Source organism: Rhineura floridana, chromosome 11 (assembly GCF_030035675.1).
Source record: "Rhineura floridana isolate rRhiFlo1 chromosome 11, rRhiFlo1.hap2, whole genome shotgun sequence".
Taxonomy (NCBI): domain Eukaryota; kingdom Metazoa; phylum Chordata; class Lepidosauria; order Squamata; family Rhineuridae; genus Rhineura; species Rhineura floridana.
In genome coordinates this window covers 33335828-33407916 of record NC_084490.1, presented here as the reverse complement: position 1 = coordinate 33407916, position 72089 = coordinate 33335828, and the positions used below count along the sequence as shown (strand labels likewise).

At 42.7% G+C, this 72089-nt stretch overlaps 2 pseudogenes; both read left to right on the top strand.

Annotated features, from left to right (window-relative positions):
• The first annotated feature begins 11527 nt into the window (after positions 1-11527).
• On the top strand, positions 11528-13040 carry LOC133367840 (olfactory receptor 6M1-like; annotated as a pseudogene).
• Positions 13041-25137: 12097 nt separating this feature from the next.
• LOC133367839 (olfactory receptor 6M1-like) lies at positions 25138-50811 on the top strand (annotated as a pseudogene).
• The last annotated feature ends 21278 nt before the right edge of the window (positions 50812-72089 follow it).

The window sequence follows — 72089 nt, the reverse complement described above, 5'->3', positions numbered from 1 at the left end:
TACCTGTCTGTCTGTCTCTCTGTCTCTCTATCTATGTTGTGTGTGTATGGGGAGAAAGCAGAGCCTGTTGGATCTGTTTTACTAAAATAATATCAGTGTTGTGGTAAACACTATACAAACTTTTTTTGCAGAAGCCAAGTCCTTGGGCTGGATGCAGACTTAAGATAGCTGCATTTACTTCTCATTGAATTTGTGGGACATATTAAGGATGACTAACGTTTCACACTGATTTCAGTGAGACCAAGCCTTTGCTACCACCTTATAATATAAAAATTATCTTTGCAGCTGTAATGGTTTAAATGACTATTAGACTATTGCTGCAGAGGTGGTGGTGTTTCTGCCAGACTGTACAGCCCTGTGACAAGGGGGTGTGGCACTGGATTGTACTCTTGAGGTTATTTATTTTAAAAGTTAACCATTCTGTTAACTATTCCCTCTAAACTCTTCACACTAGTATTAATCATTTTATTTTGGATTCAAAAATTTATACAATCACGTTCAAAGCTACACAGAAAAACAAAACAAAAACAAATATTGCGGCTTGGTAGTGTTTGGTATTAACCATTATTATTCAGCAGCTTGTTGACTGCAGTGACCCAGTAGAATCAAAGTGCCCATTCAGAAGTAGAGCAAATAAAAGTCCCAAGATCAGATGTTGTTGAAATCTTGCCATTGACCACGGTAGCTGGAGCTGATGGGACAACATCTGGAGGGCCACCATGCATTAGATGAATGAATATGGAAATTAGAAGTAATGCAGTTAGGGATGTGATATTGCAAATATGGGGCAATATTTAACTATTATTAGCCCCAGGATTCTCTCCATTAATGTCTGTTTTCTTTGATTGGTTGCAGGAAGCTAAAATGTACTATGTGACTGTAATATGTAGAGGATAAAGAGTGTAGAAATAACATGTTGTACTAAGCTACTTTATAGCATTTCTTGAAATGATAAAATGGTTGAATATATTAATTTGACTCAAAAAGGTATTTAAGTTTCTATTTTAAAGATTTTAATATATATTATTAATTTATTTAACAAAACTAAACTAATTTAACGCTTGAATGTAAAGACTAAGCAGCATTTTAAACTGTTTTATTAAATTACTAGAACTAATGATATATACGTATCCTTATATTTGAGGAGGAGAGGAGATACTGAACAACTGTAGTTCACAATGATATATTTTATCAGAGATTCAAGAATGGAGATAGCAATTCAGGTAACTGGAGGAAAGGTTTTAATAAGAACATGTCAGATAAACCAATGAAAGGCCGTATGTCATAATGGCCAGACTTTTTAATCAATGTTCAATCAATCAAGAGAAAAGTTTGACAAGATTCTGTACTTAAGGCACTTTTACCTTTCATTATCCAATGCATTTTGTTGGAGATGTCAGCAAGACTACAGATTTTGAGCGTATTTGGTGAACTTGTAATGACATACTGTTTTGAGCTAAGGTCAGTTCAATAAAAGAAAAGATTACTGTTTACAAATTACCAGTGGATCCAACAGTCCTCTCATGGCCCGGGGCCCAATTTTACCCCTCCAACCCTCTCTATCCACATTTTGGGACTCTTCCCAAGCCATTCCTCCTGTCAGGTCAAACCTTCTATCTCTAGGCCACACCCGTCAATGATCCTGATATACCATATGTCTTCAAATCCTTTCCCATGACTGGAATGTGTCCTTGATCTGTGATCTTTGCTTGCCTGAATAAAGGATGGAAAATTGTGAGTATGGAGGGCTGCATAAACCTTTGTATGGGTGGAATGCAGCCTACTGTACAAGGTAAGAGTCACATATTAGACACTATCCAGCCTTTTGTCTCTGGTTCCTACCTACCACTGGAATATTGTTCCCAGAAGACGGCACACTGGAAAATGCAATCCTTCAGCTGAAAATGTTTCCATCCCCATCTTACCTTGAGGTTGGATGGATTGTTATCACTTCAGAGTACAAAGATGATGATGAATTAGTCCCTACTTGTTGTTGTTATATGCCTTCATGTCGATTGCGACTTATGTCGACCATATGAATCAGCAACCTCCATTGAGGCCTTTCTCTCTGTTTGACTAGAGGTATTGTCTTTTTGCATTCTTCCTTGATAACGTCTCTGCCTTCATTCCATAGTTCTTCTTCTTCTCTGTCAACTAAGTTTAAAGCCTCAAATATGTTCCTTACAGTAGGGCCGCATTCATACGGCAGGTTAGGTCCCAGACCCCCGCCGAATAACAAAAACCACTGAAAAGCAGATGAGCTGTAGTGCGGGGATCTGGAACCTTTAAGGATTTATATCCATATAAACATTCAGAGGGTTCTGCACATGATCAGTTTTTCCTTAGTAGATTGATATAGCTGCCTGTGCAAAGCGTATTTGTTAGTTTATTTTAAATTACAGACATTTCATTACATTTTCAGTCAGTTATGGTGAATTAACAAGATCATAGACAAACATTCTGACCTCAGAGACTTTCCAAACTGCGGAGAAATATCAGTGTGTCTTAACAAATGCTCACATTTACGTACAAATGATGTAAACCAGGTTAAACATTAGATCACCCCTGAAATCATTTCTGGTACTCATCGTCATCAAGGAATGGCAAATGTAAGAAAGGATTGATCATGGTGCTCTTTTGACAGGTCCTGGGTCCCTGCTTACATGGGAACCCATGTGTCTTTTCTTGGGGGGGGTAGGCCTGACTATCTTGGGATTGTTTGATGTCAATGGGACTTATATCTAACTAACTGTGCATGGAATTGTATCTAAGGGTGAACATAATCTGAGATTTCAGAGTGGTTTCCCATAATCTTGCAAATGACTGAAGAGGTCAGATGCCAATTTTCTGCATTTTGAACAGAAAGAGAGAAAGGAATAGAAGGAAAGAGTGAATGAAAGAGAAAGGCATGAACTTCGTATGAATTATGATAATTAATTCAACTTACAATACAATTTATCTGTTTAGGACACTGGCATCAGAGATATTGAAATAAAGAACCAGTCTACTACTATGGAGTTTACACTGACCGGTTTCACTAGCTCTGCAGAATTAGAGACACTTCTCTTTGGGGTATTTGCATTCATCTATGCTACTGCTTTAGCTAGTAACCTCCTCCTCATCTTTACCATATGTACTTGCAGGAAACTCCACAGTCCCATGTACTTCCTGCTCATCAATTTGTCCTTAGTGAATCTGTTTTCCATCTCAGTTACAACTCCAAAATTCCTCCAGACTCTTTGGACCCACAGAAAGACCATCTCTTTTTATGGTTGCATTACACAGTCCTTTTTATTCATTTGGTGTTTGTCAACAGAGCTTTTTATCCTCTCATTTATGGCTTTTGACCGTTATGCTGCTATTTGCCATCCTTTGCAGTACACAGTCATCATGAGGAAGGAAGTGTGTGTTGGCATAGCCAGTGGACTGTGGCTTGCTGGGATGGTCGATGGTGCTGTTCATGCTGGACTTATGCTAAAGCTTTCCTTCTGCAACTCTACCATAGTTGAACATTTCTACTGTGATCTTCCCCCACTTTTAAAGCTCTCATGCTCTGACACCAGCCTTAATGAGAGGACGATTTTTGTGGCAGATGTGATTTATGGGATGTGTAGCTGTGGGTTGACGTTAACATCTTACTTCTTTATCCTGAGAGCTATCTTCAGAATCCGTTCCACTGAAGGGAAGAAGAAAGCTTTCTCCACATGTTCCTCCCATCTCATTGTAGTCAGTGTTTTCTTCTCTTCAGCCATTTACACATATATAAGGCCCACCTCAGCCTACTCTCTAGGCAAAGACAAGTTTGTTTCTCTGCTTTATACAGTGGTAACCCCAGTTGTTAATCCACTCATATATTCTCTGAGAAACAAAGATGTAAAAGAGGCACTTAAGACAATTACTAGAAGATTCAGACTGCTCCAAAGACCTTAAGTTTGATCTTCAAAGGTCTTTTATATAAATGCTGCTGCTGCTGTTAAGGAGAGGAGCTGAACAAGAGAAAAGTTGGCAGAAGTAAATGGTGGATTATTCATGTGCACCAAAATATGCTCCATATGATTGGAAATCGTGGAACATAAAATGCAGGCTTCCTTTAATCTGTATGCATAATAGAATTTCACTGAAAATACATCCAAGTGGATTCTAAAACCTTCCTCTTTCTTACTGGCTTGTATTTGGAAGAGAAAACCATGTGGCTCAATAGACACAGGAGTTCTTCAGAAGTAATGTTGTGGTTGCCACAAAGAGGTGTTTCCTGCAGGTATCCTATGTCTAAGGCCCCTGACTAGGTTTATCATGTTCTTTCCCAAGCCTGGGGCCTATAAATGCTCTGAGGCATGATTGAAGCCACCATATTGCCAACCACATTTTTCATGTCTTCTACCCTGACTCCACATCATGTTTGAAAGAAATCTTGCTGCTCTTAGGAAGTAGATGGTGCAGAAGCCTGAGTGACTGTATGATAGGGAAGCAAGTAGAGACAGTTTTATTTATAAGCTGTCATTTGTCTTGAGATGTGACTGATCATGATCTCTTTATTTATTTTCCCTCTTGTCATGGTCACAAAAATGTGTAGTGCTCTCAAAAGCCAGATTCCGATAACTACTCCTATTAAACTTCCACATTCTCTTTTCTTGTACTCCATGTTGAAAATGCAGCCTCGATACATGTCAGGGGTCACCGATGTTGCAGCTGAAGGCACACATCCACCTGCAGAGACCTTCTTTGCAACCACAGAGTCCCCTCCCCCTGCTGAACTTAGGCTTCAAAGAAGCATTCTCTCATATCCAATAAAAGAGTGCATTGTGTGCTTGATTGCAGTGTGTGTGTGGTGCACGTGACGGTTTCTCCAGTTTGCAGATATGTCCATGGACCCAAAAACATGGGTACCTCCTACTGCATACAGAGGAAGAGCAGGCCCACACCATACATTTAAAGGACATGACTTCTCTCAAAAATCATAGAAACTAATTTGTTCAGAGTGCTGGGAGTTTGTAGTTCTGTGAAGGGAAAATCATAGTTCCCAAGGTTCTTTGGGGGAAGCCTTGGGCTTTAAATGTGTTAGATGTTGCCACAGCAAAGAACTGATTTGTTATAAGAGGACAACATGTGCTATGTGACATGGGTAATACGGAAAGCACACCTTGAACTTGGCTTGGTAGCAAATCAGCAACCGGTGCAGATTTCAGAGCAGAGATATTATGGGCTGAAAGGGTTTCACTCATGTCAGCAATCGTGCCACAACATTCTGTACTAACTGCAGCCCCTGGTTCAGGTTGTGCTGCATGGGGATTTCTGTGACCTTGGCTGACTAATGGCCAGGATTTTTTTAATTTTGGTTTTTGGTTAGGAATCCTGACTGGTTGTGGGATCACCACCACCTGAGTTCTACCCATTTGGCATCCTTCTTCTTTTATATCCTCAAAACAGATAGAATGAATACAATGATCTCTGTGTACATTGCATGTAATATTATACATGTAATATTAAAAGAAAGATCCCTGGATGACAATCAACATTAAAATATTAAAGGCTGAATGCATAAGGGCAGGGAGGGACCACTCCTGCTAGCCATGATCATCGAGCCATGTGTCCCAACAACACTGTCCTCTGTGCTTGAACATTCAGCACAATGTCTAGAAAGGAAAGCAGGACATGCATAGAGCTTTATGTGTATAGGCTCTCCATTCCAGACATTGCACCAAAAGTGCAGATGTTTAGAAGAGTGGCAGCATGGCACACAACATCAGGACCAGAAGCAGATTTCTCTTATCCCTCCACATGCTTCGTTTGTATGTAGGTTAATACACACCAAGGGTGGGGAACATTTTTCAGCCCAAGGGCCACATTCCCTTCTAGGCAACCTTCTGTGTGTCAATTTTCAGGGCTGGTCAGGGCCAAATGGTAAATGTGAACATTAGCTTTGTGAAGTAGACTAGTTTCTATACAATCACACATCGCTCTAGCCCAGCCTTTCCCAACCAGTGTGCCTCCAGATGTTGTTGGACCACAACTCCCATCTTTCCTGACCATTGGCAATGCTGGCTGAGGCTGATGGGAGTTGTGGTCCAACAACATCTGGAGGCACACTGGTTGGTAAGGCTGCTCTATACCCTCCCTCCAGACAAGCAAGAAGTAGTGTTAGAGTTCAAGGAAATGTTCAAGCCAGGCAAAAAGACTCAAGGGGGGTTGTAAAGCTGAGGTTGGGGGTGTTTCTACAGTAGATGTGGTCTGGGGAGAGATGAGGGCGGCAATGAAAAGCACTAAAAGCACTTTAAAACATCATAAAAACAGACTTTAAAATATATTAAAACATCTTTGAAAATATTTTTAAAAGCTTAAAATTTTTTTTAAAAAAAGAAAGAAAGAAAAGGCTTAAAACATATTAAAAAGCAAATCCAACACAGACTCAGACTTGGATAAGGTCTCAACTTAAAAGAACAAGTTGAAAGAACAAGTTCCTTATCACTTGAGGATGTAGTTCTCTGCACACTTCCCAGTTTGAGTAAGCCCCATTGAATACATTGGGATTTACTTCTGAGTAAACAAACATCGGATTGCACTATAAATATATTTAAAGATTGTGTAATTCATAAACATATTTGATAGTCATGTTTATATAAATATTTCTTCATACTGTGTCCCAATAAGTATTTGATTTCGCACTATGGTTGTAGATGATTTTTTCCTCTACAGTTTAAGTGTGCCCTTCTTCCTGGGGGTGGTCATGGTTCTCCATTGTTTTCATCCTGAGGGGAGGATAGGCTGAGAGATGTTGAGTAGCACATTTAAGGTCTCTTCACGTCCCCCCCTTTTTCATTTGTATTTATTTTATATTTCTCCAATATCTTCCCCTGGCTGTTTTTATGTATTTTAAATATTTTTAGATTAAATAAATAGGAAATCATAATTGTGAACCTCCCTAAAAGCAATTTACCTATCCTTATGTTTTGGCAAAGTGATGGTGTGAAAGCATGCTGGTAGAACATGAGACCATGTTTCAGACATGTTATAAGGTGTTTGAGGACTTTGTCACACATTACGTTTTGAGACCTGTAGATTCATGTTGGAAAGAACACGTGCACGTATTGAATGGTGGCTTGGGTGATGTTTTTTCAGTCTACGCTGCATGCGCAGCGAAGGTGATACATCATGTGGCAGCTAGCTTCATAACGTGAGAATGAAAAACATTTGGATCACCATTCACTTGTTTACTTTTGTCACTATTGAGACCACTTCATATATTACTTTTTCATACACAGAAATTTAATCTTTGTATAGGAAAATGTATTTTGTAAAATGTGAAGGACAGTGGCTGCCCAGTCAGTATAACCACTGTACAAGATCTACTCAGCCACTGTAATTACCCTTTTGTTTTGAGTGTCCTTTTGTCTGGGTCTTGGTTCAGGTGTGTATCCAACTTTGATGTGCTTATGGAAGGGGTGTGCAAGTAGTGCCCCCCAAGTGTGGAGGCTTGGACAAACATTGTGTTATGGAAAACCAAAGTCTGTGTGAAAGTACATATTTGGAAATGCCATCAGTGTAATCCTAAACACACTTAATAAATAATATCGAATTTGCATGTCACAAAATATATTACGGTCATGTCCATAAGCACCAGGAGGGTAGTTGCCCAGGGGATCTTAGTCTCTCTGCTTTTTTGGGAGCAGGGTCACTATGTCTCCAAGCATCCTACAGTCAGCATGAAAAGGGAGTGTGTTAGTCACTGAGAAGAGTCTTCTAATATGCTTCCTTGCCTTTTCTGCAGATTGGAGCCAATCAGAGTGAAAGGAGGTGAGTCAGCTACTGAGAAGACTCTTCTCAGTTGCTAACGCTCTCCACTTTCATGCGGATTGGCTCCTAGAGATGTTTGTTGTTGTGAGAGAATGCATTAACAAAGATCTCATTCTTAATCCAGAAGCAAAAAAGGGTGTACATGGCTGTAACTATCAAGAAGGGACCCTGCAGCTCTGAATTTTCTACTAAACAATGGATAAATGCCTATGAAACTTTGTGTCTGGAGACTTATTATTAAGAATCACTTTCCATAATTGTAAGGAGGTGTGTCCACACACATGCATCCCAGGCACCTAAATGAGGGGTGGGAGCAGCATAGGGACATAAGCAGGTGTCTTATTCCAGGGGTTCCCAAACCTTTCTTCTACATAGACCACTTGAAAATTGCTGAGGGTCTGAAAGTATCTGAAAAGTTACTATGGGCATATGCAAGATAATTAACTCCCACTAGTAATAAGAGCAAGAATTTGAGCTGTGCGTATGATATTGTAATTTAAAGGTGTAATTTTAATTTTTCTAGTTGTTTATGTCACGGCTATTGCCATTACATTCAGTGATATATGGGAATTACGATTTACGAGTAACATTAGTACAAAAAACACTACTAAGGATTCTGTATGGTCTGGTACAGGAGGAGGTCCATGGGGTGACACCATGAGTTACCGCACCAGGTGACACCAACCCTAGTGACACCACTGACCATGAGCTAGTATAACAAACTATGTACACTGAAGGGGACTATCTTGAGGGACAATGACTGCTATTAGACACATATTTAGGCATAGTTAAGCCTATTGGCACAATTCAACCATGCATATTCAAAAGAAGTTATTAACATATTCAGTAGGAGTTACTGCAAGCGAAATGTTTATAGTGTTGGCCTGCAGTTAAAGTTAAAGAAAACCTGATGTAAACTAGAGGGAATCTTCCATATACTTGTCTATTTAGGGTTTGATTTCATAAATCTGAGATCCTTCAGTTCTTCTGTTAGAGATTCCACAAAAACATATTTGGACTATCAGAAGAGATTTTCAGTGTGCATTACACCATCCTTCCTTCTTTGATTTGTAAAGGTAAACGTCAAAAATCCTGCCATGGGATGGTGTCTTTATCACCAGATTATATTTATAGATTAATATGGAGTTTTTAGAAATTGCTTGAGAGATACTGCATTAGGGCTGCTTTCACACTGCACTTTATTCCATTATTCTGATGATTTCTTACCTGGTAATTTGTGCATTATATTTGATCTTTCACACAACGCACAAGCTAGCACCAGAATTCTAGTGGAATGTAGTGGAAGTTTAGCGCTAATTTCCATGATAAAGGATACCAGAAATAATCAGTTAGGAAGGCTGGGAACCTGGAAGATTGCAGGAATAATCTGCAGCTGCTCACGTGACAGGCGTCCCAGCATGCAGTGCATTCTCACCCTTTAGTCATGTGGGGGGGGGTTGCCTGACAAACATTGTACCGGTATTCCAGCATCAGTGCTGATAGCGGCAGCATTTCCCACACACATCCCTGTTTTGATACAACGACAGTAAAACAATTTAGAAAGTCAGATCCTAAAGGGAGAGGGCTTGAATGGTGATGGGATGTGATCTTAGACCTCCTACACAGTGGGGAACAGTGTGCATGGGTGAAGGACGAAAACAAACCATGTGAAAGACAGTTGTGTAAAATGCTGGTATATCAGCTGAAAAAGCTGATATTTCTTAACACAAGAGGTACTGCAGTGTGAAAGGGATTTAGAAATTGGGACAATAGCACTACCTTTTTAACTCATTAAACTAATGCAATCAGCCCCATGGGTGAAAGTAGCCTAGAAGAGAGACATGGGATTTGATACACCAGCCCCTGCCCAATATAGCAGTGAAGACCACGGGTAGGGAAAGGTGACTCTGTAAATTTCAATTTCTCTCAGTTTCTAAGTTCTCCACATGTCTGTATCATTTCACAATTTTTAAAAAAAACTTCCTCATGAAATTTTATCCACATTTTAGTGTGAATTTCTCCCAGTGCAGACAATTTTGTATGCATTTTGCCTAAAATTCTCATGTTTTACTGAGCATTCCCCCAACTTCATATGCATCCCCCTCAATTAAGAGCTGACTGTCATAGGTTCAAGGATACAATATTTCTGTATGCTATTTTCACATCTCTGCATTTTTATGCACACTTTACCCTAGTATATGCATTTTTGCACAAACTACCTTGCGGAGGAACTGCACTGCAAAATTCAGAGAAGTGTGACTTTTGAAGGATGGCTGTGTTTCAGTTCGCATATTGCTTTGGAAAGTGTGAATTAGGTAGGTCCAGCTTTAAATGTGAACGGAATTGAACTTTTCCCCCATCCTTAATCATGGGGCTGTTTTTGTATACATGTTTAGGTTTGAGGGCTTTTTAAGATTCTGGTGCTCCTGGTTGTATTATTGCTTCCCTCAAAATCCCAATGTGGAGCAAGCCAGTCTGCAGGTTTCTTCATACCCTTGTCAGCTGGGTTATTCAATACACATGGATGGTCATGCTTTGGAGACATAAATTCTCAAAATATAAACAGCATAATATGTGACAGACAGCATACTACTATATTTCTGTATGTGCATATGTCTAAACCTTACAGTCTTCCCAAATCCCTGTATCCTTTTTTTTCTTTCTGGGGTGGATATGAGATCATGCATATGCAAGTAAAGCTATATGCACATATGACTCCATCATATGAAGTGTCCACAAAGTGGGACTTTAGCACAGCAGCAACCCCACTCTGCTTATGGAACAGTTAGTGTGTGAACCAGCCTTTAGACATTTCTGGCTCTAAAGCAATGCATGCACATTTCTCCCTCTTCCATATCAAACTTGGTGACTCTAAAAATGTTGCTCATGGAGATGGATGGAACTTTCCTGGGACTCATGTTTACAATAGAATTCATCAGCTTCAAACTTAAATTTCATATGAATCTTTCTCAATAAAGAGCTGACTATTAACTGGCTCTTTGAAAGGACACAGGAAGAGCCCTGTTTGTTCATATGGAGAATATGTCAAATTCAGCATTCAATTTCTGGTTTGGCATTCAATAGCCAGTAAGTCAACAAGAAAGAAGGCAACAATTCTCCCCAAATATTCATTTCCAGCACTGGATGTTTACCTGTATGGTAATTCTGAACATGGAGTTTAAATTAGATATCCTAGTTTCTAATTAATAGACCTAGGACTTATCCTTCATTTATCTACCAATAGTGAACAAGGGTGTGCATTGATTCTGTGTGAACCCTGAACAACAAGGCAAATGAGGGTGATTTGGAGGTAGATTGTGGACTTAAAGTATGTGCATAAAGGTAACAGCGAGACCATTTCCTTACCCTTCTTCTTTTCTGAGAAACAAAAGCAATCTCACTGGGAAAACACCCAGACCTCAAGAGTGCTGGTGGTGGTGGTGGGAGTTTTTTTTTTAGATTCCCATTTAAAATCAAAGGGAACAAAACAGAGCTTCAGATTTAACATATCAGATTTGGCCCCAAATAGCAAATAGAATCAGAACAACTGTTTTGGATCCAAAAGAGATTGAGCTGCCTCCAAACACAATAAATACAGATACATGATGCATCTTGTGGTCACTGCATACCCCAATGAATATGGCTGATAAGGTGTCTCTATCTCTCTTGTTTGAGCATTACGGGTAATGTCACACTAATTACACTGGTACTTACCAATCACCATCTTCAATAGCCCATGTATTTTTTCTTGAGTAATCTCTCATTCCTGGAGCACATGATCACTGCAACCGTGATGCCTAAGATGGTAATAAATATAATCACAGGAAAGAAGACCATCTCTTTTGTGGGCTGTCCTACTCAGTCATTCTTCTATTTCCTTATGGGCTCAACTGAATTCTTCATCCTGGCTGTAATGTCCTTTGACCGTTACGTTGCAATATGCTACCCCCTGCGCTATGCATCCATTATGAACAGCAAAGCCTGTTTCCAGCTCCTTCTGGGGTCATGGGTTGGTGGTTTCTTGATTATTCTAGTTCCCAGCATTGTGACAGCTGGTCTACCATTCTGTGGCCCAAACATTGTCAACCACTTCTTCTGTGACAGTGCCCCCTGTGATGTTCCTCTATTAATGTAAATATGGTAAGTGCTGTTTGTATAGGAGATACATGGTAAGTAGAATGAAAGAGGAAGGGGGAGTGAATGGGCAGTAGAATGCTGGACGATTGGCTGAATGTTTAAAATGGCTGACAGTATAAAAGGAAGAATGACAGTGGAATCTGAGGGGTGATGAAAGTGAGTCGGTTGTTTTGGTGGGTTTGAGATAGTTGTTTGTCAGGAGAGCGTGGAGAAGGAGGGGGGTGGAGTTCGGATTAGTATTAGATAAAACCATATGCTTATGTGCCTTATGAAGTAATCTTTGTTATCTTTGTTATATTTAATAAATATATTTGGTTTACCAAAGGCCTGATCCTTGGCTGGGGTTGCACAGACCAGAAGGGAGGGTAAGGTAGATACCAAGGCTGAACTGTAACAATTGGTGGCAGCGGTGAAGGGAAGAATAACACCACAAGCAGTCTGAGTAAATCAAAGGGATTGGGACAGCTTTAGCACTCAGTCACAGAGGTAACCTGATAGAGAGACTCAGGCAGAGTCTCTGGGACTACTGGTTATAGGATGTGACTGGTGGTGCTGCCTAGCAGGGGGATCTGTTGAGATCAGTGCTAGAGCGGGGAGAGAAACCATAAAAAAGGACAGTCCAGACTGGTGGAGTCCCTGGTGGTGCCTAGAGACAGGCAGTAACCACGATCAGGTAGGAACCTGACAGGGAGAGCCAGGGAAGGGCGTCACACCCCCTTACTCAAGCTTGTCTGTGGTGACACATGATTGGCTGAAAGGGTTGATTTTGGACTTCTTCTATATTGCTTCTGGGTTCACTTCTCATAACAGTTGTGTCATACATTTACATTATTATTGCTGTCCTGAAGATACCATCAGCACAAGGGCGATAAAAGGCCTTCTCAGTGTGTGTTTCTCATATCACTGTGGTAACATTGTACTATGGGAGCTCTATCTTCATTTATGTCCATCCTACTAAAGGGAACATTCTGGATTTCAACAAAATAGGCACTGTACTGAACACAATGGTGACACCCATGCTAAATCCTTTCATATACAGTCTGAGAAATGACAAGGTGAAGGATTCCCTTAGAGATATCTTCAATCAAAGAAAACTAATTCTTAAGAAATGAACTGAACATGCAGCAAAATCCAGCAAAGGGATTTTAAGATCCGGTAGCTTCAGTGGGAGAGAGTCAGCATAGACTAGTGTGTTGGACTTAGATTACGGAGACCAGGTTCAAATCTTCACCTAGCTAGGTAGCTCACTATATGATCTTGGATCATTTAATTCCTGCCAGCCTTACCTACCTCCAAAGGTTGTTGTGAAAGGTAAATGTGGTCATCCATGTATGTGTACCTTCTAACCTCTAGAATGCCCTGGGAGATGACTGAAAGTGGCTTTTCAAAATGTAATAAATAAATAGGTTTTCTTAAGCAAATTTAAAAAGTGGTTTATTTGACTGGATAATGTCATTTGTAATCTGAGGGGTTTTGGGGGGTTCTGGTAAGATACAAAGTGTTATTAACTAGAGTTATATGCACATTCTTCATTTGAGTACTAATTCTAATGATATGGAAAATGAACAAAAGTCTTAAAGTATCATCATCTATACTAAGAGTAAATTCAATTCTCTGAGTGATATTCCTTTTGGAGTCAAAATGGCATCAATCATGAAGGTTTCAGCAGACTTGGAGGAACCCCAATATTTGCAGAAGTGCCAAAAAAGGGTAGAAAGTAAAAAAAAAAAGGAAGAAAATCCAATGAGATCAAGACATTCTCAGCTGGGATGGAATGCTGATGTCTGCTAGGAGGAGAGAGGAAAATTGAAAACCAAGAGGAAGTAGGATGCCTTATTGTCTGGAACACTGAAGACACACATTCTCCATTGCAACATTTTGTGGATGGCCCTAAGTTATTATACAGCCATGAGAGTGGATCTGTACTATAGCCAGCATGGATTTTTCACATTCTGCCATGTTAAACTGAAAACACCGCCCATGACATTCTGCTGCTTTCCATAAGCTCATTTCAAATCAAACTCTTACAAAATGTATAGTCCTGAACTCAGAATCACTTGCTTAACAACCTCTAAGTTTTCATGAAGATGCACAAAACATTCAGAGAAAATCCAGAGTTCAAAGTGTAAAACAAAGGGGGAGGGAATCCAGATCTCTGCTCGACTTTTTTGTCAATGGTTTCATAATTATTGAAATTAATTAAAAATCAGCCATGTTCATAGAGTATCTCTTCCTATTACTGACCTTGCCCCATTGTCTGACCATCATTTTGTGCAGTTTAAAAGTTAAAAAAAGAATGGCTGATTTTTAATTTAAGAAAATTAACATTGGAGTCTATTATAGTGGAGGCATACTCAGTAAGAACCAACTGTCAGTGTTCTAAAAGTCAGACTGTTTGGCTTGACTAATCAGGGTGACACACCCATGCTAGACATTTATTCTACTTCTACATTTATTCTAAACAGTCATGGCGTCCCTCAAATAATCCTGGGAAGTTTAGTTTGTGAAGGCTGCTGAGAGTTGTTAGGAGGCGTAGTTTCTTAGAAAGCTGCTAAGAGTTGTTATTTCCTTGACAGAGCTCCAGTGATCAGAGTGATTTAACAGTCAGCCCCTCTTCCCAGAGAGTTCTGTGAACTGTAGCTCTGTGGGGGGAATAAGGCATCTCCTAGCAACTCTCAACACCCTTCCCAAACAACACTTCCCAAGATTCCTTTATGGAAGACATGACTGTCTAAAGTGAAATAAAAGTCTGGTATGGACGTGGCCAGAGAAAGCTTTGGTTTGAACTGCGTGGGAGATTACATGTATCTGCTATTGAATAAAAAGGTGGGAGAAGCCCCCCCAAATAATGATACTGTTAACAATGTTTTCCTTTTGGAAAGGAAAGGTGTTTTCCCTCTGCCTAGTGCCAACCTACCTAATCTCCTCCCCTACTCCTCCCCCTCTCCTCTCCACCTTCCACCCTCCCCCACCTCCTTGCCCCTCCCCCAAATCAATTTCACCTATCCCAAGCATGATTGCACAGGCATAAATCCCAATGAACTTGATAAGTATGCAAATGAGTGAACCTGCCCCTCCCCCTCAGCCCTCCTTTCCCTCCCCTCCCCTCCCCTCCCCTCCCTCTCCACCCTCCTTCCATTCCCCTCTATCCCTCTCCCTCCACCTCTTCACTCTCTCCTCCTCCCCCTCTCCCCTGCCCATCTACTCCCTTTCACTTCCCTCTTCCTCCTTCATTCCTCAGTCCAGACCTCCCTCCCTCCTTATTACTTTTCCTCATCCCCATGGTCATTTTTGCCCATCCTAAGCATGATTGCACAGGAGTAAATCCCACTGAACTCAATAAGCATGCAAATGATGAATTCTGTGTTTGCCCTTTCCCTCCCCCATTCCCCTCCCCATTCCCCTCCTCCTCTTCCTTCCTCCTCATCTATCAACTCCTTCTCTCCCCGTTCTCCTCCTCCCTCGTGGTCAATTTTACCTATTCTAAGCATGAGTGCATTGGATTAAATTTCATTGAAATCAGTAAGCATGCAAATGATCAAACCTGCCCTCCTCGTAACCTCCTCCTCTGGCCTACTCCTATATGCTCAGAGGCATGTTACCAAATTCTTCCAAGCTACTCAGGAAGTGGATTGGACTGTGAAAAACCAACCCAAATTGTGTTTGCATTTTGACAAATTTGTAGCACAGTACAATATCTCAGAGAGGAGGTCAGGATTCCTGCTTCCCTGGTGCATTCACTATAGCTGCAGAGGCTGGGAAAATGGCACTGGGAGAAGAGCTCCACTTCCCTTCTCTGCTGTCTCGCCAACACATTAACGTGGATTAACTTGGACCACAGCATTTTAATATGTTTTTAATGAGTGATGATTGTTTTTAGAAGCGTTCTGCTCCTTATCCTCCCACTAATTATTTTGAGCTGCCGTCGACGAACTGAGAAATTGATAAACTCTGATTAAGAGAGGTAAGGAGCCTTCGATAGACTCCCCACGGCTTCTTCAGGAGGTATTTTGGCATTAGTCATTGCTGCTCAAGATTATAAATCATCTGGACAAAATTGTCATTATATAATTTTTTCTCTCCTTGTGAGAAAACATTACTGCTACTGTTAGCCCTCTTCCTCACACTTTTAAAGCAGAAGGCTCAGGAAAATGGTCTACACTAGAAAGACTTATAAAGAACAAGGAATTTGTTTGGACGGGGGTATAGCTCCAATTACTGCTAAGGCAAAGCAGTTACAAATTACTCATTTCTTCCCCTCTAATTTGAAAGAGGAGTTGAATTTATCTGTTTCCCCTGCTGAGGAGGAGCCAAAGGCAAATAACTATGGATATAAGGAAGGTCCATCTCATAGCTCTGAAGGTTTTACCTCTAATGCTGCTATTCTGGACTGGTCCGTAGAGATGAAGGGGACCCTTCTACCGGACCAATCTTTTTCCCCTTCCTACAATCTTGCTTCTAAATTGGAACTGGTTGAAAGCTCATCCAAGCTGCAATCATTTAAAGTGCCAGCGAATTTTATACCTGTGGGACAGATTTTGGAGGAGCAGATTTTAACTCCCCCCTCAAACCCTTGCCTCCTAGATAAATCCTTAGAGCCTTTTATGGGAAATGTAACAAAAAATGAGCTCCTTCCACTTGCTGAATACAATTGCTTGGTCACTAGATTGGCTGTAATTTTAACAGAGATCGGCTGTATTAAGAATTTCTTAACTGAGGCTAACAAACTGCTGACAATTCTAGTGGAGGAATTTAAGAAAATGGGTTCTTGCCCCAGGGTCGATCCAGTCGTACCCAGCGCCACTTTGGATGCAGCACAAAGCTCAATAGTCCAGAAAAGTAATTTTAGCCTGAAAACTGTCTCCAAACACCGCTCCAAAGTGAAGAAGATCACACTTGCGAAAAAACCTAAAAACATCAAGAACTTCAGAGCCCCAAGGGCTAGGAAGATGAATTTTCCCAAACTCTTAAAATTTTTAGGAGCCCTACTGAATACCAGGAACAACCAACATAATACTTCTCCAGACCAGGAAAAACATCCGATGCGACTTAAATCTAAGCAAGACATAGCACTTTCAACTCCCCTTCCGGTGGTACCTTTGCCCATTACTTCATCTTACTCTCATGGCATAATGCTGCAGGGGAATAGGGCTCAACCCCAACAAGATCTAAATTCCTTTCTGACAGCGAAAAAGGAAAATCGCTGGAATCTAAAACTTATTCCACACAAACTAATACTACTTAATTGCCCAAGAGTAAACGTTCACGACGTTCAATCTGTTAGGAAATCTCATGTTGTCAATTTTCTGCAACTGATCATGGAGGAACAGGTGATGACAACAGATATTATCAGAGTGGAATATCTGTACAGCAACTCTGCAAAAGCCAAGATACTTTTGACTTTTAGAAAATTGGACAAAGTAAATCTCCTATGTGCTCATAGGCAAACATTACTCACACATGGCATAGTCATCCAAAGATATTTCCAGAGTAGGGCTGGTCTGCACCCTTTACTACCGGTTCTGTATGCGGTACATTCAGCAAAATTGGTTAGTACTCCTAGTCCTGAGATAAAAATTCATAACGAGGGCCTAATACCTCCTGTTTCAAATTCAACAACGGTTCCTCCCATGCTGCAGTGTAACATCAAATCTGGAGTGGCAAATTGTGGTTGTTCTTCACCACCTAATGCATTAACTGGCTTAAAACAAGAGTTTAGATCTAACTCCTGTAAAAATGAAGATCTGCTTAGTCCTTTTAATGAAGAGGAGGAGAACCTTTTCACCACCTTCAGTGCCCTTCCAATGACTGCACAACAGGACATAATTTTAAGACTCCAGAGACTATCCTCTCACCTTCAAAACAGGATGTTTCAATCTGAGTCTTCATCAGATACAAAGCCGGGAATTCCACATGTTCCGAGTGTGCCTGGAATTTGTAAATCTCTGCAGGCTACTGCCCTCCCAGTGGACTTAATTCTCTCTTCCCAACATAATGTTTTAGAGTCCTCTCGATTAAACCACGTTTCCACACATGACCCTCCTCGGAGGACGTACTTGAATATGCATTCAATTCCTTCCTGGACTGACGTGAGGTTTCTGGAGAAAGATGAAATGGGCTCTCCACCTAAATGTCAACCTACGACACACCTTCATCTTGTGAAGGCACCAATCTCTAAAGTTAGCAGACCGGCACATACTTGCGAGGCAATAATACATTATTATTTATTTATTTATTTATTTTATTAAGCTTATATACCGCCCGACTAGCAAACAGCTCTCTGGGCGGTGAACATAAAAACATATACAATAATAAAATTACAGGATCTAATACAACAAGTATATAAAAGTACACCATCTAAAATAAAATTACAACATTTACTCAAATTAACTTAGATTAAAATGCCTCAGAGAAGAGAAAGGTTTTAATCTGGCGCCGAAAGGATAATAGTGTCGGTGCCAGGCGTACCTCCTCGGGGAGACTATTCCACAATTCGGGGGCCACCACTGAGAAGGCCCTAGATCTTGTTACTACCCTCCGGGCCTCCCTATTGGTCAGGACCCGGAGGAGGGCCTTCGTAGTAGACCGTAGTGTACGAGCCGGTTCGTATCGGGAGAGGCGTTCCAGCAGATATTGTGGTCCCGCACCGTATAAGGCTTTATAGGTTAGTACCAACACTTTGAATCTGGCCCGGAAGCATATTGGAAGCCAGTGCAGGCGAGCCAGAACAGGTGTTATATGCTCAAACCGCTTGGTTCTTGTTAGCAGTCTTTCGAAGATTCAAATGCCCCACCATCTTTTTGACTCCCTTCTCTTCAGTATGTTGACGGTGTGTTACCTATTAAGATTTTATCATGGAACGTTGCAGGTTGGTCTTCTAAGTTTGCAGATGGATCTTTCAAAGACTTCTGCACTCAATTTCAAATTCTCTGTATTCAAGAAACATGGGTAACGTCATCTTTTTCTCCTTCTCTACCGGGTTATGCCACTTATTCACTTCCAGCAATTAAATCCGATTGTAGAGGTAGACCGCGAGGTGGCCTGGCAACGTTAATCTCGGTGGACTATAACACAACTATTACTCAGGTTGAGGTGGGTTCCTCTAATAATATTTTAATAACCCAAATTGTCTGGCCCCCTGGTCTAAAAATCTTTCTGATTAATGTGTACTGCCCACCCCTTAACTCTAAATATGCAGGCACCTCAATTTGGTCTGACATAGATAGGGCTTTATCCGTTTTATATCAGTCTAATTTAGATCCCTTAATTTTAATTGTAGGTGACATGAATGCCAGACTAGGTCCAAACAATTTTAAGATAGGTGGTAAACTTGGGCTGACCCCGGAAGATTTGTCATTCCTTCCTATAAGGTCCTCACAGGACTCAGCCATCAATCTCGTGGGCCATTCTCTTTTTGCACTTATTTTTAAATATCAGTTAGTTATATGTAATGGAACAATAAGAACCTCTACATCTGACCTTTATACATACATTGGGCCTAGAGGAAGGAGCGTTATTGACTTTATGATCTTCTCGCAGCCTTGTATTTCTTTTTGTAAGTCGTTTAAAGTTCTGGCTAGACCTGAGAGTGACCATATGCCTATTCACTCTCTTCTTGTTATCTCAGTCGACTTTACTTCGACTGTATTCATATCGCCAGAGAATATTACACCTCAAGGTGATAAAAGGATTAGATGGAACGGGACGATTCAAGAAGACATAAATTTATTCTTAACTTCTCCTTGGGCACTAACTCTAAGAGACCAACTTTTGTCTTCGCCAGACCCATTGCAATATTCTACTACAATAATTACGGCCATCAGACCTTTTGTAGTTATTACCCACCCACCGAGACAGACAAAATATGCCTGGTTTGATAAACAGTGTGCCACATATAAGCAAACATTATCAAGAGCTATAAGGAAAATAAGGAAGGTAGACTCCTTAGAAAATTTTAATACCTATATATGTGTGCGCAGAGCATATAAACATCTTTTACGGTTAAAAAAAAGATAACTTTACCCGACAACAGTGGAGGGATCTAGGTTTAGCCTCTCTAGAAAAAAATCAGAAAGATTTTGGGCTTTACTAACAGAGGGGATCAAGGATGGGGTTGCACTCCCCCTGAAGGAACAGGTTCGTAGCTTGGGAGTACTTTTAGAACCTTCCCTGTCACTTGAGGCTCAAGTAGCCTCGGTGGCACGGAGTGCTTTCTAGCAACTTCGGTTGGTGGCCCAGCAATGTCCCTATCTGGACAGGGACAACCTTGCTTCAGTTGTCCATGCTCTGGTAACCTCTAGACTAGATTACTGCAATGCGCTCTACGTGGGGCTGCCTTTGAAGACGGTTCGGAAACTGCAGCTTGTGCAAAATGCAGCAGCCAGATTGTTAACACGGACCAGGCGGTCCGAACATATAACACCAGTTCTGGCTCGCTTGCATTGGCTGCCTATATGTTTCCGGGCTCGATTCAAGGAGCTGGTTTTAACCTATAAAGCCTTACACGGCTTGGGACCACGATACTTGATGGAACGCCTCTCCCGATATGAACCTACCCGTACACTGCGCTCAACATCGAAGGCCCTTCTCCGGGTGCCTACTCAGAGGGAAGCCCGGAGGATGGTAACAAGAAAAAGGGCCTTCTCAGGGGTGGCCCCTGAATTAAAGGGGGGAGTCTGGTTCCTCCGGTTGTGGAGTTTTTCCATAGAAAAGTAATCCCTCAGCTCCTTTATGGTATGGAGATCTGGGGACATGCAAATATCTCGGCCCTTGAGATAGTTCAGAACAACTTTATGAGATCTATCCTTGCTGTTTTACAAGGTACACCTGTTTCCTTTTTAAGGACAGAAACAGGTCTCTATTCTGTTGAATCTTCTATACATGTGGCTCTTGCCATGTATTGGCTGAAGCTGGCATCCATGAATGATTCTCACCTTCCTAAAAAGTGCTTTTTAGAACAATTACAGAGCCCCTCTCATAACTCTTGGTTTAAGCAATCTAAATCTATTTTGGCTACATATGGGATCAATATGGAAATTTTACCCTCTTACGCTTCATTGCGAGCGAAACAGTTATTTAAGGAAAGAATTTCCCTTTATTCTAAAAGGAGGGATCTTCTTTCCTCTACTCAGTCATCTTTTTCTTTGTGGTATCCTCTTTTCAAAACAACTTTTGGTCTGGAGCACTATTTTAGTTTTCTAACCATTCCCTCTTTGAGAAAAGCTTTCACTGCACTATGTTTCCAATCTATGCCTTCAGCCTTTCTTGATGGGAGGTACTGCAGTGTCCCAGTCCACCAAAGATTTTGCATATGTCAAACGGGCGATGTTGAGGACATTGTCCACTATCTATTAAGATGCCCACTATATGATGCTCCAAGGTTGAAATTGCTTTCTGTTATTCTTTATTCTTTGTCAAATAGATCTTTGCTGGAGCAAATATGTGTCCTCGCTGGCTCTGACATTTTTATAACCAAGTTTGCCCTAGCTGCTGGGAAGATGAGGGCAAGATACCTAAAACATCTAACTGGCGTTCCAGGAGTATCTTTATTTTAGCATTCTTGACTCAACTTTTGATATTGGCTGTTGGCTTTGACGTGCTACTGTCTAGGAGTGTTTTCTACAATCTTATTTGTTTTTCAATTTTAATTCAATTCAATCTATTCTAATTCCAATTTAATCCCATAGTGAAAGGTTTTACAGCTTTTCTGTTAGGTTCTATTTTAAAATATGTATTTTAAATATGTTTATTTCAGACTTTTTAAATGTCATGTAATGTCACTGCATTTGTCTCTGTAGTATTTGTTATATATTGTGATGGCCTTTGGCTATAAACAATAAAGACTACTCATTAATTCACTATAGCTGCCCAATTTCCCTGCTTTTTAAAGTTTGATAGCAATATCTATTGGTTACAGATATGTTCTTAAATCACAAGGGGTTTTTTTGCCTCTTAGTGAATTACTATATTGTTCTCCTACCTTGCAACATACTATTAAAAACACAACAATGAAATCATCTTTAATAATAATAAAAAGCCACCACATATAAATACAGTAGCTAACACCCTCTATTCATATGTAATCCATGCTGTTACCAGTATTGTTAAAAGAATGATAAGTATAGCATGCCTGTGCTTCCTGACGTTGGGTGTGGCTATTACCCTCCCCCTCTCTTTCTAGAACCAGCTATTGGAGCATGCTCAGTAAGTAACCTTCAGGGTGGGCTGGCTTCTGTGAGAAGCTTCTAGCAGACGAGCCCAACTCAAGATGAGGGAGCTGCTCCGGAGGGGAGGGGATGGGCAGCAATTCTTTGTTCTTCACACACCTGCTTTGATTGTTTTTAGGTATGTGTTGGGATCAAATTATTAATTAGGGGTAAAAGATTATTTGTGGAAATGGGTAGATATTGTTTTTGTGGGATTAAGATAAAAGTGGGATTTACTATTAAAGTCATAATTTTATGATATTGTAAAATATGTATTTCCCCATATTTAAAGATAGAGTTAAATATTGTTAAGTATATACTTTAATTATGTATGGAAGGAGAAGCTTCTAGCAGACCAGCCCAACTCAAGAAGAGGAAGCTGCTCCGGAGGGGAGGGGAAGGCCAACAATTTCTGTGCTATTCACAGGCCTGCTTTGATTGTTCTTAGGAGCCAAGCAGCAAGGAAAGAAGATGCTTGTTCCTGCAAAAGAAAATAGGAGCCAATCTAAAGGACTGTGAACTCATTCTTTTGTTTAGGGTTTTTTTCTTTGCATCCTGTTAATTGTTGATAAAAAGAGAGAAATTGTAATTTTTTTACTGCTATGAAGCAATTGCAGCCAGATTGTTAGTAGCATTATTATTATTTATCTGATCTGATAATATATCAGAAAAGACGGAACCTGCCCACATCTCCTACTGAATGTAGGGATATTTGTGGGTTATATATGCCTAAAATTATGTTGCCTCAGTTTGGCTAAGTTATATCATTCTGACAACTGTATTGATTTTTTTTAAAAACACATATCACATAAAATATTAAATGTATTTATGAATCACTTTTCTGTCTGTAAAAGCAGATTAAACACTGCAGACAGCAAACAGCAATTAAAGCAGAAAAAAACAATTTTAAATTCAGTTGTAGATAAATGAAATGTTTGATTTCATTTTAATGTTCCTTATTTTGGGATTGTTTGAACAATGAAGGGCAGGATAAAAATAATTCAAATAAATAAATATTTAAACAAGTGGAATTTAAGTATTTTAAAAAGATAGAAAGATAACTCAATTGCTATCTCGACAGCCTGGTAGAAGATTAATCAGCTACATTAAATGGCCACAATGAAGTGATTTTCAATAACCAGAAAGGAATGTAACTAATGTTTCATGTGTCTGTTGAATGCCAAAACTATAGACAGGCATCTAGTATTGGGATGAGGAGATATTTCTGTTCCCCACTTAATATCTAAGAGGCTTTTCCCCATAAAAGTTGGGTGGGACCGATGTAGCGAGCTGTACTAGATTCTGCATCATATTACGAAGGCCTCAAATCCAGTGATGGAGAGGTTTGTGGAATTTTTGTATATATATTCCTTGCTGGAATGTAACCAGTCCCTTGTGGAATACAGAACTTTCCACATGAGTTTTAAAGCTGCAACTTTATATGCATTTATCTGAGAATAAGTCCCATTGAACTCAATAGGCCAGACTTCCAAGTAAACATGCACAGGGTTGCTCGGTAATCTTCTAACCTACACTGTCCCCCAGTTCCCAGTTCCTTATTTGCGTGAAAGTTCAATCACCAACAAAAAAGAAAAGTTGACAGCTACAGCAACGTCAAGCCTAATTTAACATGCTCCTGAATCTCAAAATAGATGATGGGATACCCTGTATGATATATCACTGTAATCAGGAGACCGTCCCCGTCAAGACTGACAATACAATTATACAATCAAAATATCAGGATTCTGATATTATCATAAATACATAATGCTATCATAAAATAAGTAACTAGGGGTACATACCCCAAACTCTGCTCTGGGCCAGGACAAAACATACACCCCAGGAAAGGGGAGGGTGTCCCTTATGATATACCACTGGGTCCCGCCTGGCCCAGAGCTTCTGCTGGGCACAGGGCACATGGAAGGGCATATATGCAAAATCAAACTGGAGAAAAACACGCAGAAAAAAATAAGTAACTGGGGGTACACGCCCCCAAATTTGCTCTGGACCAGGACAAATCATATACCCCAGGAAAGGGGAGGGTGTCCTCTTTGGGATACCACTGGGTCCCGCCTGGCCCAGAGCTTCTGCTGGGCGCAGGGCACATGGGAGAACATCTATCCAAAACCAAAGCAGAAAAAATACGCAGGAAAAAATAAGTAACTGGGGGTACATGCCCCCAAATTTGCTCTGGACCAGGACAAATCATATACCCCAGGAAAGGTGAGGGTGCCCCTATGAGATACCACTGGGTCCCGCCTGGCCCAGAGCTTCTGCTGGGCGCAGGGCACATAGGAGAACATCTATCCAAAACCAAACCAGAAAAAATACGCAGGAAAAAATAAGTAAGTGGGGGTACACGCCCCCAAATCTGATCTGGACCATGACAAATCATATACCCCAGGAAAGGGGAGGGTGTCCCCTACAAGATGCAACTGTGTCCTGCCTGGCCTAGAGCTTCTGCCAGTCGCAGGGCACATGGGAGGGCATCTATGGAAAATCAGACTGGAGAAAAACATGCAGAAAAAAATTAGACTAGGGAACACGGCCCAAAATCTGCTCTGGACAAGGACAAATCATATACCCCAGGAAAGGGGAGGATGTCCCCTATGAGATGCCACTGAGTCCTGCCTGTTCCAGAACTTCTGCTCTGCACAGGCCACATGGGAGGGCATCTATCCAAAACCAAAGCAGAAAAAAAATTAAATGAAAAAAATAAGTAACTAGGGAACAATGCACAAAAAACTTCTCTGGGCAAGGACAAAACATATACCCCAGGAAAGGGGAGGATGTCCTCTTCAGGATGCCACTGCATCCCGCCTGGCCCAGAGCTTCTGCTGGGTGCAGTGCACATCGGAGGGCATCAATTGGCTCCCTGGGCCAGGGCTCAGCCGGAAGCCATGCCCCCTGAGATTTGGGAGATTGGAGAGCAGAGTCAGAAAGGGCCATAAGCCTTTCCAATGCCCCCAGCATGCTCGCCTGTTACTGGAGGGCAGGTAGGGTGATGCAAGAATTCTGGGCCACCAAGGGCTATGCTCCGGCCTATTCCGATAAGTCACATCATGGAATTCCTGGTGGACGGCAGGAGACGCGGCATGTCAGTCAAGGTAAGCTGGTGGGGCTTTCCTTTTTAGAGAAGGCTGGTGGCTTTTTGGATCATGCTGGGGACATTAGGGTCCACCGTATGTTGACAGGGTGGGCTCGGGAACAACCCATCCCACCAGATTCCCACCACCCTATCTTGCCAGACATGTTGCTGGGTATGGTTGAGAAATGGGAAGTAATTTGCTCATCCAGCTATGAAACTAAGCTATTTCACGCAGTGGCCCTTACGCTGTTTTTTGGAGCTTTCAGGATTGGAGAGGTAGTGGCCTGCTCTAAGCGAGATCTATCTGGGCGTCCTCTCCAGTTTACAGATGTCTCTATAGAAGGAGGTTGCGTCCTGAGAAGGTCCAAAACAGACCAGAGGTGTAAAGTAAGGTGTGTGCGTTTGGCCCCAGCTTCAGTGCCTAACCTCTGCCCTGTACGGGCTTTGCAAGCATTTTTAAGAGACAGGGGGTCTGGTGAGGGATATTTATTCACCCATGCAAACCAGGAACCCCTCTACGTTTACCAGTTTTGGGCATTACCAAAAAGGGCTTTAAAGGGAATTGACCACGACCCTGCACATTTTGGCACCCATTCGTTCAGAATTGGAGCTGCTTCTACAGCAGCAGGTTTGGGTTTTCCACAGGCACTGGTGCAGGCTGTTGGGCATAGGTCTTCTGATGCTTTTAAGGGCTATATTCACCCCTTCTAGAAGGATGGGGAATGCAGAAGCTTAACATTTGCATTTAGTTTGACAGGTTGCTGGTCGGGGACAGGGCAGACACGCATCCTTATTTGTGGCCACAGCATGGTGTTCTGGGAAGCGCAAAGGGCAGAGAACTCAAGCGCTGGCTCCCAGTTGGGCTTGAGTAGATGGGCAGCGGTACAGTGGCTTGGCCGGCGAGGAATGCGTTGGGAGGGGCTCCTACCCACTCTATTCCAGCAACATGCGACGTGGACAACTCCACAGGTATTGATCATCCACCTTCGTGGGAATGACCTTGGCTTGATGCAGGGCAAGGCCCTCATCATTCAAGCATCTGCTGACATGCATCTTATCAGGCAACGGTGGCCTGGCATACGTCTGATATGGTCAGACCTGCTCCCAGGGAGGGGGTGGCATGGTGTATGGGATCCATGGGCTATAGACCGAGCATGGAAGATGGTCAACCGACGGATTCGGTTGGCCCTTCTTCAATATGGTGGGTTGACCATCCCACATCCACGCATTCAGCACTGAAAGGGTGAACTTTGCAGGGCTGATGGCGTTCACCTGTCTGACACAGGTAAAGATTTATTTCTTGGGGACATACAGAGATGCTTCTTGGCAGTGGGGTAAAGGGGGACTAAATAGAGATTTGTCCCCCTTTTGTGGTGGGAAAGTGCAGGAAGGGGAATAGTTAAGGACAGCTAGGTGGCCCCCTTAGGCACCTTTGGAGGTGATTGGCTGTTCCAGAGGCCTGTCCAGCAAGGCTTTGTGGCTCGAGGGCTAACTTTTCTCATCTACGCAAGGGTTATTCAACCTCGGGTGGGGATGACATGGGAAGGCCCCCCTACTCACCTACAAGGTGTGGCAGGGGTAAAGGGTAAGCAGATGGGCTTCCCCTTGCCCCAGCAAGGGCTGGTCACCTAAGAGCTGTATGGCAAGCTACTTGCTTAGAGATAGTCCCGCACCTAGAATTTCCCTCTGCAGGTCACTTTAAATTGACTTTGTATGTTGTAATTTAATAAAGTGGCCCTTGTTCAACCCAAGCTGAAGTGTCAGTGTCTTATTTCGCCCCTCCACTGCAACTGTACACCATATTTCAAATGCAGCTGCACATCGATTTATACAACAGCACTGACAAGGATGGAGGTCTGTTTTTGGGTGTACATCATGCAACCTTGTGACTTCTGCATGGCTGGAATATAGCTGACTGTAAAAATGAAAGTCTGATCTCTTGCTCTGTTCACTTTCACCTCTGGCCACTTCCAGTTTTCCTTTAGCCGTACCAGGCCGTGGTGTGTGGCTCCTGAATGGTTGCCTATAGGGTATGCTTCTCTCAACCTGAAATAGTTTCCCCACTCCTATGCATGTTTATTAATTTATCTTTTCAACAAAAATAACACACCAAATATTTGTGCCATCATCCAGTCAATGTTAAGCACTTTTAAGTTTCTTTGACATCTGTGGGAGAATTAAGCATGTGTCTAAAACCTTTCCAAAATTGAATGCTACGTCTGGCATTTGAAAATGTGCCAAATGCTGAAATGATGGGGGAAGAGAGAGAGAGAGAGAGAAAGAGAGAGAGAGACAGAGAGAGAGAGAGAGAGAGGGAGGGAGGGAGGGAGGGGGCTTCAGCAATAGAATGAATACTCACCACATTCCTCGTGATGCCTCAAAGGTCTTTCTCCCAGTGGTGCCATCACTTCATTAAAAGAAAGATTTCAAAGATATAGTGTGCTTTGTTAAGAAAGTAAATATATCTACAGGAGGATAGCACTAGTTGTCACCATTCTTCAGATTAATGGTCGACAATTGGTTTTCCTGATTTCCAGATACTGACAGAAATAATTTTTGGACATAAGAAAAAGAAAAAATAGCAGGAAAGAATATACAACAGCTAATAGGAATGAAGGTATTATTTTAAAAAATAATCTGATTTTCTCTCATCTGCTTTCTTTCTTACACCTGCAAACAGGGCACCTAGCTTTGTGTTAATGAACTAAAATTTAATTAAAATCCTGAATTAATTGTACTTTCTTTTAAATGAACTAGGGGGGGGAGAGATGAAACAATAATATTCCAAAGAAGTGTTCAAGAACTCTGTCTTCAAAACCTGTTTAAACAAGGAATTGAATGACTGGGTATCTAAATTACTAGACGTGTTTCAATGATATGAATGGTAGGATAGAATTTGGGATGTAGCTTTTTAAAACTATTCTTATAAAATAAATAACATTTTTTTGAAAATAGATGCCTTTTCATTAATCACTGAAATACACACTTTCAAAATATTGTTCATTGTTGTTGTTGTTGTTTACAATTTACAAACATAATATAAAACCAGCTGAAATTGTTTTAAAAAGTAGAAAAAAATCAACTAGAGATAACTATAAAAACAATACAAAGTGAACACCTAAGGTTTTTTCACTCATAGGCAAAAAACCTTGCGCTTTAAGAATGTACCTATAGCCTGCAGCTATTTCTATCAAACTTTAAAAAGCAGGGAAATTGGGCAGCTATAGTGAATGCACCAGGGGAGCAGGAGACCTGAACTCCTCTCTGAGATATTGGACTGCCCTACAAATTTGTCAAAATTGCAAACACAATTTGGGCTAGTCTTTCACAGTCCAATCCATTTCCTGTGTAGCTTGGAAGAATTTGATAACATGTGCCTCTGAGCATATGGTGAGTGGTGGCACACCTGCCATCTCCAAAGATAGAGAATTATATTCTTCTGTGTTTGTTGATGTTCTTCTTACTTTGCTTCTTTTCTGTTTTACTGTTTCTACAGAGAATCTAACCTAGAAAATTTTATTTCCCTCACTATTCATCCCAGAAATCTGTGTCAAATTTATTTATTTTTTAATTTCAAAGCCTTTTTTTTGGTCAGTGTCATATGATGGTAAAGAAGACAGCCTTTTGTGTTTCAAATTGGAAGTTATGTTCTATTTCTATTTTGGGTGCATTAACAGTGGAATCTGAAATTACAGTTTGATGTAAAATCAGACTGATTACACTATGTTGCTCCTTCAGCAATGACTCTAGCTGCTGGAAAAAAGAGGATGCATATTTTCAGCCTGCTGTTTAAACCACTTCATTTAAGGCAAGGTGGGCACAGTCAATTAAAAACATAGAGCTCACCTAGCATTTTGCTAGAATATATTTCACCTACTGTTTTATCTTGTGCAAATTGAGACACTCCTGAGGTCGACTGGAGACTATTCTGCAGAAGTCAGTGCCATTATTCCACTATTATGTTTTAGTCTAAATTTTGCAAAGAGTTGCTGTACTTCACATATTCACAGAAATAGAAACAAACGAAAATGATTTCCTATAGGAAACATCACTAAAATTGCAAAGGAAATCAGACATATTCAGAGTGACCATCTGAACTATATCAACTGTCTTAATAATGTTGCTTCTTCCCTGCTAAAATAAGATCAGCACAACACATGTCTTCTTTCTATTCTTTGGGCTGATTGCAGGTGTTGCCACCACTCACCATATGCTCAGAGGCACATGTTACCAAATTCTTCCAAGCTACACAAGAAGTGGATTGGACTGTGAAAGACCAACCCAAATGGTGTTTGCATTTTGACCAATTTGTAGGGCAGTCCAATATCTCAGAGAGGAGTTCAGGCCTCCTGCTCCCCTGGTGCATTCACTATAGCTGCCCAATTTCCCTGCTTTTTAAAGTTTGATAGAAATAGCTGCGGGCTATAGGTACATTCTTAAACCGCAAGGTTTTTTTGCCTATTAGTGAATTTCCCTGCTTTTTAATCCAGCAGGTAAGAAATTGGATCCTGTCCAGGTTTGCTGAGAATGGATTGATCATTTGCATGCTTATTGAGTTCAATGGGATTTACTCACCTGCAATCATGCTTAGGATAGGTGAAACTGACCACAGAGGATGGGGAGGGGAGGAAGAGGAGGAGGCAGGGGAGGAAATGCAGAGGGGAGGACTGGGATGGGAGCAGGCAGGAGGGGGAGGGGTGCAGAACAACAGGTTTGATAATTTGCATGTTTACTGAATGTACTCCCGTGCAATCATGCTTAGGATAGGTAAAACTGACTGGGGGGGGAGGAAAGGAGGGCTGGAGTGGGCAGGGGAGGAGGAAGGGAGAGGGAAAGCAGGTCTGATCATTTGCATGCTTATTGAGTTCAATGGGATATACTCCTATGCAGTCTTGGTTAGGTTGGAAAAAACTGACCATGGGGGAGGAGTGGGAGAGGGAAGGGGAAGGAATGTATTGGAGGGGGGCAAAGGAAGGGGGAGGGGACGGCAGATTTGATCATTTTCATGCTTATAGAGTTCAATGGTATTCACTTCCTTGCAATCATGCTTAAGAAAGGTAAAACAGACCATGGGGAGGAGGAAAGGGAGGGATAGAGCGGAAGGGAAAGGAGGGGACTGGAAGGGGATGGGGATGGGGAGGAAGGGGCAAAGGAAGGGGGTGGGAAGGGGCAACAGGGAGGCGATAGGAGGGAGTAGACGGGAGGGTGGGTTTGATCATTTGCATACTTTTTGAGTTCAATGGGATTTTTTTCTATGCAGTCATGTTTGAAAATGGAAATGGACTGCCTTCAAGTCTATCCCCACCCATGGCGACCCTTTGAATAGGGTTTTCATGGTAAAAGGTATTCAGAGGTGGTTTCACCATTGCCTTCCTCTGAGGCTGAGAGGCAGTGACCGGCCCAAGGTCACCCAGTCAGCTTCATGGCTGTGTGGCGATTCCAACCCTGCTCTTCCAGGTCGTAGTCCAATACTGACCCAGGGAAGAGGCAGGGAGGAGGGGAGGAAAGGAGGAGGGGGAGGAGATTGGGTGGGTGGGCACTGAGCAGAAGGGAAGCCCCTTTCCTTTCCAAAAGGAAAACATTATAAACAGTATCATTCTTGTTAAGGCTTTCCCTCACCTTTTTATTCTACCGCAGGCACATGTAGCCTCCCACCAACATTTAAACCAAAGCTTTCCCCGGCCACATGCACACCAGGCCTTTATTTCACTTTCGATAGTCATGGCTTCTCTCAAAGAATACTGGGAAGTGTAGTTAGTGAAGGGTGCTGAGAGTTGCTAGGAGATGCCCTGTTCCCCTCACAGACTTCCATCAGAGTGGCTGACTGTTAAACCAGTCTGGCCTGTGGAGCTCTCTCAGTGGAACAGGAGTCTCCTCTCAGCATCCTTCATGAACTACACTTCCCAGGGTTCTCTGAGGGAAGCCATGACTGTCTCAAGTGAAATCAAAGTCTGGGATGGGTGTGGCCCCATGACTAGGCAAGCCCAGCAACTGGGAGGCTTTTAGAATTCTGACAGTTGGTTCTTATTGAGCATGCCCCGCGTTATCATAGGGTCCCAGCCAAAATTTATTAAATTAATTACAAATCAGCCAGGCATTTTTTTCAACTTCTAAATTGCAGTAGATGAAGGTCAGAGTATGGGGCAACGTCAGTATTAGGATAACAGGTACTCCACAGAGTATTAGGATTACAGGTACTCCACAGAGAATTAGGATTACAGGTACTCCACAGAGTATTAGGATTACAGGTACTCCACGTTGCTGATTTTTAATGAATTTCAACAGATTATGGGAACTCTGAGAGAAAAAGTCCAAAAGGGCTCTGAGGTTTTTCTCTCTCTTTGTAGACTTTGAACTGTCTATTGTCTCTGACTATTTTGTGTATCACCATGATAATTGACAGGGTTGTTAAGCAAGCATTTCTGAGTTCAGGACTATAAGTTTTGTACGGTTTTGTTTTGAAATGAGCTTACAGGAAGCCTCAGAATGGCATGGGGGTATTTTCAATTTAACATTGCGGAATGTGAAAAATCCCCTCTGGCTATAGTATACAGCCACTTTCGCGGCTCTATAATGACACTATTTTCACTGGAATATATCTTGGCTAATATGTGAAACATACTAAGAAGGACACTTCACTTCACAATTAGAACATCTCTGTTATAATGTGGATATCAGCTTATGCATTTTTGTTGAAGAGTGGTGTTATTTGTTTTTATCATAGTTATGCTGTAGTTTGTTTATTATTAAATCACCACTTCCCCCTCTTATTAACATGGTGGGTGAAGTTCTTACCTTACGTTCAGTAACATTTGGTAGAGGTCTTCAGCACTGAGACAGATATGTGTAACATTGGGTTGTAGCCTCAGATGGCCTATATATCATATGCTGACCATTTCTAATATAGTTATGGAAAGTAAGATGGTATATTTCAGTTTCCAGTATCAGTATCAGGCTTTGGCTGCTCCTCACCAACACCAAAACATTCCATGAACAGATAGGCGAGTATCCTAAGATATGTTTCTTTCTCTTCATCCTACAGTCATTGTGTATCTCAAAATGCCTTTCTAGATGGTCAGGGGAGCTATGGAACAATGTGAAATGGGGTACAGGGTGCTGCTGGGGCTGGAGTAGATAGGAAACATTCCTTCCATGATCTTCCTTGAGCTAATTTGTGGGAATCTGAGATTGACTTTGAGTGAATACCCTGCTCTGCTACCATTCCCCCTCTCACAGTGTTCAGAAGGATCCCCTGACCCTCCAAGGATGCAGGTGTCCATAGACCAATATAGGTCTCTTCCATGAAGTTCTTCAAATTAACCTGTTTTAGGATCCAAGTCATAAACTTTTGGTTGTTGGAAGAGTCATTGATGGCAGATGGGCACGCATAGCATTCATCTTTCTACTTTGGCTGTGTGATATTTAGTTTCTAAGATGGTGAACAGAGAATTACCTACCTACCTGTCTGTCTGTGTGTCTGTCTATCATCTATCTATGTTGTGTGTGTATGGGGATAGAGCAGAGCCTGTTGGATCTGTTTTACTAAAATAATATCAGTGTTGTGGTAAACACTATACAAACTTTTTTTGCAGAAGCCAAGTCCTTGGGCTGGATGCAGACTTAAGATAGCTGCATTTACTTCTCATTGAATTTGTGGGACATATTAGGGATGACTAACGTTTCACACTGATTGCAGTGAGAGCAAACCTTTGCTACCAGCTTATAATATACAAATTATCTTTGCAGCTGTAATGGTTTAAATGACTATTAGACTATTGCTGCAGAGGTGGTGGTGTTTCTGCCAGACTGTACAGACCTGTGACAAGGGGGTGTGGCACTGGATTGTACCCTTGAGGTTATTTTTTTAAAAAATAATGTTAACCATTCTGTTAACTATTCCATCTAAACTCTTCACACTAGTATTAATCATTTATTTTGGATTCAAAGATTCGTAGAATCACCTTCAAAGCTACACCGAAAAACAAAACAAAAACAAATATTGTGTCTTGGTAGTGTTTGGTATTAACCATTATTATTCAGCAGCCTGTTGACTGCAGTGACCCAGTAGAATCAAAGTGCCCATTCAGAAGTAGAGCAAATAAAAGTCCCAAGATCAGATGTTGTTGGAACCTTGCCATTGACCACGCTAGCTGGAGCTGATGGGACAACATCTGGAGGGCCACCATGCATTAGATGAATGAATATGGAAATTAGAAGTAATGCAGTTAGGGATGTGATATTGCAAATATGGGGCAATATTTAACCATTATTAGCCCCAGGAATCTCTCCATTAATGTCTATTTTCTTTGAATTGGTTGCAGGAAGCTACAATGTACTATGTGACTGTAATATGTAGAGGATAAAGGGTGTAGAAATAACATGTTGTACTAAGCTACTTTATAGTATTTCTTGAAATGATAAAATGGTTGAATATATTAATTTGACTCAAAAAGGTATTTAAGTTTCTATTTTAAAGATTTTAATACATATTATTAATTTATTTAACAAAACTAAACTAATTTAACACTTGAATGTAAAGACTCCTAAGCAGCATTTTAAACTGTTTTATTAAATTATCAGAACTAATGATATATTCGTATCCTTATATTTGAGGAGGAGAGGAGATACTGAACAACTGTAGTTCACAATGATATAGTTTATCAGAGATTCAAGAATGGAGATAGCAATTCAGGTAACTGGAGGAAAGGTTTTAATAAGAACATGTCAAATAAACCAATGAAAGGCCATATGTCATAATGGCCAGACTTTTTAATCAATGTTTAATCATTCAAGAGAAAAGTTTGACAAGATTCTGTAAAGGCACTTTTACCTTTCATTATCCAATGCATTTTGTTGGAGATGTCAGCAAGACTACAGACTTTGAACGTATTTGGGGAACTTGTAATGACATACTGTTTTGAGCTAAGGTCAGTTCAATAAAAGAAAAGATTACTGTTTACAAATTGCCAGTGGATCCAACAGTCCTCTCATGGCCCGGGGCCCAATTTTACCCCTCCAACCCTCTCTATCCACATCTTGGGACTCTTCCCAAGCCATTCCTCCTGTCAGGTCAAACCTTCTGTCTCTAGGCCACACCCGTCAATGGTCCTGATTGCCAATGTCTTCAAATCCTTTCCCATGAGTGGAATGTGTCCTTGATCTGTGATAAGGCCTTTTGCTTGCCTGGATAAAGGATGGAAAATTGTGAGTATGGAGGGCTGCATAAACCTTTGTATGGGTGGAATGTAGCCTACTGTACAAGGTAAGAGTCACATATTAGATACCATCCAGCCTTTTGTCTCTGGTTCCTACCTACCACTGGAATGTGGTTCCCAGAAGACGGCACATTGGAAAACCCAATCCTTCAGCTGAAAATGTTTCCATCCCCATCTTACCTTGAGGTTGGATGGATTGTTATCACTTAAGAGTACAAAGATGATGATGAATTAGTCCCTGCTTGTTATTGTTATGTGCCTTCATGTCGATTACAATTTATGGCGACCATATGAATCAGCAACCTCCATTGAGGCCTTTCTCTCCTTTTGACTAGAGGTATTGTCTTTTTGCATTCTTCCTTGATAATGTCTCTGACTTCACTCCATAGTTCTTCTTCTTCTCTGTCAACTAAGTTTAAAGCCTCAAATCTGTTCCTTACAGTAGGGCCGCATTCATACGGCAGGTTAGGTCCCAGACCCCTGCCAAAAAGCAAAAACCACTGAAAAGCAGATGAGCTGTAGTGCGGGTGTCTGGAACCTTTAAGGATTTATATCCATATAAACATTCAGAGGATTCTGCACATGATCAGTTTTTCCTTAGTAGATTGATATAGCTGCCTGTGCAAAGCGTATTTGTTAGTTTATTTTAAATTACAGACATTTCATTACATTTTCAGTCAGTTATGGTGAATTAACAAGATCATAGACAAACATTCTGACCACAGAGACTTTTCAAACTGGGGAGAAATATCAGTGTGTCTTAACAAATGCTCACATTTACGTACAAATGATGTAGACCACGTTAAACATTAGATAACCCCGGAAATCATTTCTGGTACTCATCCTCATCAAGGAATGGCAAATGTAAGAAAGGATTAATCATGGTGCTCTTTTGACAGGTCCTGGGTCCCTGCTTACATGGGAACCCCGTGTGTCTTTCCTTGGCGGGGGTAGGCCTGACTATCTTGGGATTGTTTGATGTCAATGGGACTTATATCTAACTAACTGTGCATGGAATTGTATCTAAGGGTGAACATAATCTGAGATTTCAGAGTGGTTTCCCATAATCTTGCAAATGACAGAAGAGGTCAGATGCCAATTTTCTGCATTTTGAACAGAAAGAGAGAAAGGGATAAAAGGAAAGAGTGAATGAAAGAGAAAGGCATGAACTTCGTATGAATTATGATAATTAATTCAACTTACAATACAATTTATCTGTTTAGGACACTGGCATCAGAGATATTGAAATATGGAACCAGTCTACTACTATGGAGTTTACACTGGCCGGTTTCACTAGCTCTGCAGAATTAGAGACACTTGTCTTTGGGGTATTTGCATTAATCTATGCTACTGCTTTAGCTAGTAACCTCCTCCTCATCTTTACCATATGTACCTGCAGGAAACTCCACACTCCCATGTACTTCCTGCTCATCAATTTGTCTTTAGTGAATCTGTTTTCCATCTCAGTTACAACTCCAAAATTGCTCCAGACTCTTTGGACCCAGAGAAAGACCATCTCTTTTTATGGTTGCATTACACAGGCATTTTTATTCATGTGGTGTTTATCAACAGAGCTTTTTATCCTCTCATTTATGGCTTTTGACCGTTATGCTGCTATCTGCCATCCTTTGCAGTACACAGTCATCATGAGGAGGGAAGTGTGTGTTGGCATAGCCAGTGGAGTGTGGCTTGCTGGGATGGTTGATGGTGTTGTTCTTGTTGGACCTATGTTGAAGGTTTCCTACTGCAACTCTACCGTAGTTGAATATTTTTACTGTGATCTTCTCCCACTTTTAAAGATCTCATGCTCTGACACCAGCCTTAATGAGAGGACGATTTTTGTGGCAGATGTGTTTTATGGGATGTTTAACTGTGGGTTGACGCTAACATCTTACTTCTTTATCCTGAGAGCTATCTTCAGAATCCGTTCCACTGAAGGGAAGATGAAAGCTTTCTCCACATGTTCCTCCCATCTCATTGTAGTCAGTGTTTTCTTCTCTTCAGCCATTTACACATATATAAGGCCCAGCTCAGCCTACTCTCTAGACAGAGACAAGTTTATTTCTCTCCTTTATTCAGTGGTAACCCCAGTTGTTAATCCAATCATATATTCTCTGAGAAACAAAGACGTAAAAGAGGCACTTAAGACAATTACTAGAAGATGCAGACTGCTCCAAAGACCTTAAGTTTGATCTTCAAAGGTCTTTTATATCAATGCTGCTGCTGCTCTGTTGCTGCTGCTGCTGTTAAGGAGAGGAGCTGAACAAGAGAAAAGTTGGCAGAAGTAAACTGTTGGATTATTCATGTGCACCAAAGTATGCTCCATATGATTGGAAATCGTGGAACATAAAATGCAGGCTTCCTTCAATCTGTATGCATAATAACATTTCAATGAAAATACATCCAAGTGGATCCTAAAACCTTCCTCTTCATTACTGGCTTGTATTTTGAAGCGAAAACCATGTGGCTCAATAGACACACGAGTTCTTCAAAAGTAATGTTGTGGTTGCCACAAAGAGGTGTTTCCTGCATGTATCCTATGTCTAAGGCCCCTGACTAGGTTTATCATGTTCTTTCTCAAGCCTGGGGCCTATACATGCTCTGAGGCATGATTGAAGCCATCATATTTCCAACCACATTCTTTCCTGTCTTCTACCCTGACTCCACATCATGTTGGAAAGAAATCTTGCTGCTCTTAGGAAGTAGATGGTGCAGAAGCCTGAGTGACTGTATGACAGGGAAGCAAGTGGAGACAGTTTCATTTATAAGCTGTCATTTGTCTTGAGATGTGACTGATCATGACCTCTTTATTTATTCATCCTCTTGTCATGGTCACAAAAATGTGTAGAGCTCCCAAAAGCCAGATTCTGATAACTGCTCCTATTAAACTTCCACATTCTCTTTTCTTGTACTCCATGTTGAAAATGCAACCTTGATACATGTCAGGGGTCACCGATGTTGCAGCTGAAGGCACACATGCACCTGCAGAGGCCTTCTTTGCAACCACAGAGTCCCCTCCCCCTGCTGAACTTAGGCTTCAAAGAAGCATTCTCTCATATCCAATAAAAGAGTGCATTGTGTGCTTGATTGCGGTGTGTGTGTGTGGTGCATATGACAGTTTCTCCAGTTTGCAAATATGTCCATGGACCCAAAAACATGGCTACCTCCTACTGCATGCAGAGGGAGAGCAGGCCCACGCCATTCATTTAAAGCACACGACTTCTCTCAAAAATCATGGGACCTAGTTTGTTCAGAGTGCTGGGAATTTGTAGTTCTGTGAAGGGAAAATCATAGTTCCCAAGGTTCTTTGGGGGAAGCCTTGGGCTTTAAATGTGTTAGATGTGCTTTAAATGCATAGCGTGGATCAGACCACAGAGGAGGAAAAAGGGATGGAGACAGACATTGGCGGAACGGAGATAGATGAATCAACTAAATATGTATCTATCTTAGGGTTGCCAGGTCGGAGCCATCCAAAAACCTGAGAAAATGGGGGTGGGCCCTAGTGACGTCACGGGGCGGGCCCTAGTGACGTCACGGGGCGGGCCCTAGTGACGCCACGGGGCGGGCCCTAGTGACGCCACGGGGCGGGCCCTAGTGACGCCACGGGGCGGGCCCTAGTGACGCCACGGGGCGGGCCCTAGTGACGCCATGGGGCGGGCCCTAGTGACGCCACGGGGCGGGCCCTAGTGATGCCACGGGGCGGGCCCTAGTGACATCATTAAACATGATACATTGTATCAACCACAGTTGCTTGGAGCATATCATTCAAAAAATAATTCTCTGATTGGAGATTAAAATAGAAATCTTACCTAAAATAGGGTGTTCCTAGGTCCATCTGAAGTGACAAGGTCATTCTTTCTCACAAGCTTAGGGTGGTGCAAAATGGAAATGGACTGCCTTCAAGTTGATCCCAGATAAGGTCTTCATGGTAAGCACTATTCAGACAGAGATGGTTTACTATTGCCTTCCTCTGAGTCTGAGAGGGAGTGACTCTGGCCCAAGGTCACCCAGTGAGCTTCATGGCTGTGTGGGGATTCAAACCAGAGGGTGGGGGCCACAATTGAAAAGGCCCTCTCTCTTGTCCGCACCAGTCTAGCTGTTTTCACCGGTGGGACCGAGAGAAGGTCTTGTGAGGCTGATCTTGTTTGGCGGCATATTTGGTGATACTGGAGGCATTCCTTCAGATACACTGGGCCGGAACCATATAGGGTTTTAAAGGTCAACACCAACACCTTGAATTGGGCCCGGTACACAACTGGCAACCAGTGTAACTCCATCAGCACTGGATGTACTCCATGCTGAAAATGCAACCTTGATACATGTCAGGGGTCACCAATGTTGCAGCTGAAGGCACACATCCACCTGCAGAGACCTTCTTTGCAACCACAGAGTCCCCTCCCCCTGCTGAACTTAGGCTTCAAAGAAGCATTCTCTCATATCCAATAAAAGAGTGCATTGTGTGCTTGATTGCAGTGTGTGTGTGGTGCATGTGATGCTTTCTCCAGTTTGCAGATATGTCCATGGACCCAAAAACATGGCTACCTCCTACTGCATGCAGAGGGAGAGCAGGCCCACACCATTCATTTAAAGCACACGACTTCTCTCAAAAATCATGGGAACTAATTTGTTCAGAGTGCTGGGAATTTGTAGTTCTGTGAAGGGAAAATCATAGTTCCCAAGGTTCTTTGGAGGAAGCCTTGGGCTTTAAATCTGTTAGATGTGCTTTAAATGCATAGCGTGGATCAGACCACAGAGGAGGAAAAAGGGATGGAGACAGACATTGGCGGAACGGAGATAGATGAATGAATTAAATATGTATCTTGAAAAATTAATCAGGAACAAACTATCTGTCTAGCTCACTGGATGAAGCCCACTGAAATAAAGAACCAGTCAGACATTTTCCTGCTGATTGATTTAACAACTCCCCTGAACTGTAGACACTTCTCTTTCCTTTACTCATATTCATATGTGCTAAAGCATTGGCAGGGAACTTCCTCCTCATTTCTACCATATGTACTTTCAGAAAAATCCACACTCTCACGTACTTCCTGCTTATCAACTTTTCCTTGGTGAATGTATTCTCCATCTCAGCTACAACTCCTCAATTGCTCCACACTCTTTGGACCCACAGAGAGACCATCTCTTTTTATGGATGCATTACTCAATTCATTTGTTCAAATGGCTATTGGTAATAGAACTTCAGATTCTCATATGTATGGCTTTTGACCGCTATGCTGCTATCTGACAACCTTTATGGTATACAAACATCATGAGGAAGGAAGTATATGTTAGTATAGGCACTGGAGTGTGGGTCATAGCGATGGTCAATTCTGCAGTTCATGCTGGACTTGTGCTGCAACTGTGGGCTGGTTAACCTTGAGTTTTAGTGTGAGTCTGGTGCTACTTGCATCCTCATTAAATTTTCATGGTTGGCATGCAACCAGCAGCTATCACACAGTTTCCCCGCATTTATTTATTTTATTTTATTAAATTTATATACCGCCCCATAGCCGAAGCTCTCTGGGCGGTTCACAACAATCAGAACATCAATACAAAGACCACATATATTAAACAATTTAAAACAGCATTAAAATATTAGAAAAATTAAAACAATTTTTAACGCATACTAAAATGCCTGGGAAAAGAGGGAAGTTTTAACCTGGCACCGAAAAGATAGTAATGTTACCGCCAGGCGTACCTCATCAGGGAGATTGTTCCATAGTTCGGGGGCCACCACTGAAAAGGCCCTTTTTCTTGTTACAACCCTCTGAGCTTCCCTGTGAGAAGGCACCCGGAGGAGGGTCTTCGATGTTGAGCGCAGTGTACAGGTAGGTTCATATCGGGGAAGGCGTTCCATCAGGTATTGTGGTCCCGAGCCGTATAAGGCTTTATAGGTTAACACCAGCACTTTGAACTGGGCCTGGAAACATATAGGCAGCCAATGCAAACAGGCCAGAATCGGTGTTATATGTTCAGACCGCCAGGTCCCTGTTATCAATCTGGCCGCTGCATTTTGCACGAGCTGTAGTTTCCGAACTGTCTTCAAAGGCAGCCCCACATAGAGCGGATTGCAGTAGTCCAATTTAGAGGTTACCAGAGCATGAACAACTGAGGTGAGGTTCTCTCTGTCCAGATAGGGATGTAGCTGGGCCACCAGCCGATGTTGGTAAAAAGCACTCCGTGCCACCGAGGCTATCTGTGCCTCGAGTGACAGGGATGGTTCTAAAAGAACTCCCAAGCTACGAACCTGCTCTTTCAGGGGGAGTGTAACCCTATCCAGCACAGGTCGAACATCCACCATCCGGTCAGGAGAACCCCCCACTAACAGCATCTCAGTCTTGTCTGGATTGAGTCTCAGTTTGTTAGCTCTCATCCAGTCCATTGTCGCAGCCAGGCATTGGTTTAGCACATTGACAGCCTCACCTGAAAAAGATGAAAAGGAGAAGTAGAGCTGAGTGTCATCAGCGTACTGATGGCAACGCACTCCAAAACTTCTGATGACCGCACCCAGTGGCTTCATGTAGATGTTAAAAAGCATGGGGGACAGAACTGACCCCTGCGGCACTCCATATTGGAGAGCCCAAGGTGTCGAGCAATGCTCCCCAAGCACTACCTTCTGGAGACGGCCCGCCAAGTAGGAGCGGAACCACTGCCAAGCAGTGCCACCAACTCCCAAATCAGCGAGTCTCCCCAGAAGGATACCATGGTCAATGGTATCGAAAGCCGCTGAGAGATCAAGGAGAATCAGCAGAGTCACACTCCCCCTGTCTTTTTCCCGACAAAGGTCATCATACAGGGCGACCAAGGCTGTCTCCGTACCAAAACCAGGTCTGAAGCCTGACTGAAATGGATCCAGATAATCGGTCTCATCCAAGAGTGTCTGGAGCTGGCCGGCAGCCACTCGTTCCAGGACCTTGCCCAGGAATGGAACATTTACTACCAGCCTGCAATTGTTAAGATTTTCTGGGTCCAGGGATGGTTTCTTCAGAAGTGGTCTTACTACCGCCTGTTTCAGGCAGTCAGGGACCACTCCCTCTCGTAATGAGGCATTAATCACTTCCCTGGCCCAGCCGGCTGTTCCAATCCTGCTAGCTTTTATTAGCCAAGAAGGGCAAGGGTCCAACCTAGAAGTGGTTGCACGCACCAGTCCAAGCACCTTGTCAATGTCCTCAAGCTGTACCAACTGAAACTCATCCAAAAAATCAAGACAAGGCCGAGCTCTGGACACCTCATTCGATTCAACTGCTATAACATTGGAGTCTAAGTCCTGGCGGATGCAAAAGATTTTATCTTGGAAGTGCCTAGCAAATTCATTGCAGCAGGCCTCAGATGGCTCCACCGTGTCCCTAGGGCCAGAATACAATAGTCCTCGGACAATTTTAAAAAGCTCTGCTGGGTGGGAGATAGATGATGTGATAATGGTGGCAAAAAATTGCTTTTTTGCTGCCCTCACTGCCCCTAAGTACAGCTTAGTATAGGCACTTACCAGCGCATGATTGCATCCATCAGGAGTTCGTCTCCATCTGCACTCCAGCCGTCTCCTAAACTGTTTCATCGCTCTCAGCTCCAGAGTATACCATGGAGCTGTATGAGCTCTACATAGGAGAGGGTGCACAGGGGCGATCATGTCAACTGCCCTGGTCATTTCTGTATTCCACAGTTCAACCAGGGTTTCGACAGGAGCGCCAGCCCTGTCAGCCGGAAAACTCCCCAGAGCCCTTTGAAAATCATCAGACATCATCAGTCTCTGGGGACGGACCATCTTAATAGGTCCCGCACCCTTGCAGAGGGGAAGAGCTGCTGTAAGTCTAAACCTCAGCAAGCGGTGATCTGACCATGACAAAGGGACTGATGTAAAACTCCCAACATTCATTTATTAGCCAAGAAGGGCAAGGGTCCAACCTAGAAGTGGACCAATCAAATTATAATCCAAAAAAGGAAGGAAATCCATCTCCAGTTTGTATCTCTAGGGCTTGCAGACACTTTGCTCCTATTAGGGTTGCCAGGTTCATGACCTGAGACTGATCCTGTATCTTTAGAAGAAGGGAAAGTCAGTCAAGTGCAGGTGTTCTTGCAACACTGTAATGGGAAAATCCACAAGGTGGAATTCTCCCTTCCACCTGCACAACTTTTAAACATACAGAAGACCTCCAACATTTATATACCACTTTATTGTAAAAAATCTCAAGGCAGTTTACAAAAGGAATTAAAACAATAAAAGTATTGGCAAAAATAGTTAAAAATGGGTATTTATAGACATTCCAAATAATAAAACCAGCGATGAGTTAAAACCATAATAAAACATAATAAAAAGCATAATAGCTTTTACATGCCTGGGTAGGCTTGCCTAAAAAATAATAATGTTTTTAGCAGGTGTTGAAAAGAGTACAATGAAGACACCTGACAAATGTTAATAGGCAGGGAGTTCCAAAGCGTAGGTGTTGCCACAGTAAAGAACTGATTTCTTATAAGAGCACAACATGTGCTATGTGACATGGGTAATACGGAAAGCACACCTTGAACTAGGCTTGGTAGCAAATTGGCAACCAGTGCAGATTTCAGAGCAGAGATATTATGGGCTGAAAGGGTTTCACTCATGTCAGCAATCGTGCCACAACATTCTGCGCTAACTGCAGCCCCCGGGTCAGGTTGTGCTGCATGGGGATTTCTGTGACCTTGGCTGACTGACTGCCAGGATTTTTTTAATTTTGGTTTTTGGTTAGGAATCCTGACTGGTTGTGGGATCACCACCACCTCCGTTCTACCCATTTGGCATCCTTCTTCTTTTATATCCTCAAAACAAATAGAATTAATACAATGAACTCTATGTAAATTGCATGTAATATTATACATGTAATATTAAAAGAAAGATCCCTGGATGACAATCAACTTTAAAATATTTTTCCTTCCGGTAAAGGCTAAATGCATAAGGGCAGGGAGGGACCACTCCTGCTAGCCATGATCCTCAAGCCATGTGTCCCAACAACACTGCCCTCTGTGCTTGAACATTCAGCACAATATCTAGAAAGGAAAGCAGGACACGCGTAGAGCTTTATGTGTATAGGCTCTCCATTCCAGACATTGCACCAAAAGTGCAGATGTTTAGAAGAGTGGCAGCATGGGACACAACATGAGGACCAGAAGCAGATTTCTCTTACCCCTCCATGTGCTTCGTTTGTATGTAGGTTAATACACACCAAGGGTGGGGAACATTTTTCAGCCCAAGGGCCACATTCCCTTCTAGGCAACCTTCTGGGTGTCAATTTTCAGGGCTGGTCAGGGCCAAAGGGTTAATGTGAATGTTAGCTTTGCGAAGTAGACTGGTTTCTATACACTCACCCATCTCTCTAGCCCAGCCTTTCCCAACCAGTGTGCCTCCAGATGTTGTTGGACCACAACTCCCATCTTTCCTGACCATTGACAATGCTGGCTGAGGCTGATGGGAGTTGTGGTCCAACAGCATCTGCAGGCACACTGGTGGGGAAAGGCTGCTCTATACGCTCCCTCCAGATAAGCAAGAAGTAGTGTTAGAGTTCAAGGACATGTTCAAGCCAGGCAAAAACACTCAAGGGGGGTTGTAAAGCTGAGGTTGGGGGTGATTGTACAGTATATGTGGCCTGGGGAGAGATCCAAATGAGGCCTTGGAGGGCCAATTTTTCCTCTGGGACTGAGGTTCCTCATCCCTGACATATAGGAAACTGTCTTATACCAGGCAAAATCATTTCTTTATCTAGCCCAGTATTCTCTACACTGGCTAGTAATGGGTTTCTAGAAGAGGCCTCTCCGATTATCTCCTGTGTGTGCTGGCAAGCTGCAATCCATGCTTCCACATTGGACATAGGCTCTCCATGCTGAGTTCTCATCCAAACCATCCCCTGCACCATCCTACAGTTATTTACATCAGGGTGTTCCCACTTGGTCTTGTCGTTGTCTACAAATTGACTATACCTGTGGTCAGCTTCTCATGAGAAAGAGTCTACATGTGTTGATTTCAAAAATCACCCTGAAAAAAGTGATTTGCTCATGTTCCGATTTGCTCCTATGTTCTTCTGACGTCTTTTCCCAGCACCACCTGTAAAACTTTCACTTCTGGCTACCAGCAGACAGGAAAGCCAGGTTTTATTCTTACCCTTTACAGCACTTGCACAGATCTCAACAGATCCCCCTGCTAGGCCACACTACCTGACACTCTGTAACCCTTTTAGCCAATGGACTGTGCCTAGTCCCTGCCTGGCTATTCCGATACCTTGTGTCACTGGGTATAGGTAATTTCTCAACCCCCCTGCAGCCCCTTGACTCTGAAGCATACAGCCCTGGGTTTCTCTGTGGTACTGGATACAATTTCCTCCGATCCGCCGCTGCCACCATTTGATACAACTGTTCAGCCTTGGTTACTTGCTATCCCCCCTGGTTTGTGTTTCCCAGCTGAAGGAATCAGGCTTTTATTTAACCAAGAAATATTTATTAAGTATTAGAAATAACAAGATTACTTAAGACTTTGTTTACAAGCGTATGGTTTCATCTATATTCTGTTATGTACTTGACTTCTTACTAATTGCCTCAGAACTCCGACTCACTATCAACAACAACAACCTCCAAACACCACCAAAACAACCCACCTTCCACCTCTCATACTACCTCCCAGATTCAACTGTCATCCTTCCATTTATACTCTCAGCCATTCAAACGTTCAGCCAATCATTCAACATTCTACTGCTCATGTACTCCCCCTCCTCTTTCACTCCACTTACCATATATCTTCTATATAACCAGCACTTACCGTATTTACAATATAAGCAGGAACATCACAGTTCTCTCCATGCAGTTTTGACCATATGCAGCTTTCTCCCCAAGGATGACCTCTCCATATCACTCTGCTATTCACCACAGCAACTGCTGACAACTAGAAATGGGATTAAGTGGATGTGTCAATTGTGAAGGATACCTGGGTTAGGGAAGTTAAGCAGAGTGTAGAGAGAGGGATAGAGCTTAAAAAGTCCTCCTTGGATCCCCAAGTCTTGAACCACTTTCGCCCCATTTCGACTTTGCCATTTTTGGGCAAGATCATTGAGTGAGTGGTGGCTAACCAGTTGTCAGCACACTTGGATGAAACGGATTATTTGGATCCATACCAATAGGGTTTCAGGACTGGACATGGTACTGAAACAGCCTTGGTCGCTCTGGTGGATGATATGAGGAGGGCATTAGATAGGGGAGAATTCACCTTTCTTGTCCTCCTGGATCTCTCAGCGGCTTTTGATACCGTTGACCACGGTATCCTGTTAGATCGCCTGGAGGGACTGGGAATAGGAGGCACTGTTTTACAGTGGTTCCAATCCTTTCTCTCTGACAGGCATCAACAGGTAGCATTGGGGGATGAGGTTTCAGACCCTTGGCCCCTCATTTGTGGAGTGCCACAGGGCTCTATCCTCTCTCCCATGCTATTTAACATCTATGTAAAACCTCTGGGAGCCATCATCAGGAGTTTTGGGCTGCGGTGTCACCAACATGCTGATGACACGCAGCTCTATCTCTCTTTTAAATCCTCACCGGAGTTGGCTGTGGAAACCTTGTCCAAGTGCCTGAAATCCGTGAGTGGGTGGATGGGAAGGAACAGGCTGAAGCTCAATCCTGATAAGTCCAAGGTGCTGCTTGTGGGTGACAGGGGAAGGTTAGGTGTTGTTGACCTGAAGCTTAATGGGGTGAGCCTACCCCTGAAGGATCAGGTCCGCAGCCTCGGGGTTGTTCTTGATTCCAAGCTGTCCATGGAGGCTCAGATTTTGGCAGTGAGCCGGGCAGCTTGGTTTCAGCTACACCTTATACAGAGGCTGCAACCCTACCTTCCTATTCATCAGCTGCCACTGGTAGTACATGCTCTGGTCACCTCTCGATTAGATTACTACAATGCACTCTATGTGGGGTTACCCTTGAAAACGGTCCGGAAATTACAAATGGTGCAGAGTGCGGCGGCTCGTCTGCTCACAAACAGCCGCTGCCGTGATCACATTACGCCAGTATTATTTCATCTACATTGGCTCCCAGTTGTTTTCCGGGCCCAATTCAAGGTGTTGGTGTTAACCTTTAGATCCCTATACAGTCTCAGCCCAGTTTACCTGAAGGAGCACCTCCAGTACCACCAATTAAGCCGCCTGACTAGATCAGCCACGCAGGGCCTTCTCTCAGTCCCACCGACGAAAACAGCTAGGTTGGTGGGGACTAGAGAGAGGGCATTTTCAGTGGCGGCCCCCACTCTGAGGAACTCCCTCCCGTTCGATCTTCGCCATGCCCCTTCCCTGGATATATTTCACCGAGCCTTAAAAACTTGGCTCTTTGGACAGGCCTTTGGGATCTCCGGGATGGGCTAAAATTGTTTAAAATTGTCTATTGATTGCCCTACATTGTTTTATACTGCTGCTATTTAAAATTCTTATTGTTGACTGCATTGTATTTTATGCTGTATTTATATTGTATTTTATTGTATTTTATTGTATTTTAACGTGTACGTCGCCTAGAGTGGCTTTGGCCAGATAGGCGACACAAAAATTAAATTTATTATTTATTATTTATTATTATTATTATCAGAGCTTGGATAATGAAGTTGATGGGTCAGCTTGGAGGTAGGAGGTAAGAAAGAGTAAAGGAACAGAATGGTGGTGGTGGGGATGCTACGAGTTTGAAGGAGAGCTTCTGCATGCTGGCACTTTGGGGCTGGGAAATGAGTGAGCTTGAGGGAAGGCAGGAGAAGACAGAAAGCGGAGTGCTAGCAAAGGGAGAAAGATTGGGAATCTGAAGTACAGTTTTTATGTGACAACATTTAAGAGTTTGCAGTACAATCCTAGCCATGCCTACTCACTAGCTTTGGTTTCCTGGCTCCTGTTGCCTTCCCTCAAGCAGACACTTTATCATCTCTGAGTCCACAAGGGATGACACACCCAAGCTCCATTTCAGACATGTAGTTTTTCTTCTTCTATTTCTTTTTTCTCTAGCTCCTTTGCTCACCTCCTCTTTCACACAATGCACAAGCTAGCTCCAGAATTCTAGTGGAATGTAGTGGAAGTTTAGCGCTAATTTCCATGATAAAGGATACCAGAAATAATCAGTTAGCAAGGCTGGGAACCTGGAAGATTGCAGGAATAATCTGCAGCTGCTGACGTGACAGGCATCCCAACATGCAGTTTGTTCTTGCCCTATAGTCATGCGGGGGGTGTTGCCTGACAAACATTGTACCGATATTCCAGCATCAGCGCAGATAGCGGCAACATTTCCTGCACACACCCCTGTTTTGATACAACTACAGTAAAACAATTTAAAAAGTCAGATCCTAAAGGGAGAGGGCTTGCATGGTGATGGGATGAAATCTTAGACCTCCTACACAGTGGGGAACAGTGTGCATGGGTGAAGGATGAAAACAAGCCATGTGAAAGACAGTTGTGCAAAATGCTGGTATATCAGCTGAAAAAGCTGATATTTCTTAACACAAGAGGTACTGCAGTGTGAAAGGGATTTAGAAATTGGGACAACAGCACTACCTTTTTTATCCATTAAACTAATGCAATCAGCCCCATGGGTGAAAGTAGCCTAGAAGAGAGACATGGGATTGGATACACCAGTCCCTGCCCAATATAGCAGTAAAGACCACGAGTAGGGAAATGTGGCTCTGTAAATTTCAGTTTCTCAGTTCTCCACATGTCCGTATCTTTCACAATTTTTTTAAAGAACATCCGCATGAAATTTTATCCACATTTTAGTGTGAATTTCTCCCAGTGTAGACAATTTTGTATGCATTTTGCCTAATATACTCATGTTTTACTGAGCATTCCCCCAACTTCATATGCATCCCCCTCAATAAAGAGCTGAGTACCATAGGTTCAAGGGTACAATATTTCTGTATGCTATTTTCACATCTCTGCATTTTTATGCACACTTTACCCTAGTATATGCATTTTTGCACACACTACCTTGCGGAGGAACTGCACTGCAAAATTCAGAGAAGTGTGACTTTTGAAGGATGGCTGTGTTTCAGTTCGCATATTGCTTTGGAAAGTGTGAATTAGGTAGGTCCAGCTTTAAATGTGAACGGAATTGAACTTTCCCCCCATCCTTAATCATGGGGCTGTTTTTGTATACATGTTTAGGTTTGAGGGCTTTTTAAGATTCTGGTGCTCCTGGTTGTATTATTGCTTCCCTCAAAATCCCAATGTGGAGCAAGCCAGTCTGCAGGTTTCTTCATACCCTTGTCAGCTGGGTTATTCAATACACATGGATGGTCATGCTTTGGAGACATAAATCCTCAAAATATAAACAGCATAATATGTATGTGCATATGTCTAAACCTTACAGTCTTCCCAAATCCTTGCATTCTTTTTTTCTTTGGGGGGGGATATGAGATCATGCATATGCAAGTAAAGCTATATGCACATATGACTCCATCATATGAAGTGTCCACAAAGTGGGACTTTAGCACAGCAGCAACCCCACTCTGCTTATGGAACAGTTAGTGTGTGAACCAGCCTTTAGACATTTCTGGCTCTAAAGCAATGCATGCACGTTTCTCCCTCTTCCATATCAAACTTGGTGACTCTAAAAATGTTGCTCATGGAGATGGATGGAACTTTCCTGGGGCTCATGTTTACAATAGAATTCATCAGCTTCAAACTTAAATTTCATATGAATCTCTTTCAATAAAGAGCTGACTATTAACTGGCTCTTCGAAAGGACATAGGAAGAGCCCTGTTTGTTCATATGGAGAATATGTCAAATTCAGCATTCAATTTCTGGTTTGGCATTCAACAGCCAGTAAGTCAACAAATAAGAGAGAAGGCAACAATTCTCTCCAATTATTCATTTCCAGCACTGGATGTTTAACTGTATGGTTATTCTGAACATGGAGTTTAAATTAGGTATCCTAGTTTCTAATTAATAGACCTAGGACTTATCCTCCATTCATCTACCAATAGTGAATAAGGGTGTGCATTGATTCTGTGTGCAGCCTGGACAACAAGGTAAATGAGGGTGATTTGGAGTTAGATTGTGGACTTAAAGTATGTGCATGAAGTTAACAGCAAGACCATTTCCTTACCCTTCTTTTCTGAGAAACAAGAGCAATCCGACTGGGAAAACACCCAGACATCAAGACTGCTGGGGGGGGAGGGGGGAGGGTTTTTCTTTTAGATTCCCATTAAAATCAAAGGGAACAAAGCAGAGCTTCAGATTTAACATATCAGATTTGGCCCCAAATAGCAAACAGAATCAGAACAACTGTTTTGGATCCAAAAGAGATTGAGCTGCCTCCAAACACTATAAATACAGATACATGATGCATCTTGCGGCCACTGCATACCTCTCATGAATATGGCTGATAAGGTCTCTCTACCTCTCTTGTTTCTATATTTTCCTCACGGGTTGTTTCCTAGGGAATAAGATGTCCCAAAATATGGAGAAAGGTAATAAGACTATTGTGACTGAATTCATCCTTCTTGGATGTCAGACCGTTCGCTCTGTTGAGATTCTGATCTTCATCACCTTCTTCTTTGTGTATGCATTGACCATTATGGGTAATGTCACACTAATTACACTGGTACTTACCAATCACCATCTTCAATAGCCCATGTATTTTTTCTTAAGTAATCTTTCATTCCTGGAGCTCATGATCACTTCAACCATCATACCTAAGATGCTAATAAATATAATCACAGGAAAGAAGACCATCTCTTTTGTGTGCTGTCCTTCTCAGTCATTCTATTTCCTTATGGGCTCAACTGAATTCTTCATCCTGGCTGTAATGTCCTTTGACCGTTACGTTGCAATATGCTACTCCCTGCCGTATGCATCCAGTTTGAACAGCAAAGCCTGTTTCCAGCTCCTTCTGGGGTCATGGGTTGGTGGTTTCTTGATTATTCTAGTTCCCAGCATTGTGACAGCTGGTCTACCATTCTGTGGCCCAAACATTGTCAACCACTTCTTCTGTGACAGTGCCCCCTTACTCAAGCTTGTCTGTGGTGACACATCATTGGCTGAAACGGTTGATTTGGGGACTTCTTCCATATTGCTTTTGGGTTCACTTCTCGTAACAGTTGTGTCATACATTTACATTATTATTGCTCTCCTGAAGATACCATCAGCAGAAGGGCGACAAAAGGCCTTCTCAACGTGTGTTTCTCATATCACTGTGGTAACATTGTACTATGGGAGCTCTATCTTCATTTATGTCCGTCCCACTAAAGGGAACATTCTGGATTTCAACAAAATAGGCACTGTACTGAACACAATGGTGACACCCATGCTAAATCCTTTCATATACAGTCTGAGAAATGAGAAAGTGAAGGATTCCCTTAGAGTTATCTTCAATCAAAGAAAACTAATTCTTAAGAAATAAACTGAACATGCAGCAAAATCCAGCAAAGGGATTTTAAGATCCGGTAGCTTCAGTGGGAGAGAGTCAGCATAGACTAGTGTGTTGGACTTAGATTATGGAGACCAGGTTCAAATCTTCACCTAGCTAGGCAGCTCACTATATGATATTGGATCATTTAATTCCTGCCAGTCTTACCTACCTCCAAAGGTTGTTGTGAAAGGTAAATGTGACCATCCATGTATGTGTACCTTCTAACCTCTAGAATGCCCTGGGAGATGACTGAAAGTGGCTTTTCAAAATGTAATAAATAAATAGGTTTTTTTAAGCCAACTTAAAGAGTGCTTTATTTGACTGGATAATGTTCTTCATAATTTGAGGGTTTTTTTGCGTTCTTTTAAGATACAAAGTGTTATTAACTAGAGTTATATGCACATTCTTCATTGGAGTACTAATTCTAATTATATGAAAATGAACAAAAGTCTTAAAGTATCATCATCTATACTAAGAGTAAATTCAATTCTCTGAGTGATATTCCTTTTGGAGTCAAAGTGGCATCAACCATGAAGGTTTCAGCAGACTTGGAGGAACCCCAATATTTGCAGAAGTGCCAAAAAAGAGTAAAAAAGGAAAAAAGAAAAATAAAACCCAATGGGATCAAAACATTCTCAGCTGGGATGGAATGTTGATGTCTGCTAGGAGGAGAGAGGAAAATTGAAAACCAAGAGGAAGTAGGATGGCTTATTGTCTGGAATACTGAAGACACACATTCTCCAATACAACATTTTGTGGATGGCCCTTTGTTATTATACAGCCATGAGAGTGGCTCTGTACTATAGCCAGCATGGATTTTTCACATTCTGCCATGTTAAACTGAAAACACCACCCATGACATTCTGCTGCTTCCCATAAGCTCATTTCAAACAAAACTCTTACAAAATGTATAGTCCTGAACTCAGAATCACTTGCTTAACAACATCTAAGTTTTCATGAAGATGCACAAAACATTCAGAGAGAATCCAGAGTTCAAAGTGTAAAACAAAGGGGGGGGGATCCAGATCCCTGCTCGACTTTTTTGTCAGTGGTTTCATAATTATTGAAATTAATTAAAAATCAGCCCTGTTCATAGAAGTACCTTTTCCTATTACTGACCTTGCCCCATACTCTCACCATCATTGTCTGCAGTTTAAAAGTTTTTTAAAAAAAGAATGGCTGATTTTTTATTTAAGAAAATTAATATTGGGGTGTATGATAGAGCAGGCATACTCAGTAAGAACCAGCTGCCAGTGTTCTAAAAGTCAGACTGTTTAGCTTGGCTAATCAGGGTGACACACCCATGCTAGACATTTATTCTACTTCTACATTTATTCTAAACAGTCATGGCTTCCGCCAAATAATCCTGGGAAGTGTAGTTTGTGAAGGCTGCTGAGAGTTGTTAGGAAGCGTAGTTCGTTAGAAAGCTGCTGAGAGTAGTTATTTCCTTGACAGAGCTCCAGTGACCAGAGTGATTTAACAGTCAGCCCCTCTTCCCAGAGAGTTCTGTTAGCTGCAGCTCTGTGGGGGGAATAGGGCATCTCCTAGCAATTCTCAGTACCCTTCCCAAACAACACTTCCCAAGATTCCTTCATGGAAGACATGACTGTCTAAAGTGAAATAAAAGTCTGGTATGGATGTGGCCAGAGACATCTTTGGTTTAAACTGGGTGGGAGATTACATGTATCTGCTATTGAATAAAAAGGTGGGAGAAGACCCCCCAAATAATGATACTGTTAACAATGTTTTCCTTTTGGAAAGGAAAGGTGTTTTCCCTCTGCCCAGTGCCCACCTACCCAAACTCCTCCCCCTCCCCTCTCCACCTTCCACTCTCCACCACCACCCTGCCCCTGTCCCAGGTCAGTTTCACCTATCCCAAGCATGACTGCACAGGGGTAAATCCCAATGAACCTGATAAGTATGCAAATGAGTGAACCTTCCCCTCCCCCTCAGCCCTCCTTCCACTTCCCCTCACCTCCCCCTTCTTCTCCCCTCCACCCATCCGCTCCCCTTGTCCTCCACCTTCCTTCCATTCCCATCTATCCCTCTCCCTCTCCCTCCACCTCTTCACTCTCCCCTCTCTCCTCCTCTCCCTCTCCCCTGCCCATCTGCTTCTTTTCTCTTCCCTCTTCCTCCTCCATTCCTCAGTCCAGCCCTCCCTCCCTCCTTATTACTTTACCTCCTCTCCCATGGTCATTTTTGCCCATCCTAAGCATGATTGCACAGGAGTAAATCCCACTGAACTCAATAAGCATGCAAATAATGAAATCTGTGTTTGCTCTTTCCATCCCCCCTTCCCCTACCCATTCCCTTCCTCCTCTTCCTTCCTCCTCCTCTACCAACTTCTCCCCTCCGTCTTCTCCCTTGTGGTCTATTTTACCTATTTTAAGCATGATTGCACCAAATTCTTCCAAGCTACTCAGGAAGTGGATTGGACTGTGAAAGACCAACCCAAATTGTGTTTGCATCTTGAGAAATTTGTAGCGCAGTACAATATCTCAGAGAGGAGGTCAGGTTTCCTGTTTCCCTGGTGCATGTCATGGCCCCATCAGAGGACTCATCAGACAAGGATGACTCGGGAGTAACAGCAGCAGACCCAGAAGCAGCAGACCCAGAAGGAGAAATGGAGGAAACTCCTGAGAACCCAGCTCCTTCTCCGCCTCAGCTGCAGAGCACCCCAGACACAGCTGAAGCCCTTCAGCCATACGCAGATAGTGAACAGGATACTCCCCCTTCACCTGCAGAACGTAGACAGCAGAAGGTCAGGCAGAAGAGGGGCAGGCCTGTCCACTTAAGGCCAAAACGCTGAGGGCTCACACCTGCTGACAAACCTGCTCCTTAAAAGTCAAACCTTGGATTCAGCTTGTTGCTGACTACAACATCAGGCGTGGCTTCGTGTGTCTCTAGTTTCCCTGAATCTTATCTTGGACTGAATCCTTGGCAAATGAACCCAGACCTCTACTGACCTCACTTCTGGCTAGGCACGTAAGCTGAGGAAGGGCCTTGCCTTTATCATGCTTCATCCTCGTTAGCCTGGCAGATTTACGACCAGACTACCAGCTAAGGACTTTCCCACCCTGATAACTCCCCAGGAATTTCCAGCCCCCACCGGCACTGCTGTCTCAGTGCAGAGCTGACAGTGCATTCACTATAGCTGCCCAAGTTCCCTGCTTTTTAAAGTTTGATAGCAATATCTATTGGTTACAGATATGTTCTTAAATCACAAGGGGTTTTTTTGCCTCTTAGTGAATTACTATATTATTCTCCTATCTTGCAACATACAATTAAAAACACAACAATGAAATCATTTTTAATAATAGTAAAAAGCCACCATGTATATTATCAAAACACAGTAGCTAATGCCCTCTATGCATATGTAATCCATGTTGTTACCAGTATTGTTAAAAGAATGATAAGTATAGCATGCCTGTGCTTGCTGACATTGGGTGTGGCTATTACCCTCCCCCTCTCTTTCTAGAACCAGCTATTGGAGCATGCTCAGTAAGTAACCTTCAGGGTGGGCTGGCTTCTGTGAGAAGCTTCTAGCAGACGAGCCCAACTCAAGATGAGGAAGCTGCTCCAGAGGGGAGGGGATGGCCAGCAATTCTGTGTTCTTCACACACCTGCTTTGATTGTTTTTAGGTATGTGTTGGGATCAAATTATTAATTCGGGGTAAAAGATTATTTGTGGAAATGGGTAGATATTGTTTTAGTGAGATTAATATAAAAGTGGGATTTACTATTAAAGTCATAATTTTATGATATTGTAAAATATGTATTTCCTCATATTTAAAGATAGAGTTAAATATTGTTAAGTATATACTTTAATTATGTATGGAAGGAGAAGCTTCTAGCAGACCAGCCCAACTCAAGAAGAGGAAGCTGCTCCGGAGGGGAGGGGAAGGCCAACAATTTCTGTGCTATTCACAGGCCTGCTTTGATTGTTCTTAGGAGCCAAGCAGCAAGGAAAGAAGATGCTTGTTCCTGCAAAAGAAAATAGGAGCCAATCTAAAGGACTGTGAACTCATTGTTTTGTTTAGGGTTTTTTTCTTTGCATCTTGTTAATTGTTGAAAAAAAGAGAGAAATTGTAATTTTTTTACTGCTATGAAGCAGTAGCAGCCAGATTGTTAGTAGCATTATTATTATTTATCTGATCTGATAATATATCAGAACTATTTTTCTTCAATACATATTTAAGTTTGATTCTTGGTATTTTTACTGCAACTATGGATGGGTATCACACCGTCATAAAAAACAACCTGCCCACATCTCCTAGTTAATGTAGGGATATTTGTGGGTTATATATGCCTAAAATTATGTTGCCTCAGTTTGGCTAAGTTATATCATTCTGACAACTGTATTGATTTTTTTTTTTTAAAAAAAACGCGTATCACATAAATTATTAAATGTATTTATGAATCACTTTTCTGTCTGTAAAAGGAGATTAAACACTGCAGACAGCAAACAGCAATTAAAGGAGAACAAAACAATTTTAAATTAAGTTGTAGATAAATGAAATGTTTGATCTTATTTTAATGTTCCTTATTTTGGGAACAATGAAGGGCAGGATAAAAATAATTCAAATAAATATTTAAACAAAAAGTGGAATTTAAGTATTTTAAAAAGATAGAAAGATAGCTCAATTGCTATCTGGACAGCTTGGTAGAAGCATAATCAGCTACATTAAATGGCCAAAATGAATTGATTTTCAATAACCATGTAATCACTCCCTTGTGGTATACAGAACTTTCCACATGAGTTTTAAAGCTGCAACTTTTACAACTTTTACAACTTTTATATTTATCTGAGAATAAGTCCCATTGAACGCAATAGGCCTGACTTCCAAGTAAACATGCACAGGGTTGCTCGGTAAGCTTCTAACCTACACTGTCCCAAAGTTCCCAGTTCCTTATTTGCATGAAAGTTCAATCACTAACAAAAAAGAAAAGTTGACAGCTACAGCAACATCAAGCCAAATTTAGCATGCCCCTGAACCCCAAAATATATGATGGGGTACCCTGTATCACTATAATCAGGAGACCGTCCCCGTCAAGACTGACAATACATTTATACAATCAAAATCATCAGGATCCTGATATCATAAATACACAATGATGTCATAAAATCATTAAAAATAAATAAGTGGGGGTACACGCCCCAAACTCTGCTCTGTGCCAGGACAAATCATATACCCCAGGAAAGGGGAGGGTGTCCCCTATGAGATGCCACTGCGTCCCACCTGGTCCAGGGCTTCTGCTGAACGCAGGGCACATGGGAGCACATCTATGCAAAACCAAAGCAGACAAAAACATACAGGGAAAAATAAGTAACTGGGGGTATATGCCCCATAATCTGCTCTGGGCCAGGACAAATCATATACCCCAGGAAAGGAGGGGGTGTCCCCTACAAGATGCCACTGCATTCCACCTTGCCAAGAGCTTCTGCCGGGTGCAGGGCATATGGGAGGGCATCTATCCAAAACCAAAGCAAACAAAAACTGGAAAAATTAGTAACTGGGGGTACAAGCCCCTAAATCTGCTCTGGGCCACCACAAATCATATACCCCAGGAAAGGGGAGGGTGTACTCTTTGGGATGCAAGTGCATCCCGTCTGGACCAGAGCTTCTGCTGGGTTCAGGGCACATGGGAGGGCATCTTTCCAAAACCAAGGCAGAAAAAAAACATACAGGAAATAATAAGTAACTGGGGGTACATGCCCCAAAATCTGCTCTGGCTTCGGGGGAGGGTCAAGTTGGGGGTGGCCACCTTTGGGGCCGTTGATCACTCCAGGAGCCACAGTCGCTACTCTGCCTAGATTACAGGCTAGCTGTTTGTCCCAGCTACCGCTCCAGGCTGCATGCAGCCAAATTTGGCAGCATGCAGGCTCTGGACAGGTGATGACATCAGTTATGTCAGCAGAAGGGCTTGCACCCACAGCCATACTTGCTGGGGAACTTCAACAACCTACAGCACTGGCAGCTCAGGGTGCTCTGTCCGACCCTTTAGGGTCGGTGGCTGTTAATGCCATCCCTTTGGGGGAGACATCAGTCGCTTTAGGTTTTCACCTGCTCCCCTCTACGAAGGACAAAATTTGGCGGGGGGAGTACATGGATGTGTTTTCATTGTGATATCGGGAACACCCCAAAAGGGACAAGGACAAAGATGCTGAGGGCAAGGCTGAGAAACCTAGGTGCAGGAGAGCTGACCGTACCTGGGCCAAGTGGCTGCCTGCATTCTTGATATGTGCTGGAGTGCTGGTGGAAAGGCAGCCCCAAAGGGGTCTGTCTCTCTTGAAGTACTTGGATATAATCTATAGAGAATATGCAGAGATCTCAGGGCCGGCCTGGCTGTCTTACGACGAGGCATTTCGTATGCGGGTGGCATGCGATGGGTCTCCATGGTGGAACAAGAAAGAACCTGAATTATGGCTGCAGTTCCTGACTGCAGGCAGGGCCATGACTGCACACCCTTCCACGGCCTGCCCCAGACACAGGTTATATAGGGGAGGTGGTAAAGAACAGCAAGGGGGCAGGAAACAGCCCCCACCTGGAGTTAGTCAAGGTAAAGGGCCCCTCCCCAATGAAGTTACATGTTTTATGGGCCTTACTTGCTGGTTACCTGGCGGTCGGGGATGCCCGTTTTTTATTGCAAGGGTTTTATTAAAGTGGTTCCGATCCTATCTCTCTGGCAGGCACCAACGAGTAGCATTGGGGGAGGAGGTTTCAGACCCTTGGCCTCTTAATTGTGGTGTGCCACAGGGTTCTATCCTCTCTCCCATGCTATTTAATATCTATGTAAAGCCGCTGGGGGCCATCATCAGGAGATTTGGGCTGCAGTGCCACCAATATGTGGATGACACTCAGTTCTATCTCCAAGTGCCTGGAGTCCGTAAGTGAATGGATGGGAGGTAACAGGCTGAAACTGAACCCTGACAAGACCGAGGTACTGCTGGTGGGAGACAAGAGAAGATTAGGAGATATTGACCTGGTGCTGAATGGGGTTAGTTTGCCCCTGAAGGACCAGGTTCGCAGCCTCGGGGTCATTCTTGACTCCCAGATGTCCATGGAGGCTCAGGTATCAGCAGTGAGCCGGACAGCTTGGTATCAATTACATCTGATACAGAGGCTGCGACCCTATCTTCCGGTTCATCTGCTCCCATGGGTAGTGCATGCCCTGGTCTCCTCTCGCCTAGACAACTGTAATGCACTCTACGTGGGACTACCCTTGAAGACGGTCTGGAAATTACAGCTGGTGCAGAATGCGGTGGCACGGTTGATTAAGAATAGCCGCCAGTGGGATCACATCACCCCAGTGCTTGAAGATCTGCATTGGTTACCAGTTGTTTACCGAGCCCAATTCAAGGTGTTGGTGTTAACCTTTAAAGCCCTACACGGTTTCGGTCCAGGGTATCTGAAGGAGCGCCTCCAGCATCACCAAGTATGCTGCCTGACGAGATCAGCCTCTCAAGACCTTCTCTCGGTCCCACCAGTTAGAACAGCTAGACTGGTGCGGACCAGAGAGAGGGCATTTTCGGTTGTGGCCCCCGCCCTCTGGAACTCTCTGCCATACGACCTACGCCATGTCCCCTTCTTGGCAGGTTTCCGCCAAGGACTAAAAACATGGCTGTTTCAGCGGGCATATAGAATCCCTAGTTAATTGTAATTTTACAGTGTATAGATGTGGGTAAATTGAACATGTTATGATTGTATTTATATGTGTATTTTAAATTTAATTATGTATGCCGCCTAGAGTGGCTGTTTATTCAGCCAGATAGGCGGCCTAAAAATAAATTGTTATTATTATTATTGTTGTTGTTGTTGTTGTTGTTGTTGTTGTTGTTATTATTATTATTATTGTCAGGCTTCCGTATTCCTTATGACGGTCCAAGGGTCGCCTTCATGTCCCGCAATTTGAAATCCATCATGGGCATGGAGGCACTTGTGCAACTGAAAATTGATAAGGAAGTGCAGACAGGGAGGGTGCTTGGCCCATTCCAATCACCCCCTCCCTCATTTCAGAGTATGCCCTTGTAGGTATAGTGCCCAAAAAGGCTGCAGGGGAATTTAGATTAATACACCACCTGTCATACCCACGTGGACAGTCAGTGAATGATTTCATTCCTGACAGTCTATGCACTGTCCACTACACCTCTTTTGATGGTGCAATGCGCATGGTGCGCGCTTGTGGCCGAGGTGCCTCCATGGGCAAGTGCGACATCAAATCCACCTTCCGCCTTCTACCAGTCCACCCTGAAGATTATGAACTGCTGGGTTTTACTTTCGCAGGAAGGTTTTACATGGATCGAGCATTGCCTATGGGATACTCAATCTCTTGCACAGTTTTTGAATGTTTTAGTACCTTCTTGGAATGGGCTATCAAAAGATAGACTGAGCTGGATTCGGTGGTGCATTACTTGGATGATTTTTTATTTGCTGGAAGTGTTGGCGCGGGTGTATGCCAACATTTAATGGGACAGTTCCGTGACTTGACAGAGGAACTTGGGGTTCCTTTAGCCATGGAAAAGACCGAGGGTCCAGCCACCCTTTTGACCCTCTTGGGCATTGAAATTGACTCTGACAAACAGTGCTGCAAGCTGCCTCATGACAAGCTTCTTATTCTACATAGGAAGATCAAAGAAGTCACTGGGGCCAAGAAAGTTTTTCTTCCCACCCTTCAGGAGTTAGCAGGACACCTACATTTTGCATGCCGGGTCATAGCACCTGGCAGAGCATTCCTAAGGCAAGTCTATGATGCCATGGTGGGGCTCTCACGACCCCACCATAGGTTTCGGGTTACAGCAACATTGCGCACTGACCTTGTGGTGTGGTCCTCCTTTTTACAGGATTTCAATGGGATATCCTTTTGGAGGCAGGACCAACTTTTAGAGGCAGAATTACAGGTACAGTCTGACGCATCTGGGGGTTATGGTTTTGGTGTAGTCTTCGGGTCTTCCTGGTGTAAGGGACAATGGCCACAGACATGGGTGCAAGAAGGTTTAGACAAGGATCTGACCTTTCTGGCTTTTTTCCCAATACTCGTGGCTGTCTATCTGTGGGCCTCGGAGCTCAGGAACTCCACGGCCACTTTTGATGTGATAACATGGCTACAGTCCAGATTATCAATTCCTTTACATCCAGGAATGCCAGGGTTATGGGTTTCATCCGTTCCTTTGTTCTCCAATGCCTGCGCTTTAATTTTCTGTTTCGGGCACGGCATGTTCCTGGCATTAATAACGATGTTGCTGATGCTCTGTCACGGAATCAGATGGATCGTTTCTGTCAGTTGGCACCCTGGGCCAGGGCTCAGCCAGAAGCCATGCCCCCTGCAATTTGGGAGATTGGAGAGCAGAGTCAGAAAGGGCCATAAGCCTTTCCATTGCCCCCAGCACGCTCGCCAGTTACCAGAGGGCAGGTAGGGTGATGCAAGAATTCTGGGCCACCAAGGGCTATGCTCCGGAGTGGCCTATTCCGGTAAGTCACATCATGGAATTCCTGGTGGACGGCAGGAGACGCGGCATGTCAGTCAAGGTAAGCTGGCGGGGCTTTCCTATTTAGCGAAGGCTGGTGGCTTTTCGGATCATGCTGGGGACTTTAGGGTCTGCCGCATGTTGACAGGGTGGGCTCGGGAACAACCCGTCCCACCAGATTCCCACCTCCCTATCTCGCCAGACATGTTGCTGGGTATGGTTGAGCAATGGGAAGTAATTTGCTCATCCAGCTATGAAACTAAGCTATTTCACGCAGTGGCCCTTACACTGTTTTTTGGAGCTTTCAGGATTGGAGAGGTAGTGGCCTGCTCTAAGCGACATCTATCTGGGCGTGCCCTCCAGTTTACAGATATCTCCATAGAAGGAGGTTGCGCCTGTATAGTCCTGAGAAGGTCCAAAACAGACCAGAGGTGTAAAGGAAGGCGCATGCGTTTGGCCGCAGCTTCAGTGCCTAATCTCTGCCCTGTACGGGCTTTGCAAGCATTTTTAAGAGACAGGGGGTCTGCTGAGGGATATTTATTCACCCACGCAAACCAGGAACTCCTCTCCGTTTACCAGTTTTGGGCTTTAACAAAAAGGGCTTTACAGGGGATTGTCCACGACCCTGCACATTTTGGCACCCATTCCTTTAGAATTGGAGCTGCTTCTACAGCAGCAGGTTTGGGTTTTCCACAGTCACTGGTGCAGGCTGTTGGGCGTAGGTCTTCTGATGCTTTTAAGGGCTATATTCGCCCCTTCTAGAAGGATGGGGAATGCGGAAGCTTAACATTTGCATTTATTTTGACAGGTTGCTGGTCGGGGATGGGGCAGACACGCATCCTTATTTGTGGCCACAGCATGGTGTTCTTGGCAGCTCGAAGGGCAGCGAACTTGAGCACGGCTCCCAGTTGGGCTTGAGTAGATGGGCAGCGGTACAGTGGCTTGGCCAGCAAGGAATGCATTGGGAGGGCCTCCTACCCGCTCTATTCCAGCAACACGCGACACGGACAACTCCACAGGTATTGGTCATCCAACTTGGTGGGAATGAACTTGGCTTGATGCAGGGCAAGGCCCTCATCATTCAATCATGTGCTGATATGCAGCTTATCAGGGAACGGTGGCCTGGCGTACGTCTGATATGGTCAGACATGCTCCCGCGGAGGGAGAGGGATGGGGTATGGGATCCACAGGCTATAGACCGAGCACGGAAGATGGTCAACCGACGGATTCGGTTGGCCCTTCTTCAATATGGTGGGTTGACCATCCCACATCCATGCATTCAGCACTGGAAGGGTGAACTTTACAGGGCAGACGGTGTTCACCTGTCTGATGCTGGTAACGATTTCTTTCTTGGGGACCTACAGAGGTGTCTGCGAGAGATGCTTCTTTGCAGTGGGGTAAAGGGGGACTAAATAGAGATTTGTCCCCCTTTTGTGGCGGGAAGGTGCGGGAAGGGGAATAGTTAAGGACAGCTAGGTGGCCCCCTTAGGCACCTTCGATTTATATAACAGCACTGTGACAAGGATGGAGGTGTGTTTTTGGGTGTACATGCATGCAACCTTGTGACTTCTGCATGGCTGGAATATAGCTGACTGTAAAAATGAAAGTCTCATCTCTTGCTCTGTTCACTTTCACCTCTGGCCACTTCCAGTTTTCCTCTAGCCCTACCAGTCCCTGGTGTGTGGCTCCTGAATGGTTGCCTACAAGGTATGCTTCTCTCAACCTGAAATAGTTTCCCCACTCCTATGTATGTTTTTTAATTTGTCTTTTCAACAAAAATAACATGGCAAGTAACAAATATTTGTGCCATCATCCAGTCAGTGTTAAGCACTTTTAAGTTTCGTTGACTTCTGTGGGAGAATTAAGCATGTGTCTAAAACCTTTCCAAAACTGAATACTACGTTTGGCATTTGAAAATGTGCCAAATGCTGAAATGATGGGGGGAGGGGAGAGAGAGAGAGAGAGAGAGAGAGAGAGGCTTCAGCAAGGAATGAATACTCACCACATTCCTCATGATGCCTCAAAGGTCTTTCTCCCAGTGGTGCCATCACTTCATTAAAAGAAAGATTTCAAAGATACAGTGTGCTTTGTTAAGAAAGTAAACATATCTACAGGAGGATAGCACTAGTTCTCACCATTCTTCAGATTAATGGTCGACAATTGGTTTTCCTGATTTCCAGATACTGACAGAAATAATTTTTGGACATAAGAAAAAGAAAAAATAGCAGGAAAGAATATACAACAGCTAATAGGAATGAAGGTATTATTTTAAAAAATAATCTGATTTTCTCTCATCTGCTTTCTTTCTCACACCTGCAAACAGGGCGCCTAGCTTTGTGTTAATGAACTAAAATTTAATTAAAATCCTGAATTAATTGTACTTTCTTTTAAATAAACTGGGGGCGGGGGAGAGAGATGAAACAATAATATTCCAAAGAAGTGTTCAAGAACTCTGTCTTCAAAACAATAGGGAGGCGATAGGAGGGAGGAGACGGAAGGGTGGGTTTGATCATTTGCATACTTTTTGAGTTCAATGGGATTTTTTTCTATGCAGTCATGTTTGAAAATGGAAATGGACTGCCTTCAAGCCTATCCCCACCCATGGCGACCCCTTGAATAGGGTTTTCATGGTAAAAGGTATTCAGAGGTGGTTTCACCATTGCCTTCCTCTGAGGCTGAGAGGCAGTGACCGGCCCAAGGTCACCCAGTCAGCTTCATGGCTGTGTGGCGATTGGAACCCTGCTCTTCCAGGTCGTAGTCCAATACTGACCCAGGGAAGAGGCAGGGAGGAGGGGAGGAAAGGAGGAGGGGGAGGAGATTGGGTGGGTGGGCACTGAGCAGAAGGGAAGCCCCTTTCCTTTCCAAAAGGAAAACATTGTAAACAGTATCATTCTTTTTCAGGCTTTCCCCCACCTTTTTATTCTACCGCAGGCACATGTATCCCCTCTGGCTATAGTATACAGCCACTTTCGCGGCTCTATAATATGACACTATTTTCACTGGAATATATCTTGGCTAATATGTGAAACATACTAAGAAGGACACTTCACTTCACAATTAGAACATCTCTGTTATAATGTGGATATCAGCTTTTGCATTTTTGTTGAAGAGTGGTGTTTGTTTTTATCATAGTTATGCTGTAGTTTGTTTATTATTCAATCACCACTTCCCCCTCTTATTAACATGGTGGGTGAAGTTCTTACCTTACGTTCAGTAACATTTGGTAGAGGTCTTCAGCACTGAGAGAGATATGTGTAACATTGGGTTGTAGCCTCAGATGGCCTATATATTATATGCTGACCATTTCAAATATAGTTATGGAAAGTATGATGTTATATTTCAGTTTCCAGTATCAGTATCAGGCTTTGGCTGCTCCTCACCAACACCAAAACATTCCATGAACAGATAGGCGAGTATCCTAAGATACGTTTCTTTCTCCTCATCCTACAGTCATTGTGTATCTCAAAATGCCTCTCTTGATGGTCAGGAGAGCTATGGAACAATGTGAAATGGGGTACAGGGTGCTGCTGGGGCTGGAGTAGATAGGAAACATTCCTTCCATGATCTTTCTTGAGCTAATTTGTGGGAATCTAAGATTGACTTTGAGTGAATACCCTACTCTGCTACCATTCCTCCTCTCACAGTGTTCAGAAGGATCCCCTGACCCTCCTAGGATGCAGGTGTCCATAGACCAATAAAGGTCTCTTCCATGAAGTTCCTCAAATTAACCTGTTCTAGGATCCAAGTTGTAAAGTGTTGGTTGTTGGAAGAGACATTGATGACAGATGGGCACACATAGCATTCATCTTTCTACTTTGGCTGTGTGATATTTAGTTTCTAAGATGGTGAACAGAGAATTACCTACCTACCTACCTGTCTCTCCATCTCTCTATCTCTCTCTCTATGTTGTGTGTGTATGGGGAGAGAGCAGAGCCTGTTGGATCTGTTTTACTAAAATAATATCAGTGTTGTGGTAAACACTATACAAACTTTTTTTGCAGAAGCCAAGTCCTTGGGCTGGATTCAGACTTAAGATAGCTGCATTTACTTCTCATTGAATTTGTGGGACATATTAGGGATGACTAACGTTTCACACTGATTTCAGTGAGACCAAACCTTTGCTACCAGCTTATAATATAAAAATTATCTTTGCAGCTGTAATGGTTTAAATGACTATTAGACTATTGCTGCAGAGGTGGTGGTGTTTCTGCCAGACTGTACAGCCCTGTGAAAAGGGGGTGTTGCACTGGATTGTACTCTTGAGGTTATTTATTTTAAAAGTTAACCATTCTGTTAACTATTCCCTCTAAACTCTTCACATTAGTATTAATCATTTTATTTTGGATTCAAAAATTCCTACGATCACGTTCAAAGCTACACAGAAAAACAAAACAAAAACAAATATTGCGGCTTGGTAGTGTTTGGTATTAACCATTATTATTCAGCAGCTTGTTGACTGCAGTGACCCAGTAGAATCAAAGTGCCCATTCAGAAGTAGAGCAAATAAAAGTCGCAAGATCAGATGTTGTTGGAACCTTGCCATTGACCACGCTAGCTGGAGCTGATGGGACAACATCTGGAGGGCCACCATGCATTAGATGAATGAATATGGAAATGAGAAGTAATGCAGTTAGGGATGTGATATTGCAAATATGGGGCAATATTTAACCATTATTAGCCCCAGGAATCTCTCCATTAATGTCTATCTAAAGATTTTAATACATATTATTTATTTATTTAACAAAACTAAACTAATTTAACGCTTGAATGTAAAGACTCCCAAGCAGTATTTTAAACTGTTTTATTAAATTATCAGAACTAATGATATGTACGTATCCTTATATTTGAGGAGGAGAGGAGATACTGAACAACTGTAGTTCACAATGATATATTTTATCAGAGATTCGAGAATGGAGATAGCAATTCAGGTAACTGGAGGAAAGGTTTTAATAAGAACATGTCAGATAAACCAATGAAAGGCCATATGTCATCATGGCCAGACATTTTAATCAATGTTGAATCAATCAAGAGAAAAGTTTGACAAGATTCTGTACTTAAGGCACTTTTACCTTTCATTGTCCAATGCATTTTTTTGGAGATGTCAGCAAGACTACAGAGTTTGAACGTGTTTGGTGAACTTGTAATGACATACTGTTTTGAGCTAAGGTCAGTTCAATAAAAGAAAAGATTACAGTTTACAAATTACCAGTGGATCCAACAGTCCTCTCATGACCCGGGGCCCAATTTTACCCCTCCAACCCTCTCTATTCACATCTTGGGACTCTTCCCAAGCCATTCCTCCTGTCAGGTCAGACCTTCTGTCTCTAGGCCACACCCGTCAATGGTCCTGATTGCCAATGTCTTCAAATCCTTTCCCATGACTGGAATGTGTCCTTGATCTGTGATAAGGCCTTTTGCTTGCCTGGATAAAGGATGGAAAATTGTGAGTATGGAGGGCTGCATAAACCTTTGTATGGGTGGAATGTAGCCCACTGTAAAAGGTAAGAGTCACATATTAGACACCATCCAGCCTTTTGTCTCTGGTTCCTACCTACCACTGGAATGTGGTTCCCAGAAGACGGCACACTGGAAAACCCAATCCTTCAGCTGAAAATATTCCCATCCCCATTTTACCTTGAGGTTGGATGGATTGTTATCACTTAAGAGTACAAAGATGATGATGAATTAGTCCCTGGTTGTTGTTGTTATGTGCCTTCATGTCGATTGCGACTTATGTCGACCATATGAATCAGCAACCTCCATTGAGGCCTTTCTCTCCTTTTGACTAGAGGTATTGTCTTTTTGCATTCTTCCTTGATAATGTCTCTGACTTCACTCCATAGTTCTTCTTCTTCTCTGTCAACTAAGTTTAAAGCCTCAAATCTGTTTCTTACAGTAGGGCCCCATTCATACGGCAGGTTAGGTCCCAGACCCAACCGAAAAGCAAAAACCACTGAAAAGCAGATGAGCTGTAGTGCGGGGGTCTGGAACCTAACCCGCTGATCGTGCCGGAGGAGAAGATCAGCTGTAGAGCATCAGTTCGAGTGTGGGAGTCTGATCGCGCCAGAAGAGGAGTTCAGCTGTAATGCTCTACAGCTGATCTTCCCTTCCTCCAGCAAGATCAGCTGAAGCATGGGGAGATCCAGCCCCCCTCAAGCTGATCTCCCCACTGGCACCGTATTAGCGGTACTCCGAAAAGCAGGGCACCGAGAAACGGGGCCCTACTGTATTTGATCTTTATATTCTTCTGGTTTGTTACTTAAATTGTATTTTGGCATTATGATTGTTTTCTTTTTCTTTTTCTTTTTTAGTTTAGATACCAAAAATAGTAAGATAGATATAGTCCATCTTTAAGAGAATGGAAAAGCAATATATTGCACAGTAAACCATGATTATTACTATTAATATAAAATCATTAATATTATTGCTCTTACTATTACCATTATTGATACTTAACTTTTGGGACATGGGCAGGAAACAAAGTTAACTAATAATAATGGTGATAGTAAGAGCAATAATATTGCACAGGAACCCTGGGTGGCAAAGTAGAAACTCCTAATAAAAAGCCTTGAAAGGGGAATGTTATATTTTAAAAAGTTTCATTGGAATAGCAGAATAAGTTTAAACAGTATTGAAATCTGACAAGTCAATATCAGTTTCTAGAAATAAGCTGTTAGAAGTTGTAGAATAAATTTGAATAAAAAAGAATTGGACTACATTAATTATAATTAGATGATGTAGTAACATAACTACTTTGTGTTTCTTTTCATTTGTTTAAATTACTATTAGATTATGTAAATGTAACTATGATTTGTTTTCAATCCCTCTGTATTTGATCTGAGGTGGTTTTTGTTCTAATCTATTTCATTAATAAAACTTTTACAAACTGGTTTAACCAGAACACATGGTGAAATGAACCTGTTTACAAAGAAATAATGTAAGATATCAACTCAGCTAGTGCAATGCTATGCAGGTTTTCCTTGAAACGAGTCACACTATCTTCAATTATGCATGATGAATTAGTCCTTTAAGGATTTATATCCATATAAACATTCAGAGGGTTCTGCACATGATCAGTTTTCCCTAAGTAGATTGATATAGCTGCCTGTGCAAAGTGTACGTGTTAGTTTATTTTAAATTACAGACATTTCATTACATTTTCAGTCAGTTATGGTGAATTAACATCATCATAGACAAACATTCTGATCACAGAAGCTTTCCCAACTGGGGGAAAATATCATTGTGTCTTAACAAATGCTCACATTTACCTACAAACGATGTAAACCAGGTTAAACATTAGATCACCCCGGAAATCATTTCTGGTACTCATCCTCATCAAGGAATGGCAAAAGTAAGAAAGGATTGATCATGGTGCTCTTTTGACAGGTCCTGGGTCCCTGCTTACATGGGAACCCATGTGTCTTTTCTTGGGGGGGGGGTAGGCCTGACTATCTTGGGATTGTTTGATGTCAATGGGACTTATATCTAACTAACTGTGCATGGAATTGTATCTCAGGGTCAACATTTTCTGAGATTTCAGACTGGTTTCCCATAATCTTGCAAATGACTGAAGAAGTCAAACAGATGCCAATTTTCTGCATTTTGAACAGAAAGAGAGAAAGGGATAGAAGGAAAGAGTGAATGAAAGAGAACGGCATGAACTTTGTATGAATTATGATAATTAATTCAACTTACAATACAAATTATCTGTTTAGGACACTGGCATCAGAGATATTGAAATAAAGAACCAGTCTACTACTATGGAGTTTACACTGACCGGTCTCACTAGCTCTGCAGAATTAGAGACACTTCTCTTTGGGGTATTTGCATTCATCTATGCTACTGCTTTAGCTAGTAACCTCCTCCTCATCTTTACCATATGCACTTCCAGGAAACTCCACACTCCCATGTACTTCCTGCTCATCAATTTGTCCTTAGTGAATGTGTTTTCCATCTCAGTTACAACTCCAAAATTGCTCCAGACTCTTTGGACCCAGAGAAAGACCATCTCTTTTTATGGTTGCATTACACAGGCATTTTTATTCATATGGTGTTTGGGAACAGAGCTTTTTATCCTCTCATTTATGGCTTTTGACCGTTATGCTGCTATTTGCCATCCTTTGCAGTACACAGTCATCATGAGGAAGGAAGTGTGTGTTGGCATAGCCAGTGGACTGTGGCTTGCTGGGATGGTCAATTCTGCTGTTCATGCTGGACTTATGTTGAAGCTTTCCTTCTGCAATTCTAACATAGTTGAACATTTCTACTGTGATTTTCGCCCACTTTTAAAGCTCTCATGCTCTGACACCAACCTGAATGAGATGATGATTTTTGTGGCAGATGTGATTTATGGGATGTGTAGCTGTGGGTTGACGTTAACATCTTACTGCTTCATCCTGAGAGCTATCTTCAGAATCCGTTCCACTGAAGGGAAGAAGAAAGCTTTCTCCACATGTTCCTCCCATCTCATTGTAGTCAGTTTTTTCTTCTCTTCAGTCATTTACACATATATAAGGCCCAGCTCAGACAAATCTGTAGACAAAGACAAATTTGTTTCTCTCCTTTATTCAGTGGTACCCCCAGTTGTTAATCCACTCATATATTCTCTGAGAAACAAAGATGTAAAAGAGGCACTTAAGACAATTACTAGAAGATGCAGACTGCTCCAAAGACCTGAAGTTTGATCTTCAAAGGTCTTTTATATCAATGCTGCTGCTGCTCTGTTGCTGCTGCTGCTGTTAAGGAGAGGAGCTGAACAAGAGAAAAGTTGGCCGAAGTAAACTGTTGGATTATTCATGTGCACCAAAGTATGCTCCATATGATTGGAAATCATGGAACATAAAATGCAGGCTTCCTTTAATCTGTATGCATAATAGCATTTCAATGAAAATACATCCAAGTGGATCCTAAAACCTTCCTCTTCATTACTGGCTTGTATTTTGAAGCGAAAACCATGTGGCTCAATAGACACACGAGTTCTTCAAAAGTAATGTTGTGGTTGCCACAAAGAGGTGTTTCCTGCATGTATCCTATGTCTAAGGCCCCTGACTAGGTTTATCATGTTCTTTCCCAAGCCTGGGGCCTATACATGCTCTGAGGCATGATTGAAGCCATCATATTTCCAACCACATTCTTTCCTGTCTTCTACCCTGACTCCACATCATGTTGTAAAGAAATCTTGCTGCTCTTAGGAAGTAGACGGCGCAGAAGCCTGAGTGACTGTATGACAGGGAAGCAAGTGCAGACAGTTTCATTTATAAGCTGTCATTTGTCTTGAGATGTGACTGATCATGACCTCTTTATTTATTCACCCTCTTGTCATGGTCACAAAAATGTGTAGAGCTCCCAAAAGCCAGATTCTGATAACTGCTCCTATTAAACTTCCACATTGTCTTTTCTTGTACTCCATGTTGAAAATGCAACCTTGATACATGTCAGGGGTCACCGATGTTGCAGCTGAAGGCACACATGCACCTGCAGAGGCCTTCTTTGCAACCACAGAGTCCCCTCCCCCTGCTGAACTTAGGCTTCAAAGAAGCATTCTCTCATATCCAATAAAAGAGTGCATTGTGTGCTTGATTGCAGTGTGTGTGTGTGGTGCATATGACAGTTTCTCCAGTTTGCAAATATGTCCATGGACCCAAAAACATGGCTACCTCCTACTGCATGCAGAGGGAGAGCAGGCCCACGCCATTCATTTAAAGCACACGACTTCTCTCAAAAATCATGGGACCTAGTTTGTTCAGAGTGCTGGGAATTTGTAGTTCTGTGAAGGGAAAATCATAGTTCCCAAGGTTCTTTGGGGGAAGCCTTGGGCTTTAAATGTGTTAGATGTGCTTTAAATGCATAGCGTGGATCAGACCACAGAGGAGGAAAAAGGGATGGAGACAAACATTGGCGGAACGGAGATAGATGAATCAACTAAATATGTATCTATCTTAGGGTTGCCAGGTCGGAGCCATCCAAAAACCTGAGAAAATGGGGGTGGGCCCTAGTGACGTCACGGGGCGGGCCCTAGTGACGCCACGGGGCGGGCCCTAGTGACGCCACGGGGCGGGCCCTAGTGACGCCACGGGGCAGGCCCTAGTGACGCCACGGGGCGGGCCCTAGTGACGCCACGGGGCGGGCCCTAGTGACGCCACGGGGCGGGCCCTAGTGACGCCACGGGGCGGGCCCTAGTGACGCCACGGGGCGGGCCCTAGTGACGCCACGGGGCGGGCCCTAGTGACGCCACGGGGCGGGCCCTAGTGACGCCACGGGGCGGGCCCTAGTGACATCATTAAACATGATACATTGTATCAACCACAGTTGCTTGGAGCATATCATTCAAAAAATAATTCTCTGATTGGAGATTAAAATAGAAATCTTACCTAAAATAGGGTGTTCCTAGGTCCATCTGAAGTGACAAGGTCATTCTTTCTCACAAGCTTAGGGTGGTGCAAAATGGAAATGGACTGCCTTCAAGTTGATCCCAGATAAGGTCTTCATGGTAAGCACTATTCAGACAGAGATGGTTTACTATTGCCTTCCTCTGAGTCTGAGAGGGAGTGACTCTGGCCCAAGGTCACCCAGTGAGCTTCATGGCTGTGTGGGGATTCAAACCCTAGTCTGCCAGGTCACAGTTCAACACCTTTAGGGAACATTTAATCTAGCTTACTTGCTTCTGGCAAGAAGGGTTTTCGTGCTCTCAGGCCAGGCCATTATTGGAAGAAAGGAGCTTAGTGTTGCAGAGATGTTAGATGGGAGCACAGATGGATGCCCCTGAAGGCAGCAACTGTAAACATGCTTATTAAGGAACTAAGCCCCATAGAACTCAATCGGACTTACTTCTGAGTAGATATGGTTGCAGCCATGTTAAGGACAAGGGAGGGCATTCTAGGCAAGCAGTTGGCAACTGCCTGTCAGCATTGTGCTGTTGCTAAGACTTGACTGGGGATCATCCACAAAGTTATCCATAAGGCACTGCAACTTTATGTGTCAGCTGGCTACTGCAGTGGGTGTCCCCTAATATTATGGCCATACAAGCAGGGTGAGTGTAGGCAGCAATTGCCTTTCTACTTTATGAGGCCTTATATAGGACCGACAGGCAGCAGGAGAGAGGGGAGGACTAGAAAAAGAAAAAGAACACAAATAAAAATAAAGGAAGAGAGCGCCTCCTCCTAAGCAATAAGCATGTGCACTGTACAGAGCGCCTGCCTCCGTTTCCCCCCAAAGCCACCCCACCCAGCCTCGACGCCAGGGCCTTCTGGGCCAGGCAACCTTGGTGATCTCTGGGCCGCTTCAGCCCTGGCATCTCTCTGCCCTCCCCGCCCTGAGAAAAATCAACTCATTTGAAATGTGGTGTTGGAGGAGAGCTTTGCGGATACCATGGTCTGCAAAACAGACAAATAATTGGGTGTCAGAACAAATTAAACCAGAACTATCACTAGAAGCTAAAATGATGAAACTGAGGTTATCATACTTTGGACACATAATGAGAAGACAGGATTCACTGGAAAAGATAATAATGCTGGGAAAAACAGAAGGAAGTAGAAAAAGAGGAAGGCCAAAGAAGAGATGGATTGATTCCATAAAGGAAGCCACAGACCTGGACTTACAAGATCTGAACAGGGTGGTTCATGACAGATGCTACTGATTCGTAGGGTCGCCATAAGTCGCAGTCGACTTGGAGGCACCTAACAACAACAAATAGCTCCCAAATAGTTCCCAAATATGTCCCTTGCTTCTGATTGCATGGGACAAGAGAGTATGTGACCTATAGCTGTTCATTCACACAATATGCCACCATGGTTTAGCATTACTT